Source organism: Budorcas taxicolor, chromosome 3 (genome assembly GCF_023091745.1).
Source record: "Budorcas taxicolor isolate Tak-1 chromosome 3, Takin1.1, whole genome shotgun sequence".
NCBI lineage: Eukaryota > Metazoa > Chordata > Mammalia > Artiodactyla > Bovidae > Budorcas > Budorcas taxicolor.
The window spans coordinates 65,799,791-65,871,879 of record NC_068912.1 but is presented as its reverse complement, the minus strand read 5'-3'; the positions used below and the strand labels follow the sequence as shown (position 1 = coordinate 65,871,879).

The 72,089-nt window shown below is 38.1% G+C and overlaps 2 protein-coding genes across 2 annotated transcripts; one reads left to right on the top strand and one right to left on the bottom strand.

The window, feature by feature from the left end:
• Positions 1-32,794: 32,794 nt before the first annotated feature.
• LOC128044753 (protein tyrosine phosphatase type IVA 2-like) lies at positions 32,795-33,660 on the bottom strand. Its single transcript, XM_052637170.1, has one exon. The coding sequence runs from the start codon at positions 33,489-33,491 to the stop codon at positions 33,066-33,068; it is 426 nt and encodes a 141-aa protein (XP_052493130.1). The 5' UTR covers positions 33,492-33,660; the 3' UTR covers positions 32,795-33,065.
• A 20,955-nt stretch (positions 33,661-54,615) lies between these two features.
• On the top strand, positions 54,616-66,324 carry IFI44L (interferon induced protein 44 like). The gene is made up of 7 exons (XM_052637970.1): positions 54,616-55,099; positions 55,598-55,646; positions 56,369-56,564; positions 59,632-59,784; positions 60,828-60,999; positions 65,769-65,869; positions 66,154-66,324. The coding sequence occupies exons 1-7, from the start codon at positions 54,616-54,618 to the stop codon at positions 66,322-66,324; spliced, it is 1,326 nt and encodes a 441-aa protein (XP_052493930.1).
• Positions 66,325-72,089: the final 5,765 nt, after the last annotated feature.

Sequence of the window (72,089 nt, the reverse complement as noted above, 5' to 3'; positions counted from 1 at the left end):
AGTCCCCTTCTATTTTTCAGATGTATTTACCAATAACTACGCTTGTGAATACCTGCATACTCAGTCGTGTCCAACTCTTTGTGACCCCATGGATTATAGCCCTACAGGCTCCTCTGTTCATAGGATTTTTCAGGCAAGACTACTGGAATGTATTGCCAGTTCCTTCTCCAGGGGATCTTCCCAACCCAGGGATTGAACCCACATCTCCTGCAGGCATATTCTTTACCTCTGAGCCACCAGGGAAGCCCCTAATTATGCTTGTACTCTGAGACTAATTGAATTTGACCGCAGCGATGGCACCCCACTCCGGTACTCTTGCCTGGAAAAACCCATGGACGGAGGAGCATGGTAGGCTGCAGTCCACGGGGTTGCTAAGAGTCGGACATGACTGAGTGACTTCACTTTCATTTTTCACTTTTCACTTTCATGCATTGGAGAAGGAAATGGCAACCCATTCCAGTGTTCTTGTCTGGAGAATCCCAGGGACGGGGGAGCCTGGTGGGCTGCTGTCTTATGGGGTTGCACAGAGTCGGACACGACTGAAGCGACTTAGCAGTAGCAGCAGCAGGCCTCTTTATCATGAGAAACGCTGGGCTGGAAGATGCACAAGCTGGAATCAAGATTGCCGGGAGAAATATCAATCACCTCAGATATGCAGATAACACCACCCTTATGGTAGAAAGTGAAGAGGAACTAAAAAGCCTCTTGATGAAAGTGAAAGTGGAGAGTGAAAAAGTTGGCTTAAAGCTCAACATTCAGAAAACAAAGATCGTGGCATCTGGTCTCATCACTTCACGGGAAAAAGATGGGGAAACAGTGGAAGCAGTGTCAGACTTTATTTTTTGGGACTCCAAAATCACTGCAGATGGTGATTGCAGCCATGAAATTAAAAGACGCTTACTCTTTGGAAGAAAAGTTATGACCAACCTAGATAGCATATTCAAAAGCAGAGACATGACTTTGCCAACAAAGGTCCTTCTAGTCAAGGCTATGGTTTTTCCAGTGGTCATGTATGGACGTGAGAGTTGGACTGTGAAGAAGGCCGAGCACCGAAGAATTGATGCTTTTGAACTGTGGTGTTGGAGAAGACTCTTGAGAGTATCTTGGAGATCCAACCAGTCCATTCTGAAGGAGATCAGCCCTGGGATTTCTTTGGAAGGAGGGATGCTAAAGCTGAAACTCCAGTACTTTGGCCACCTCATGTGAAGAGTTGACTCATTGGAAAAGACCCTGATGCTGGGAGGGATTGAGGGCAGGAGGAGAAGGGGACGACAGAGGATGAGATGGCTGGATGACATCACCGACTCGATGGACGTGAGTCCGAGTGAACTCTGGGAGTTGGTGATGGACAGGGAGGCCTGGCATGCTGTGATTCATGGGTTCGCAAAGAGTTGGACACGACTGAGAGACTGAACTGAACTGAACTGAGGCCTCTGTATCAAGTTCTGAAAATCAAATTCTCTTGCCTGAAATTTTAGATTTATAAGCTTATCAGTTATCTGAATTTGATCCATTCAGTTCATTATTTTACCACTTTCTTTGTTTTCTTCTAGAAATATATTCAACCATCTTTTTTTTCTGCTATGCCTATGTTTTAAATGTTTTTCTTAATTACAGTAGTCATAATATGAAGCATAATATTAACATTTTAATCATATTTAACCATACAGTCCAGTGGCACCAAGTACATTCACATTGTTGTGCAACTCTCACCAGCATCCATCTCTCAAATTCTTCACCTTCCTAAACTGAAACTCTGCATTGTAAGTACATTTAATAAACAAATTTTATTTATGGTTTCTAGAAAAAAAAATAAGTACTTTCTATTTATGTACAGGATGAATGTACCTTTTAAAAAAGAAATATTCATTTCCAGTTGATAATTGGCTCTTAGAAATTTAGGGTTAATAACATCCTTTGACATTACTGATGTTCATATACTTCTACACCAATTGCAAGTGGGCAGTCGGATAAAGGGGGATATATGTATGTGTGTACAGAGGGGTGGGAAACACATTTTTGGAGTGTTCTTCACTCCAATAGCTGAACTTGATGGACAGTTTTTAGCCCTCATAAGAAACCCCTTGAGGACTTCCCTGGTTGTAGAGTGGTTAAGAATTTGCCTGCCAGTGCAGGGGACACAGGTTCAATCCCTGGTCCAGGAAGATCCCAGCTACCTTGGAGCAACTAAGCCCTGCTCCACAACTGCTGAGCCGGCAATCTAGAGCCCATGCTCTATAACAAAGAGTACCCCCACTCGCAACTAGAGAAAGTTAGTGTGCAGCAGTGCAAACAAAAATAAATAAGAAAACCCCATGAGACATATATTACTGTCACTATTTTATAATGAAACTAAAGTAAACAAAAAGTGCTTTGTAAATCTCCAAGAGGCTTTATGTATTTATCATACCATAACATTATTATTAAATATTAATATAGTGGGGAATTATGTTAGTACCCCTCCCTCCAAAACCTCCCAAAACTATTAGGATAACTGCACTAACAAAGTCATATTTGGCAGGTAAGAGAAATCTAAAGATAGTCAATCTCCCCGTGAGATCTAAGTTAATTTTTGTCATGGGAACTTTGTTCAGTTGCTCCGTTGTGTCTGACTCTGCAACCCCATGGACTGCAGCACGCCATAGTTCCCTGTCCTTCACCATCTCCTGGAGTTTGCTCAAACTCATCTCCATTGAGTCAGTGATGCCATTCAACCACCTCATCCTCTGTTGTTCCCTTTTCCTCCTGATCTCATTGTTTCCCAGCATCAGGGTCTTTTCTATTGAGTTGGCTCTTCACATCAGGTAGCCAGAGTATTGGAGCTTCAGCTTATCATCAGTCCTTCCAATGAATATTCAGGGTTGATTTCTTTTAGGATTGATTGGTTTGCTCTCTTTGGAGTTCAAGGGACTTTCAAGAGTCTTTTCCAACACCACCGTTCAAAAGCATCACTTTTTTGGCACTCAACCTTCTTTATAGTCCAACTCTCACATCTGTACAAGACTACTGGAAAAACCATAAATTTGACTCTACAGACCTCTGTTGGCAAAGTAATGGGAACGTTAAAAGACTTTATTCTGAGAATTACCAAACTGTGGCAAACAACGAGATGCTAGAAGCTTATAAATCACCAGTTTTAAAAAATTTTTTACCACTTTCTTTCACTGGGGCAGATGATGGTTATCTAAAGAAAAATCACAAAGAACTGACCATGTCAGCACTTGGGTCAGGAGAGCAAGATGCTGTTATAGGAATCACTCAGTCCTAGAGATCTGGAAACTGTCTTGTATACTGGGAAAAGCTGTGGTACAATATCCATGTTTTCTTTCTGACTTTGATATTCTGTGCCTTTAGGATTTCTAGGTGAATATACGAACTTCTTCAAAAGTTAACACATCAAAGATTGTTAATTGATATATAAACAAAGGTCCTTGGTCAAATACATTTGAGAAACTCATTCTGAATTGTTTCCACAGCGTGTTTAGATCTACAGCAGGATAAAAACCTATTTAATGGTTTGCAAATTGTCTTAGCTAGAGACAAAACTTCTTGCATATTGTACTTACTGAAATCATTTAATATCTTTTTGGGAAGCTAGGATGTTGATAAGCAGAACATAGTTTCTCATTGTTCTTATAATTTGTGACACTTTTCTGAGCGTTACTATTTTAGATACTATTTAAGGAAAATTCTAGATATGTAAGCCATAAGACAATGCAAATTCTAACAATCATCAATGCTATTCTGTATCCTTTGGTTTTTGAGAGAATAAATCAAAGTGGCTTACTGACTTCTTAAATTCATATTCATCAAAAAGGAGGATAACCAGGAAGAATCAAATAAAATTGTCTAGGGGACTAGATGAAGTAACACATAAATCTGGTGCTCTATTTTCTAGCGTTTACTTGTTTGTTCCTTAAGAGAAATATATTTGTTACTCTCACATTCCAAAGAAGTGCTTGGATGTGGTTTCATCCCTGAATGTCTGAGACAGTTGTTAATTCAGTGAAAAGGTGTTAAGTTGAAACTTGAGAAGTAAAACTACCATTCTTGACACGGATTTAAGAAATTTCTTCTGGCCTATAGAAAATTATTAATACAAAGTTTGTACTGTCCTTGCTTCTCTCTCAGCTAGTCCCAATTCTTCCAATTGCTTTTTTCTACAGCAAATTAAGTAAATACAAGACTTAGTTAACAGTGAAAATGTATATGACTAGTCCATGAAACCAGGTTCCCAGGATTAGCTCTATTCAAACATACCTCAGTTGAAATGCACAATGTGTTGACTGTATCTTCTACTAATAAGATATAAAATAGAGCAAAAGAAGTGAAGAAAGTAATTTAGGTGTAGTATGTTTCTTTCAAGCTAATGAAGTGGTTTCTCTTTTAATTTTAATGTTTTTTATTACTGAAGTCTAGTTAATTTACAATGTTGTGTTAGTTTCAGGTATGCAATAAAAATGATTCATATATATGTATATATATGTACTCTTTTCCAGATTCTTTTCTCTTATAGGTTATTACAAGATATCCAATATTGTTCCCTAGTTTATTTCTTATAATTGCCTATTTGATATCTTTCAGGGTATGAATCTCTGGAAATTTTGAAGATTAAATTTTACAGAAAGTCAGACACACAAGAAAATAGTCTAGGCCATTTAAAATAAAACCTCCATCTTGGTTGTAATATCATAGTTTTGGTACCTTGCTATTATTGCCAATCACTTGGAGAAATAGAATGACTTCAGACTATCATGCTGGAGGTGTTTGAAGAAACAACATTCTGCTCTGTTTTTCAGAAACAGCTGCCTCTCTTTCTGACATCTTTTGATTCCCCTCCATAAGGCTGAAGCAGAAAGAGAATTTGTCTGTCTGTCCTTTACTGATTCGCAGGTTTCAAACTTTGGCATCCACCTCCTCCTTTCTTTTAAGAAGAAAACCAGAAATGCTTTGCTATTCTTTCTCCATGTCTTTCCTCCTTTCTCTGCTTCATTTTCCTAGAATGCCTTTCTTCGATACTACTTCAATTTTCAGATAATGTATGTTGCTGGAAAGAAAAAAAGTGAATTGTGTGTCTGAATATGTTATTTTCTCCTACTCTAAGGCTTATTTATCCTACAAGTAATATTCCAAGAATATCTGCTTTGTTCTTACAGTTTTTCTCATTAGTTTGTAAAGCAATTGGTTTTATTAAATGCTTTTGACAAATAAAGGATTACCAAGCCCCCTCCTCCAGCCCTTGCCCATCCCATCCTGGAACTAGCAAAATAAAAACCCATGATAGGAACTCTTTTGCTAAGGATTTTTAATCATTGGGCATTCATCTCTTGAAAGCTTCAGTAATGTATTTCTGGAATCTAAGTGTTTGATATTTTCAAGATATTGAATAGGCATATGATGTTTTAAAGATGTTTTAAAAATACCAGAGTCCCAAAAGGCCTATCCTTTATAGGGTAATAGAATACATTAATCATTAATAGAATCAACCTAATCTTGTTGGTATGTACCTTTTCAATGTCAGTTAATCATCACTATGCATTACAGAACTCACTAGGTGAAGAATATTGTACTGAGCACTTTAGAAATCAGTCTGGAAAACTTAAAAGTGGAAATGAAGGCAGCAAATCCACTTGAAGTGTGTGTGTGTGTGTGTTTTAATATATCTGGAATCTTGTGCAGTGATAACATGAGTGAGAACTTAGGAGTAATAATTATTTAACAGATTAGGTCAGGGGTGCTATTGCACTTGGGATAACTCAAGGTGTTTTGATGAGCATAAATGCTTATTAAATCCTAAGTTTTGGCTTAGAATCCTGAGTTCACAAAGTTAGGAGTGAAGCCATGTTTGATCTGAAGAAATCAGTGTGGAAACCAATCAAATTCAAGTATAAGGAAGAATCCACAAATGAGAGAGCATAGTGCCTGGCACATATTACATACTCGAGTCATGTTACTGATGGCTACTAATTATTTTTTCATGCATGGTCCTATTTTATCATCATAACTGTTCTGTGGCAAGTATTGCTATTATCACATTTCTGCTAATGGAGCCCCAAGAAGGCTGTCTCATTTGTGGAATCCTCTGTGTACTTGTATCACCGGAGATCAATTTGCCTATTCTCACAAGGAACATGAAGGGAATTATATATGTATATTCTTGTGTCTGACTTCTTTCACTCAGCAAAATGTTTTTGAGATTAACTCATGGATTAGTAATTTGTTTGCCTCACCTTCTATCTTTTAACTGAGTAGTATTTCTTTGATTGAACTTACCACAATTTGCTCATCTATTTTCCTATTGATGGATATTTGGTCTGTTCCATGTTTGGGGCTTATTAAAATAAAGCTGCTGTGAGCATTCAAAGCTAAGCTTTTCTATTGATAAACATCTATGTTTTAATTTCTCTTAGGTAAAAAGGAGTTGAAGTAAAACATTAAGCATCTTTATGAGCTTGTTGACCAATTATATATCTTATTCTGTAAAGTGTCTGTTCAAGCATTTTGACTGTTTTCTAATTGCATCATTCATCTTTTTATTGTCACTTTAGTAGTGTCTTTGTTTGGAAAAAACTTTAAAATTTTGATGAAGTCCAATTTATTATTTTTTTCTTTTTTGTGTGTTATCCAAAAAATTCTTGCCTAATAAAAGGAAAAGAAGATATTTCTTTACATTTTATTCTAAGAACTTTTGGTTGTGGATTTTATGTGAGGTACATGGATTTTATTAAATTAATTTTTGTATATGGGATACCTTAGGTTTATTTCTGTATGAATATTCAGTTGTTCTAATGTCATTTATTAGAAACACTGATGCTATTGAATTGTCTTGGCACCTTAGTTGAAAATCATTTGAATGTGTATATGTGGGTCTATCCCTAGATTATATTATTTTTTCCATTGGTTTATCCTCATATTTTTGAATTGTGGTGTTGGAGAAGACTCTTGAGAGTCCCTTGGATTGCAAGGAGATCCAACCAGTCCATCCTAAAGGAAATCAGTCCTGAATATTCAATGAAGGACTGATGCTGAAGCTGAAACTCCAATACTCTGGCCATCTGATGCAAAGAACTGACTCATAGGGAAAGACTCTGATGCTGGGAAAGATGGAAGGCAGGAGGAGAAGGGGAGGACAGAGGACGAGATGGTTGGATGGCATCACTGACTTGATGGACATGAGTTTGAGTAAGCTCTGGGATTTGGTGATAGACAGGGAAGCCTGGCATGCTGCAGTCCATGAAGTCACAAACAGTTGGACACAAGTGAGGGAATGAACAGAACAGATCCCCATATCAATAGCATTTTTTCTTTGTATCAAAGTAACTTTACAATGAGTCTCACAGTAAATCTGAGATTAGTACTTCAACGTTCTCTTTTTTCAAGATTATGTTGGTAATTCTGGATCCTTTATGCTTCCAAATAAGTTTTAGAATTAATTCATCAATTTCTCACTACCAGATCAAATTTGGTAATGATTATGTTGACTCTGTGATCAATTTGGAAGAATAGACATTTTTAATAACATTAGTCTTTTAACCGATGAACACAGCATGTTTATAATGTAAGTCTTCTTTAATTTTTCTCAACAGTGTTGTGTATCTTGGCCATTTTTGACCTATTGGGTAAGTAGCAATATGTTCTAACCTTAGTAGATCAATCAGTAATTTGAATCTTTAGAGAAAATGGATCAATTTAGGAAAATGAATTCTATCGTAGGTAAGGAGTGGGGAGACAAGCTCAATAGTCTCAAATTGCTAAAATACAAAGGACACTTTTTTTTTTTTTTAATTATTGCTTCCTAGGGGAAAACCTATGAGAAAGATTGTACTCTGTTTCATAGAAACCATAAGAACCAACTCAAGGCTTACTTAATTGTATTAGTTAACAAATAACTAGAAATCTCAAAAGTGCACTCTATAATAAGGGGCTAGATTCTAAGAATACAATAAATAAGACAACATTCATTTCTTTGAGGGATCTCGCAGTAGAAGAGAAACAGGTATTTAAACAAATCATGATGATATATTGTGATAAACATGTTAGAATAAGCTATAAGAAGGCAGATTTAAAAAAAATGCTGAATGAATTCTAAAATTTGTATGGAAATGTAAAAGATCTATAGAATTGCCAACACAATCTTGAAAAAGAAAAATTTAGTTGAAGGACTTAAACTCAGTTCAGTTCAGTTCAGTCGCTAAGTCATGTCAAACTCTGTGACCCCATGTACTGCAGCATGCCAGGCTTCCCTGTCCATCACCAACTCCTGCAGCTTGCTCAAACTCATGTCCATCGAGTCAGTGATGCCATCCAACCATCTCATCCTGGGTTGTCTCCTTCTTCTCCTGCCTTCCATCTTTCCCAGCATCAGAGTCTTTTCTAATGAGTCAGTTCTTTGGATCAGGTGGCCAAAGTATTGGAGTTTCAGCTTCAGTATGTCTTTCCAGTGAATATTCAGAACTGATTTACTTAAGGATTGACTGGTTTGGTCTCCTTACAGTCCAAGGGATTCTCAAGAATCTTGTCCAGCACCATAATTCAAAAGCATCAAATCTTCTGCGCTCAGGTTTCTTTACAGTCCAATTTTCACATTCATACATGACTACTGGAAAAACCATAGCTTTTATTAGACGGACCTTTGTCGGCAAAGTAATGTCTCTTCTTTTTAATATACTGTATAGGTTGGTCATAGCTTTTCTTCCAAGGAGCAAGCGTCTTTTAATTTCATGTCTGTAGGAAATGGCAACCCACTCCAGTGTTCTTGTCTGGAGAATCCCATGGATGGCGGAGCCTGATGGGCTGCGGTCTATGGGGTCGCGCAGAGTCGGACACGACTGAAGCGACTTAGCAGCAGCGGCAGCAACAGTCACCATCTGCAGTGATTTTGGAGCCCAAGAAAATAAAGTCTCTCAGTTTCCATTGTTTCCCCATCTATACTGTATGCTGCTGCTGCTGCTGCTAAGTTGCTTCAGTCGTGACCGACTCGGCGCGACCCCATAGACGCAGCCCACCAGGCTCCCCGGTCCCTGGGATTCTCCAGGCAAGAACACTGGAGTGGGTTGCCATTTCCTTCTCCAATGCATGAAAGTGAAAAGTGAAAGTGAAGTCGCTCAGTCGTGTCTGACTCTTCGCGACCCCATGGACTGCAGCCTAGGAGGCTCCTCTATCCATGGCATTTTCCAGGCAAGAGTACTGGAGTGGGTTGCTATTGCCTTCTCTGGTACTGTATAGCTGCTGCTAAGTCGCTTCAGTCGTGTCCCACTCTGTGTGACCCCATGGACTGCAGCCTACCAGGCTCCTCCGTCCACGGGATTTTCCAGGCAAGAGTACTGGAGTGGGTTGCCATTGCCTTCTCCTACTGTATAGCTACTGTAATGCAAAATGTGCATATTAACACAGGAGAGGGGCTTCCCCGGTAACTCAGCTGGTAAAGAAGACGACTGCAGTGCAGGGGACCCCAGTTCAATTCCTGGGTGGGGAAGTTCCCCAGGAGAAGGGATAGGTTACCCATTCCAGTATTCTTGGGCTTCCCTGGTGGCTCAGAGAGTAAAGAATCCACCTGCAATGTGGGAGACCTGGTTATTGGATTGGGAAGATCCCCTGGATGAGGGCATGGCAACCAAGTCCAGTATTCTTGCCTGGAGAGTCCCCACGGACAGAGGAGTCTGGCTGGCTACAGTACATGGGGTCGCAGAGTTGGACACGACTGAGCGACTAATCACAGCAACGCATGAAAGAAAAAAATGTCTTTTTGTAGAGTTCTTTAAACACTGAAAATGAGGTGACACATGAAAAGAATTCAGCGTAGTGCCTAACATATATAACACGCTCAACTCATGTCTGACTGCCACTAATTATTTTTCATACATGGTCTCCTTTTATCATCATAATAGTTCTGTGGTAGGTTATTACTGTTGTTGATTTCTGCAAATGGAGGCCAAATGATACTAAGTTTATTGAGAGTTAGAAATAGAACTTAAATACTGATTATAATACATTATTAATTCTTATGTAATTTTTGCCACAAAATGTAAAGAAGTAGAAAGCAACATTTATCAGCTCCTCTGCCCCTGTCACCACCTTATCAATATCTTTGTTGCCTGCCACATTGTTATTTGGAATAAATACTTAATGAGATAAAAATGGAAGGAAGACTTCAAAGGCAAGAGCAAAATCACTTTAAATAACTATGCTGTTTTAATACATCTGTTCTAAAAGCTTAAAATATGAAAAATGTCAGTTATTTCAGATATTCTGTGGCATTATCTTTATAAGGTGAAATAAAATAAATTCCTCTTTAAAATTCCTATCCCGACTTGTTGCTACATATAAATTTCTCACAGGAAGAATCATGCTGATAGGGGAGATCTATATCATGGTGATGCTATAAACATTTTATGGCATTTATTTATTTCATAAATACTATTATGAGTACTTATTAGAGCTGTATCTGTGTTATCAATTAAATTGCCTGAAAAATTGTTGTAATTTGTTAGATTTTTCCAGATTTGGAACAAGTTTCAATTTTATCCTTTGCTACTTGCATATTCTTGTTCTCTGATTTTTTTTCCTACTGCCAGCTTTCCAGGATAAAATTTCAGTAACTCCAGAAACTGAAGATAGAATCACAAAGCATACCTCAGTGGCTGGAGGCAGTAGAGTTTGTTGCATTGGTATTTTGTTTACAGAGATGTTTTCCTAAGAGCAGTGATGAAATTTACTTCTGTGAATATCTTTAAAAACATAACTGATATCCTCTGATCGGGAATGGTTTTGGTGAAGTCCTACCCTGAGACAGAGGAGAGGCTTCTCCAAATCAAAAGAGCTTTATTTAGCATTTTGCTGTCATCAGAAGTTGTTTTTCTTAACAGGCTGCTTGTTTGATGGGCCAGAGAGATTTTATTTTCTTTGACTTTGAAATTTAAGGAAACTTTAAACGGGAGAAAAAGCCAACAAAAAGCTAATTTGTTTTATTGTTTGATGACAAGACCAACCACTGTCTTGTCTCCCTCTGTTTTGATTTTAGAGAACATCCAGCCACTTATAAAATAGTAATAGGCTACACACAGCCTTGCAAACCTTTGTGAACCTCAGGAAAGGCCTGCTGTACATCATATTTTAATGAAATAATTCACTTTCTTTGAAGAATCTTAATAAGTATTCCAAATCTGGAGAAGAGGAAGAGTTTAGAGATTTCAGTACTACATTTTTGTAGTATTCCCCCCCACCCCCACATATTAGTTAAATAAACAAATCATTCAGCTAGTGAAATATTGAGATATCCGAGCATAGTGGTTGTCATACCAAGAATGATAGATTTACCACATATATCATATATATTGTAAAGAATAGAAAGAATCCTGAGTTTCATCCACTGGAGACATTTCTGCATTCCTTTGTTGGCTACTTGAGAATAAAAACATTTTCAGAACAAAACAAATAAAATTAAATACAATTTGCCAGGTTTTTAGAGCTTGTTATTAAAAAAAAAAAGTAGAAGCACATGTATGTTGATCATTTTATTAAATTATACATCAAAGAGAATTTCACATGTGAAACAGCTTTTAAAATATTTTGCCAAAATAAAATCTTAAGCTTTTAAAGGCAAATATTAAGCAATAAATATAAATGTATTTTAAACTAAGGTTTGTGCTTTGAAATAATTCCACATAGTTTAGAAGAACATTGTTTGAAGGCCAATGTGAATGATTAAAAAAAATGTAATTTTAGGAGTGATCTGGTGGCTCAGATGGTATAGAATCTGACCACAATGTGGGAGACCCAGGTTCAGTCCCTGGGTTGGGAAGATCCCCTGGAGAAGGGAATGACTACCTACCTCAGCATTCTTGCTGGAGAATTCCATGGACAGACGAGTCATGTGGGCTACAGTCCATGGGGTCACAAAAAGTCAGATGTGACTGAGTGACTAACACTTTCTACTTTATGCATTATTGATTCTATCTGATTCATAAGAGAAACTAACTTAGACTAATTCTTTGTGAGTGGACTTTTGCATCAATTAAGATTGTATTCAGTTCAGTTCAGTTCATTTCAGCCACTCAGTCATGTCCAACTCTTTGCGACCCCATGAATCACAGCACACCAGGCCTCCCTATCCATCACCAACTCCCAGAGTTCACTCAGACTCACATCCATTGAGTCAGTGATGCCATCCAGCCATCTCATCCCCTGTCATCCCCTTCTCCTCCTGCCCCCAATCCCTCCCAGCTGCTACTAAAACAGCTAGCTTAAAATTTAACAATGAATAAGCAACACTAAATTCATCTGGTTCAAAGTGCTTTTTAGACAGTAAATACAGATAGCCTTTTATTATTGTCTGTAATGTAGACATTAGTATCTATTGTCTATTAATGGAGACAAGAATAACATGGAACAAGAATTGTGTTTTTCAATGACTTGTTACTCTGCTCAGTTTTAACCTAAAATATCCTCCAAATGTGATCTGGGCTTAATGGCTTGCTTCTGAAGGATGGAATATGAGAAAATAATGACTTTGCAAGTACTGCCTTAACCAAGTGATCTTGATAAACGTTACCAGTGATGAGTGTTGATAGCATGCATTCATTAATATGTTGTGATATGAAGGGCACTTCAGTTTTACCTCTGTGGCACTTTTTCCTGACATTATAGCCCCAGTCTAATCATAAGCAAACCATCAGATGAATTCAATTTGTAGGACTTTCTATAAAATCACTGATCAATGCTCCTTAAAACTATCAAGGTTATGAAAAACAAGGAGAGACTGAGAAATTGCCACAGGCCAGAAGAAACTACATGAAATGTGAAGTCCTGGACTGTATTCTGGAACAATGATAACAAAACAAGACTAGTGGACAAACTAGTGAAACCCTAATATAGTCTGGCATTTGTTAACAGTAATGTACCAATGCTGGTTCATAGTTTTGACAAATTTACCAAGGTTATATTAGATATTAGGGGAAACTGGGTGAGGAAATATGGGAACTCTGTACTAGCTGAAATTTTAAAAAATCTAAAATTATTCCAAATAAAATGATTATTAAAAATCATATGCTGACCATTTGTCTCCAACTCAAACTCTACCTACCAGTTCAGTTCAGTTCAGTTCAATTCAGTTCAGTTGCTCAGTCATGTCTGATTCTTTGCAATCTCATGGACTGCAGTGTGCCAGGCTTCCCTATCCATCACCAACTCCTGGAGCTTACTCAAACTCACATCCGTTGAGTCGGTGATGCCATCCAACCATCTCATCCTCTGTCATCCCCTTCTCCTCCTGCCTTCAATCTTTCCCAGCATCAGGGTCTTTTCAAATGAGTCAGTTCTTCGCATCAGGTGGCTGAAGTGTTGGAGTTTCAGCTTCAGCATCAGTCCTTCCAATGAATATTCAGAACTGATTTCCTTTAGGATGGACTGGTTGGATCTCCTTGCAGTCCAAGGGACTCTCAAGAGTCTTCTCCAAAACCACAGTTCAAAAAGCATTAATTCTTTGGCATTCAGCTTTCTATATAGTCTGACACTCACGTCCATACACTACTGGAAAAACCATAACTTTGACTAGATGGATCTTTGCTGGCAAAGTAATGTCTCTGCTTTTTAATATGCTGTCTACTCTGGTCATAGCTTTCCTTCCAAGGAGCAAGCATCTTTTTATTTCATGTCTGCAGTCACCATCTGCAGTGATTTTGGAGCACCCCCCCCCCCCAAATAGTCTCTCACTGTTTCCATTTTTCCCCATCTATTTGCCATGAAGTGATGGGACCAGATGCCATGATCTTAGTTTTCTGAATGGTTGTTTAAGTCAAGTTTTTCACTCTCCTCTTTCACTTTCATCAAGAGGCTCTTTAGTTCTTCTTTGCTTTCTGCCATAAGGGTGGTGTCATCTGCATATCTGAGGTTATTGATATTTTTCCCGGCAATCTTGAATCCAGGAATGGCTCCTAAAGCCCCCTGCCTGATCCTATTTGTGTTTCTTCTTCCAGTGCTGGGGATATCATTGCCTGCAGCAACCTTAGGAAGTTTGTGTTAAAGATGGTGGAACCTTCCTCAGCTTGGGTTCCTGACTGACTGCGTGCACAGAGGAACACCCTCCATCCACTCCCCTACCACTTTGTATTGGACTGTTTCACGAGTGAAGAATAAACTTCCTCTGAATTAACCATTGAGATTTGGGAGGAATTTTTGGTAGAAGTTATTTATCAGAACTAACAATTCAGATTTAATGAGGCTTTTAATGAACAAATTGCCAACAAATGAAGCATTTTTATTTCATTGGCAAAGGAAGAAATTACTTCAAGTCTCTAAACATTTAGATGATTTTGTGAATTGTTTTAATCTAAATTTAAGAACAGAAAGGATTATGTAAATTGAGAGAGTGAAGGACAGGGAACCTGGTGTGCTGCAGTCCATGGGGTGGCAGAGTCGGACATGACTTAGCGAGTGAACAACAGCAATAAGATAATGACAATCCTAAACTTTAGAGAAGAGGAAACTGAGGCACAGAGAGGCTCATACAAGTTTATATGGCTAGTAAGGAGATAGGGTGGCTGTATAGGTGGTAGCTGTGTCCCCCATGTTGAACAATTCCTTTTTGCTAGAGGGCACTGATCAGCAGTTGGGAAAATCTTACAGCTATTGATAAATCAACCACTGCACTCCTGTGACTGTGAAAGCTCTCTGGCATACTGCAGCAATGGGAATAAATAGCAGCTGAACAATGAAACACAACAGAAGGAAGGTCAAGAAGAACTTTGTGTTTAGATCATATTCACCCTTTGGGTTGTCTGAAAATCCAGAGACCATTCCGAAAGGTAGGGTGGGATGATAGTGTATAAGGTGTAACTCACAAAAGCTACTGAGCTACTTATCCACTGTGGAACTTAATGAATTTATTAATTTTAGTTTTCATCTATAATACTTTGGGTAGCCTCCCCTAAACAGTCACTGTCTGCATGCGCATATGATCGTGCGCACACATATGCTAGGGATGAGTGAGGAGTATGGTGTAGGGTTGTTGTTGTTCAGACATTCAGTCATGTCCAACTCTTTGCGACCCCGTGGACTGCAGCATGCCACGCTTGCATGTCTTTCATTATCTCCCAGAGCATGCTCAAACTCATGTCCATTGAGTCAGTGAGGCCATTCAACCATGTCATCTGTCATCCCCTTCTCCTCCTGCCTTCAATCTTTCCCAGCATCGGGGTCTTTTCCAGTGAGTCAACTGTTCGGCTCAGGTGGCCAAAGTATTGGAGCTTCAGCTTCAGTATCAGTTCTTCCAGTGAATAGTCAGGGTTGATTTCCTTTAGGATTGACTGGTTTGATCTCCTTGCTGTCCAAGGGACTCTTAAGAGTATGGAGTAGAATGAGAGAAAAATAAAATATACCATGATCAGTTAAAGTACATGGGAACTGACTTTCAGTTTGTATGTTAGAAGTACTGGATGGATATGTGGGATTATTGTTGGCTAGAAGTCATGCAGTGGCTTTTTCTACTAACTCATATTCTTAAGGCTTGTGAATTTATGCAAATTAGGACACTTGGTTTTTGGGAAGTTGTAAATATTTGGGAGGATGTGTTTTATTTTGTAAGGTTCATAACTAATGTTCCAATAAATGTCACTCAACTTTTTATATTCCAATAGAATAAATGCTATCTAATCCTTATTCTTATCCTAAAAGCTTTTATAAATAATATGTATACCCATGCTAAAGTGATATATAAAAATAGTCTTTTTATGATGGCCTAGATGTATGTTTAAAAGTGTGCATTAAAAGCTGCTGATGCCCATGAAATACTAGTGTTGTACCTAAATACTTTTGAGATATCAAGTGTATTTCAAATACATGAGAAGGAAATGATGTTTCAAAGCCTGTCTCTGGATACATATTTGGCTCTGTTGAAAGCTTTGGAGAAGTGATATGATAACCCAGTTATAAGAGCTGTTAATAGCTACATGGTATGTGTTAAGGTACTCTAGGAAGAAATTTGCACTCATTTTTAAATCTTTTATCAGTGAGAATCTTGGTGGAAAATAGAATTCCACTTAGTGAATCTACTGAAAAGACTTTAACACAGGTGAGGACAGGGTTAAGAGAGCCAACACATGATACTGAAGTACCTGGAGCCCAGCAACAGTGGCAAAAGGTTATGACTCACGGAGGCTTGAAGGAACAAGGGGAATGAATGTCACCTGAGTTCAAGAGCCTGGAGCCATGCAGGAGGGGGTACTTGGCAGGAGCTATTGGTCAGAGACACTTAGCCACTGCTTGAACTTCATAGCACTAAAGCAGAGCAGCTGGGGAGGATGGGGAAGAAATAGGAAGAGAAGAAGAAATATATTAGTTTTGCGAACCCTCATTTATAGTTTTGAAAGTTAATTTAGTCTTAGTCAACAACAGTAGTGCTAATTACTAAGTTGAAGATCTCTAACTGAGTAGTATTAATAATTAAGACATGGAGAGGTCAGTGCAGTACACTTGAAGGACTTCAAGGGGCCAACTTTACCTAACTGAAAATATTTTCTTCCCTTGCCATGGGGATCAAGCCCTTCATGTTGGGATGGGGTTGAGGGGAGGCAGAGATTTTGATTCTAGACAAAATTCTCAGATAGTACTTTCTGCACAAGAGCAGGAGAGCAGTGAGTGCCAAGCCACACTTTGTTTTAAATTCACTTAATTTAAAAAATTTACTTATTTTTGGTTGCACTGGGCCTTTGTTGCTGCATGTGCTTTTCTCTAGCTGTGGAGAGTGGGGGCTACCCTCTAGTAGTGGGACAAGGGCTTCTCACTGTGGTGGCTCCTCTTGCTGTGGGGCATAGGCTTTAGGCACAGAGGCTTCAGTACTGCAGCACGCAGGTTCAGTAGTTGTAGCCTGCTGGTTCTAGTGTGCACGGGCTTCAGTAGTTGCGGTACAGGGGCTCATTGGTTGTGGCCCCAGAGTGTGCAGGCTTCAGTAGTTATGGTTCGAGGGCTTTAGAGCATGGGCTCAGTAGTTGTAGTGCACTCCTTGAAGCCATGCTTTGTAACTGGACATTATTCTTCTACCTTCTTCCCTATCCCTCCAACTGTCTTAATCAGAAGCTACCCCCCTGCCCCATCAGGAAGTGAGGGACATCTGGGAATCCTGAACTAAGATTTCACCTCGCATGACTTGGAGTTCGTACATACAATGGGGATTAGGTAAATAAGTAAGTAGGTCATGGATCACGCGAGTCAGGTTTTTCACTGTCAGAGAAGGGATTTATAAATGTGAAAAGGGACAAGGGTAAAATAATCCCTAAGTTAATGGGTTGGAATTGGAGGTAACTGTGTGAGCTTCTTATTTTAAATACAGAAGGTTAGATATAGAAGCTGATGTAAGGATGTCTGTGTTTCTTAGCCCTTTCTCTTATAAAGTCCACAGCTTTTTAGGGCCTATAACATCCTGTTATGCCACCTTCACCCACTCTTGCAATCAATGTAGATCTTTCGGTGGAAACATTATTATTACGTAGTGGAAACATTACCACCTTGACCATGATATTTTCCATGGTTTAACCAATATCTTGGTCTCTCAGATATTGCTCTCCATTTCTTTAATGTTTTTTCCACCATTGTACTTCACTGTCCAATACCTCTGAGATATAGATCATGAGAAAACAGAATCACCTCTGAAATCTTAGGAATTCTGGTCATAACCTTGCTAGTTGTCATGCTTTTTCATTTGTTCAAGTTCTCCCAGTTCCTTACTCCTTTCTTTTATTTAACTCATCTGACTGGCAAAATTGAATAAACCAAATTGCATACTGTCTTTGTATCTGTACTTAAGCAGTGGAACGTTGCTGGAGGAACACCACATTTGCACAGCTTACTGGGGCCACAGACTGCTGATCACCAACATCAACCAAGTATTCAACACCATGAGCTCACAGTTTCTCTGATGTTGAGTCCTAACCCCTTCTCTCCAATGACTCTCTTACAAATTTTCCTCTCTCACATAAATGTTTTCTCTCATTCTCTTATTTTTCCCAAATACTCATATTCAACCAGGCTAAAAATTATTTTAATCGAAGGAACATAATAAAGAAAAGATATTTTAAAACATGTGAGAATTAAAGTTAATACACACTGAATGTTATTACATTCCAGGCATTGTTTTACTTGTGTTCATTTATTATTCCAAACAACTATCTGAGGAAGATGTCATTTTCCTCAATTTACTGATTAATAAATGTAAAAGTTAAGAAAGTTGTTCCAGGCAACTTAAATTGTAGAATTTGGGTCCAATCTAGCCTTTTTCTTTTTTTTTTCCTACAGAGGGCATGACACTAACCACCAACATATCTGTGTTAATTTAGTCTGCAAGTTTTATTGGGCACCTACCGTGTGAAGGAAAGTTATGACCAACCTAGATAGCATACTGAAAAGTAGAGACATTACTTTGCCAACAAAGGTCCGTCTAGTTAAGGCTATGGTTTTTCCAGTGGTCATGTATGGATGTGAGAATTGGACTGTGAAGAAAGCTGAGCACTGAAGAATTGCTGCTTTTGAACTGTGGTGTTGGAGAAGACTTTTGAGATTCCCTTGGACTGCAAGGAGATCCAACCAGTCCATTCTGAAGGAGATCAGTCCTGGGGGTTCATTGGAAGGAGTGATGCTAAAGCTGAAACTCCAGTACTTTGGCCACCTCATGCGAAGAGTTGACTCATTGGAAAAGACTGTGATGATGGGAGGGATTGGGGGCAGGAGGAGAAGGGGATGACAGAGGATGAGATGGCTGGATGGGATCACCAACTCGATGGATGTGAGTCTGAGTGAACTCTGGGAGTTGGTGATGGACAGGGAGGCCTCGCGTGCTGCGATTCATGGGGTCGCAAAGAGTCGGACATGACTGAGCGGCGGAACTGAACTGAACTATGTGTCTAGACCTGCGTTACATAACAAGGATACAAAAGTGAAGGCATAGTGTTGTTCATGTCATCCAAAGTCTGACAGAAGCAACAGTCATTCTAAAAGACTATGCTGACCACAGTTAGTGAGAAACTGTCTTAAGATCTTCTGAGTAAAGGTAATCTTCAGACTCTGTACACTCCACCTTAGCTGTACTACACGATGACAGTTGCTTGTAAATTCTGCTTACTGTTCTTTCAATCAGAGGGGGATTATTTCAATGTGATGTAGTGACTCTTGATTTGTCTAAGAGACGATCTTTTATTTACCTTGTCTCTTCTGGAACTCACCTCCAGCCCTCCTTTTCTTTTCGTCACTCTATATAACTTATCCACTCTTGTCCATGTTGACTGCATGCTTGTCTAGACCTATTCTTTCTCATCCTGTGTTAATTAATCCTAATGCTAGCATAGAAAGGATAAAAGTATGAGTTTAAGACAAGACCTTTCCGTTTATAATCTTTGTAATTTGGGAGGCTCCTTAACTTCTCTGAGATCAGTGTTTCACATTTGTAACATAATTTTACACCTTGGAATGATGGGTACTTTTCTCTCTTTCTCTACCCTAATCTCTGCTTCACTAGGCTGACATCAATGGACTGGATTCATGGATTTCTCTACTACTGTAGCCTATCATGTGGCAATAGCAGAAGATTGGAGGGCATGAAAAGAAAGAAAGAACTATGAAATCCAGAGGGTAGTATGCCAGTCACAGACCCTCACTAGGCAGCCAAACTCTGATTCTATTATCTACCACGTACGGGTGTGGTTTCCTTCTTCAGGTCACCACACAATCCAAAATGGCAAGAAGAGCTTCAGTCATCTTGTCTGAGTTGCAGGAGGAAGAATAGTGTAAGGGAAAATAATGAACTCCAACTAACTTTGGTAACATCTTTCAACCAATTGTTCTCAAGTCCTATAAAACACTTCTGCTGATATTTAGGACCAGAACTTAGTTACAGGTCTCTCACCAGCTGGAAGGCATTTGGGTCAGTATACTCTTTTAGTAAGCACTGCCCATCGATTTTGAAGCAATTGGCTAAGAAGTGAAGTGAAGTGAAAGTTGTTCAGTCATGTCTGAATCTTTGCCACTCCATGGACTATACAGTCCATGGAATTCTCCAGTGTGTAGCCTTTCCCTTCTCCAGGAGATCTTCCCAACCCAGGGATCGAACCCAGGTCTCCCCCATTGCAGGCAGATTCTTTACCAGATAGGCCACAAGGGAAGCCCTTTCATTCCCTTAATGAATCTAATAGCATATTACTCTATTTTATTTCCCTGGTGGCTCAGAGGGTAAAGCGTCTGCCTGCAATGAGGGAGACCAGGGTTTGATCCCTGAGTCAGGAAGATCCCCTGGAGAAGGAAATGGCAACCCACTCCAGTACTCTTGCCTGGAAAATCCCATGGATGGACAAGCCTGGTAGGCTTAAGTCCATGGGGTCGCAAAGAGTCAGACATGACTGAGCTACTTCACTTTCACTTTCTATTTTATTTAGACCCTTTAGGATACAGCTAATGACAGGTTTTAAATTCCACTGAACACTGAGCTTCAACAGCAGAAACATAAGAGAGAATGAAGTAATTATAGATCTGAAGAAGGAGACACATTTGAAATGTTTTAATATAATGCATATAAGGCATTTGGCAGTGAGGCACTCTTAAGTGAAAAAGTTGACGTAAAACTCAGCATTCAAAACCCTGAGATCATGGCATCCAGTCCCATCACTTCATGGCCTATAGACTGGGAAAAATTGGAAACAGTGACAGGTTATTTTTTGGGTCTCCAAAATCACTGTAGACAGTGACTGCAGCCATGGAATTAAAAGGTTCTTGCTCCTTGGAAGAAAAGCTGTGTCAAAACTAGACAGTGCATTAGAAAGCAAAGACATCACTTTGCTGACAAAGGTCCATCTAGTCAAAGGTATGGTTTTTCCAGTAGTCATGTATAGATATGAGAGTTGGACCATAAAGAAGGTGGAGTGATCCTTTCAAACTGTAATGCTGGAGAAGACTCTTGATAGGACTGCAAGGAGATCAAACCAGTCAGTCCTAAAGGAAATCAACCCCGAATATTCATTTTAAAGACTGATGCTAAAGCTAAAGCTCTAATACTTTGGTCACCTGATGTGAAGAGCTGACTCACTGGAAAAGATCCTGATGCTGGGAAAGTTTGAGGGCAAGAGGAGAAGAGGGGAGCAGAGGATGAGATGATTAGCATCACTGACTCAATGGATATGAATTTGAGCAAACTCAGGGAGATAGTGAAGGACAGGGAAGTCTGGTGTCCTGAAGCCATGGAATGGCAAAGAGCCAGACATGACTTAGTGACTGAACAGTAGCAACTCTTAAAGGTCGAATGTACTGGCAGGTCTTTCACTAAAAGCTGAATGATATATACATATGTGTATACTATAATGAGAATATCCCTTTAGACGCTCTGTCCATTCTGTTCCCACTATTCCAAGTGCCTCTCAGTTGAAGTGTAGTGTGCATTAGTCACTCAGTCATGTCCGACTCTAGCGACCCCATGGACTGTAGCCCATCAGGCTCCTTTGTCCATGGAATTCTCCAGGCAAGAATAATGCAGTGGGTTGCCATTTCCTTCTCCTGAATTGTGGAGAGAATTACAATTGATTGAGGAAACAATTCATGGATGTAAAAAGTAAAGGTAGTTATTTTTCATTTCTGTCTCTGATTCCAGTCATCAACCATTAGCATAATATAATAGTGACATTAAAATGATAATGAAGGTATTTTATAAATATAATTAATATCTAAAATCAGTTGAGTTAAAGGATATTACTCTTGATAAGGTGGTTGAACCACATCTAATTGAAGAGCAAAAGACTGAAGTTTCCTTGGGAAAGAAAAAGTTCTACCTCAAGACTGTAATATAAAAATCTTGGCTGAGTTTCCAGCCTGATGACCCTCCCTACAGATTTTAAATTCAAAACTGCAGAAGCAACTCTTGCCTGAGGTTCCAGTCTGCCAGCCTGCTGTATATATTTTGGAGTTGTCAGGCTCCACAATTGTTTGAGATGGTTTCCTAAAATAAATCTTATTTGTTGTGTTCTGCTGGAGAACCCTCACTGACATACTGTGTAACTTTGGGCAACCGACTTAATTTCCCTTTTCCTCATTTTCCTCATCTATAAAATTGGTGTAGTAATGGTACCTACCCCCACTGGGTTTTCTACATTAAAAAGTATATATTTATATTTATTCAATTTATACTTTTTAATGTAGAAGACTCATGGGGGTAGGTACCTATGACCAATCTAGATAGCATATTTAAAAGCAGAGACATTACTTTGCTGACTAAGGTCCGTCTAGTCAAGGCTATGGTTTTTCCAGTGGTCATGTATGGATGTGAGAGTTGGACTGTGAAGAAAGCTGAGCGCCGAAGAATTGATGCTTTTGAACTGTGGTGTTGAAGACTCTTGAGATTCCCTTGGACTACAAGGAGATCCAACCAGTCCATTCTGAAGGAGATCAGTCCTGGGGGTTCTTTGGAAGGAATGATGCTAAAGCTGAAGCTCCAGTACTTTGGCCACCTCATGCGAAGAGTTGACTCATTGGAAAAGACTGTGATGCTGGGAGGGATTGGGGGCAGGAGGAGAAGGGGACGACAGAGAATGAGATGGCTGGATGGCATCACAGACTCGATGGATGTGAGTTTGAGTGAACTCTGGGAGTTGGTGATGGGCAGGGAGGCCTGGCATGCTGCAGTTCATGGGGTCAAAAAGAGCCGGACACGACTGAGCGATTGAACTGATCTGAACTGAACTGAAAGTATATGTATGCACACACATAACTCATTACAGTGTCTAGCACTGCCTAGTAGATAATTGTTATCTATTTTATATTCTAAGAAGCCTAATGTTAACCTTAATTATTAAAGGGATATCACTTTTAACTATGTATATTACTTTGGCTCAGCAGGTAAAAAATCCGCCTGCAATGCAGGAGATGTGACTTTGATCTCTGGGTTGGGAAGATCCCCTGGAGGAGGAAATGGCAACTCACTCCAGTATTCTTGCCTGAAAAATCCTGTGGACAGAGGAGCCTGGCGGCTACAGTCCATGGGGCTGCAGAGTGGAACACAGCTGAGCGACTAAGCACATAGCGCCCATACTATTTCTGAGCAGGTTGTACTGAGGTATTCAGAATTTTCTCAATACAGATATAAGCCTTCTTTGTGTATTATATCTGTCTTGAGCAATATGCCCTAAATACCTTCAGTCTCGCCAAAATACACATTGACACTGCAAATAACTACAGATCCTCAGGTATTTTGATGTGTAACTAAGTACACATTAACTGTGTTGGAAGAAACAAATGATTTACTACCTTTTAAAAAACATGAAATAAAAGATGTTTTGTGGTTTATCCACCTTACTTTCGACAATCTGATCTCATGTTTCCATTGGGACTAAATTTGTGAATTAATTCAGGATACCCAATTTCTTCTGTACTTCATGGCCACTCTTTTATAAATTTGCGCTCTGTAAAGAGATTCTGATGCCTGGGCAACTTTTCACTTAATTCATCATTTAAAAAAAAAAAAAATATGGCAACGCCATGTATTTTATTTGCATTAAAAAAAGCTCAGTGCAAATTCCAGTCTTTTTTCTCACACACGAACTTTCGTAATGTGCATATTTTTGCACCACAGCTGTAGTTGTCACTATGGTTTATTTCACAGTGGAGTCTTGTATCTTTTTTGACACTGAGATACTTTATTCAGACATACATTCATTTGGTTTTATCTTGGTTTTCCTACTTTTGGCAGGAAAATGATTTTGTGGATGCTACTGGGTTTCCCCAGCCACATCTTCTTCAAGCTTTGATTTTGGATGTGACTGTGATAGATACTTTCTTGCTTTGTGCCTCAAGCACCAGCAGTATTGCTCAATTTTTCTGCCTCAGGGCTTTCCCCAAAGCCAAGGGAGCTGATTCTTCCCCTAGTGGGGATGGGATGAAGTGTCCCTGCTGCAGCTCTCTACTAATGCAGAATGGGGAAAGCAGCGGATGAGTACAACAGCCTCTCATTATTTGAAGAAATGATTCAGATGGTAAAGAATCTGCCTGCAATGTGGGATACTGGGGTTCAATCCCTAAGTCAGAAAGATCCCCAGGAGAAGGAAATGGCAACACATTCCAGTATTCTTGCCTGGAGAGTCCCATGGACAGAGGAGACTGCTGGGCTACAGTCCATGGGGCCACCAAGAGTCAGACACGACTGAGAGACTAACATTTTCACTTTCTTTTTTCTTTTTCTGAGGTGACATCTACACAGTTCTCAGAGGTCCTTGGGGGGATTGTGCCTCCATCGTTTACTGCACTAACCAGTTCAGTACAGGATATTCCCTTGTTTCTCTCTCTCCCTTACTTAATCTTCCTGCTCCCTCATTCTGGCTTCCTGCATTCCTTCCCGAGTAAACTCTCCACCTTCAAAGTCCTTGTCACAGGCTATGCTTTCTGAGAAACTCAACCAAGACACATTTATAGGAAATGTTCTATTTTGCTAGCTCTTTATTGGAAAAATTATATCAACAACAGCTTAAGAACACATGTTTATCCTTCTTACTCAGCCTTAGATTTGGAATAAAACAAGGAGTAGTGGAGATGAAAGTAAACTGGAAAGAGCATTTCCCATGTAAAGGGAACATTGCACCTAAACTCCAGCCAACTGGTAACTTCTGGGAAGAGGCTAGATCTTTTAATTTTTCAAAAGGACCTGGAATAATTAAAGTTTCTGAAACAAAAAATTCAAAATAAAATATCTTGCTTTTAGTCTGGATTCAGCCTTTGAATTACCAGTTAACAAAATAAAATTACATATCTGTAATAGCTTTCCTATGTGGTAGCCAAACCAGTGGGTGTCATATTTCTAGGGATAAGCATAATAAAAATGTTCAGAATCTAAATGAAAAATACAAAATCTTATTAAGATACACAAAAGAATCTTCAAAAACTGTAAGTATATAAAACTTCCTTAAATTAATCACTAAAAATAGCACAGTATCAGTGAAAATTACAATTGTTTTCAACCTGAAAATATTAGTATAAACGTCATTTAAAAATAAATAAATTAGCTTGATTGCTTCAAAAAATAGGAAGAGATACTTGCTGAAACAGAAATCATTAAATTTATTATGTAAGTGTAATTAAAACATTGTGAAACCACAATAAGACATCATTTCACACTCACTAAAGTGAATTACAAGCTGGAATCAAGATTGCAGGGAGAAATATCAGCAACCTCAGATACGCAGATGATACCATTCTAATGACAGGGAGTGAAGAACTAAAGAGCCTCTTGAGGTTGAAAAAGGAGAGTAAAAAAGCTGACTTAAAACTCAACATTAAAATAACTAATATCATGGCCTTTGGTCCCATCATTTCATGGCAAACAGATGGGGAAAAAGTGGAAACAATGGCAGATTTTATTTTCTTGGGCTCCAAAGTCACTGTGAATGGTGACTACAGCCATGAAAGTAAAAGATGCGCTTGCTCCTTGGAAGAAAAGTTATGATCAACCTAGACAGTGTATTAACAAAAAGAAGCATCACCTGACTGACAAAGGTCCATCTAGTCAAAGTTATTTTCCCAGGAGTTATGTAGGGATATGAGAGCTGGACCATAGAGAAGGCTGCATACTGAAGAACTGATGCTTTAGAACTGTGATGCTGGAGAAGACTCTTGAGAGTTCCTTGGACAGCAAGGAGATCAAACCAGTCAACCCTAAAGGAAATCAACCCTGAGTATTCATTGGAAGGACTGATGCTGAAGCCCCAGTACTTTGGTCATGCGAAGAGCTGACTAATTGTAAAAGACCCTGATGCTGGGAAGGATTGAAGGCAAAAGGAGAAGAGGGTGGCAGAGGATGAGATGATTAGATAGCATCACTGACTCAATGGAAATGAATTTGAGCAAACTCCAGGAGATGGTGAAGGACCGGGAAACCTGGCATGCTGTAGTCCACAGGGTGGAAAAGAGTCAGAAATGACTTAGCTATGAAATAACAGCAATAATTCAAGACAAATCATTAAGCAACATAATTTTATATGAATAAGCATGGCTTACAAGAACAATATCATGGTCATAAACCATTTCCTCACAGTATTTCATGTAAAAATGTGTTAGAAATACATAGGTAATTTGATAGAAACAATAATTTTGGAGCGCCCAATTAACTAAACAAATTATACCCAAAAGCTAGATATTTCAATAACACATTTAAAATAAATTATTATGCACAATCATTTAAATTACTATTGGATGTAAAATAAAATTCAAACTCAATTTTATACTATTTAGAAAAAGTGAAGATGTAATTTTCTTTTTTTTTAATTTTTATTTTTACTTTATTTTGCTTTACAATACTGTATTGGTTTTGCATTCATGCATACATTGACATGAATCAGCCACGAGTGTACATGAGTTTCCAATCCTGAACCCCCCTCCCACCTCCCACTCCATATCATCTCTCTGGGTCATCCCTGTGGACCAGCCCCAAGTATCCTGTATCCTGTATCGAACATAGACTGGCGATTCGTTTCTTACCTGATAGTATACAGGTTTCACTGCCATTCTCCCAAATCATCCCACCCTCTCCCTCTCCCACAGAGTCCAAAAGTCTGTTCTATACATCTGTGTCTCTTTTGCTGTCTCGCATACAGGGTTATCATTACCATCTTTCTAAATTTCATATATATGTGTTAGTATACTGTATTGGTTTTTTTTTTTTTTCTGGCTTACTTCACTCTGTATAATAAGCTCCAGTTTCATCCATCTCATTGGAACTGATTCAAATGTATTCTTTTTAATGGCTGAGTAATAGTCCATTGTGTATATGTACCACAGCTTTCTTATCCATTCATCTGCTGATGGACATCTAGGTTGCTTCCATGTCCTGGCTATTATAAACAATGCTGCAATGAACATTGGGGTACACGTGTCTCTTTCAATTCTGGTTTCCTTGGTGTGTATGCCCAGCAGTGTGATTGCTGGGTCATAAGGCAGTTCTATTTCCAGTTTTTTAAGGAATCCCCACACTGTTTTCCATAGTGGTTGTACTAGTTTGCATTCCCACCAACAGTGTAAGAGGGTTCCCTTTTCTCCACACCCTCTCCAGCATTTATTGCTTGTAGACTTTTGGATCGCAGCCATTCTGACTGATGTGAAATGGTACCTCATTGTGGTTTTGATTTGCATTTCTCTGATAATGAGTGATGTTGAGCATCTTTTCATGTGTTTGTTAGCCATCTGTATGTCTTCATTGGAGAAATGTCTATTTAGTTCTGTGGCCCATTTTTTGATTGAGTCATTTATTTTTCTGGAATTGAGCTGCATAAGTTGCTTGTATATTTTTGAGATTAGTTGTTTGTCAGTTGCTTCATTTGCTATTATTTTCTCCCATTCCGAAGGCTGTCTTTTCACCTTGCTTATAGTTTCCTTTGTTATGCAGAAGCTTTTAATTTTAATTAGATCCCATTTGTTTATTTTTGCTTTTATTTCCAATATTCTGGGAGGTGGATCATAGAGGATCCTGCTGTGATTTATGTCGGAGAGTGTTTTGCCTATGTTCTCCTCTAGGATTTTTATAGTTTCTGGTCTTACGTTTAGATCTTTAATCCATTTTGAGTTTATTTTTGTGTATGGTGTTAGAAAGTGATCTATTTTCATTCTTTTACAAGTGGTTGACCAGTTTTCCCAGCACCACTTGTTAAAGAGATTGTCTTTAATCCATTGTATATTCTTGCCTCCTTTGTCAAAGATAAGGTGTCCATAGGTGTGTGGATTAATCTCTGGGCTTTCTATTTTGTTCAATAATTTTGGAGCACCCAATGAACTAAACAAATTATACCCCAAAGCTAGATATTTCAATAACACATTTAAAATAAATTATTATGCACAATCATTTGAATTACTATTGGATGTAAAATAAAATTCAAACTCAATTTCATACTATTTAGAGAAAGTGAAGATGTAATTTTCATACTAAATATGAAATACATCTAAAAGCCCATTCAAGAGAAAATTCAAAACTTTAAATATTTTATTGTTGAAGCAGATGAAATTTAAACCAATTGAATTAAACATTTATCCAATGTATTTGAAGATGAACAACAGCAACAAAAGTATTGAAAGCACCATAAACTAAAGGAAAATGTGTAGGAAATGGAAAATTAATGTCATTCCCCAAACTCAGAGGGTGAGCACAGCACCAAAAATGATAAAGAATACAGAACAAATAAGAGATTAATGATGCAGGAAATAGAAAATGGCAACCGATAGAAATCTAAAAATCTGTTACTTGTCTAAGAGTCAAGAACCAATAATCTAATATTCTTGAAAAGCCTAGCAAGCAAAATTGAAATAAAGAAGAAACTACTAAAACCAGTATTAAGTAATTAGAATAACACACTTTAAAAAGTTAAGAAGTGCTGCACACAGTTCCAGGCTTATGATATAAAAAATCTGGATAAATTGATTGTTTCTATTGATCCTAGTTTCTCCTGTCTCAACACACAATGTACAAGTGAATAGTATTTTGCAGTGTTCAATACTGGTTTGTTAACCATAGATACTGTGTTGTATAGCAGATCTCTACAACTTATTTATCTTGGAAAACCGAAAATATACATATATCCAAACTCAAGAGTTGCATACATGAAGTGTGTACAGTTCTTTTGTGCATAAATTATATCTCAGTAAAGCTAAAAATGAACAGTATTCAACTAATTTCTTATAATGGCACAGGCTGAATTAACTTCAGAATATGACTCTATTATTGTTTTATTTTTTTTTGAAACATTGTTTGATTTGTTTTGTCTCTGGTCCTTTTGTCTAATAATACTTTTGTATACTACATCTCTATCTCTCCACCTGTCTATTAGATAATTTATTTATTATCCATCTTTAAAAAAAAGTTTTATTGGAGGATAATTGCTTTGTGTGTGCTAGTTTCTGCCATATATCAACATGAATCAGCCACAGGTATACATATGTCCCCTCCCTCAGAAACCTCCCTCCCACCTCCCAGCCCATCCCACCATTCTAGGTTGAGCTCCCTGTATCACACAGCAAATTCTCACTGTTTTACATACGGTAATGTATATGTTTCTGTGCTACTCTTTCAATTCATCCCACCCTTTCTTTAATCTCTTCTTTCATACAGTGTTATACATATAAGCCTTCCAATATTTGCAAAACTTTTTCAAAGTTTCTGAAAGCAGGTTGCTAGCTCCTAAGGTGAAGATAAATTGGAGTCTCATTGTAAACACCACAATATAATCTTATTCTGTGGGTACCAAAGCATCAGCATAAATTTGTGTGGTCTCACATCTTCCTCCAAATGCGTTATGTTTTAGTGGTCTCAGCTGGATATCTGGGTCAAAATAAAGAATCTTGGTGAGAAGCTCATGCTGCACTATAGCTCATCTTTCCCAAGGTCATAAATAATGAAAGACAAATTGTGCCTTCCTAGTATTTCCAATGAAGTCATCAGGCCAAAAGGCATGGCAGTGGAACAGGGAATTAGGAAATAATCAAGCAACTTGTGCATTAATAGAAGCAACATCTGTTGGATCTTGATCTCTGTACTTTGTGTTCTTCAAAACAGGTGCTTAATTTTCCTGTGCTAATAACTGTGTAAATTGTAACATTATATCATCTTCATGGGAAATACTAATACTTCCTTTCCTCTTAACAAATATTTAAAACTATGTATTAATCATTAAGCTCATGGGAACTGAGTGGTCAATGTTCACTTCATAAGAATAGAAAACACAATGGGAATTTGAAGTCTATATTGGGTTTTATCAATATAAGAACACCTGGTAGTTTTAAGCATAAAATAATTTGTCCTTAGTTTCTTTTTAAAAAATACTTTATCAAAATATAGTTGGTTGTTAGTTTCTGGTATATAGCAAAGTGATTCAGTTATAATGAATCACTGGACTTCCCAGGTCAGCAGTAAAGAAGCTGCCCGCCAATGCAGGAGACCTGGCTTCAGTCTCTGGGTTGAGAAGATCTTCTGGAGAAGGAAATTGCGACTCACTCCAGTATTCTTGCCTGGGAAATCCTATGGACAGAGGATCGGGTCACAAAGAATCAGACACTACTGAGTGACTAAACAACAGCAACATATATATATATATAATAGTTTACATGTGCTAATCCCAAAGTCCCAATCCATCCCTCCCCCACCTCTCCTCCCCTTTGTTAACCACAAGTCTGTTCTGTATGTCTGTGAGTCTGTTTCTGTTTCACAGCTAAGTTCATTTGTATCATATTTTAGATTCCATATATAAGTGAAATCATACGGCATTTGTCTTTCTCTTTCTGACTTTCTTCACTTACTATTATAATCTCTAGGACCATTCAAGTTGCTGCAAATGATATTATTCCATTCTGTTTTTTTTTTTACAGCAGAGTAGTATCAGGGTCCATGGAGGAGGACATGGCTACCCACTCCAGGATTCTTGCCAGAGAGTTCCCATGGACAGAGGAGCCTGGTGGGCTATAGTCCATGGGGTCAGAAAGTGCTGGACGTGACTGAGTGACTAAGCACAACGCAGCACAGTATCAGGGTGCCCATGTTCCATGCCACATAACCTTAGCAGCCATGTATGACTGTATCAGGATTAACACTTTTATGACGGCCTGGAAGGGCTTAATGGTAATTAGTAGGTCCCACTAGATTCATTCATTATCAAGAATTTGAATATGGAAATATGGAGAAAATTAATTAATTGATAGCTAGAGGGGAAATAGACATAGTAACTGAGCTGTGTTGGTAGCAGAAAACTAGAGTGACGTGAGGACTGTTATAGTGGGGAGGATTAAAAGTTGACCAGATTTTTAGAGCTGTCCTGGTGGCTGAAAGACGGTTTGGTGCCTTGAGGACCAGGAGTGCTGTAGACTGGGAACTTGACTTTTTGTGAATTTCTTTGAGGATTAATCATGTGCCTAAGATTCTTACTTTCTTAATTTGCCTGTACATACTATCAATTAGATTCTTATTAATTAAAATAAACATTCTGTATTTTGCACAGAGAATGATGCACACACACAACCACACACGCACGTACTTTATTTACTATTCTCAAACATTTTTTGCTATATTCTAATCAAGATTTTAAGGAAATAGCCAGTAAAGTGAAATCAAGCACTCATGAAATCACGAGAGCAATATCTCTAAATTAAGACGAGTAAGGAAGGGCTTCTCAGGTGGCTCAGTGGAAAAGAATCCGCTTGCTAGTGTGGAAGCCTCAGGATATGCAGGTTAGATCCCTGGGTTGGGAAGATCCTCTGGAGAAGGAAATGGTAATCCACTCCAGTATTCTTGCCTAGAAAATCCCATGGACAGAGGAGCCTGGCTGGCTAATCCATGAGGTCACAAAAAATTGGACAGGACTGAGTGTGCATGTGAAAGTTAGTGAATTCTCATCAATGTGAATTACTTTATATAGAATGGAAAAAATATAATAGTTATATTTTTAAAAATAATAGAACTATGGAGTATATATAAGTTAATTTGTAGATATCTTGAAATTTTAACTGAAGCCATGTCAAATAAAATCAAGCACATTTAATATTATATTAGAAAATATATAAGGAAGCTGGGGAGTATAGCTGTCTTTAGAATGAAATTATAAAGACTTTAAGCTTTCATAAGTTATCTGTTGTGTGGTAAAAAGAATAAACAATGCTTACCCAGTATTGACTATATGGCCTATACACAAAACTGAATTTTCCAGAAAAACTTTGTTAGACTATTCTTCATCAGTCATTGACACAGAATTGTATGTTGAGTCAGAAATAATCTTAGTGACTAGGACTTGAGAAATTTAAAGAGATTGAAAGCAAAAGATACTCAGATGCAGTGTTATCACTGCACATAACTTTCAAGTGCCAAAGATTAGAGAAGACACCAGGAAACAGATTTATGAGTTATATCTCAGAACCACGGGCTAGTAAATGGTCTGAAGTCACTGCAGTTCAAAGAGTCTGACAGTGCTGTTCTTCCTCTTTCTGTTCTCCAGTTTGTGAGTTAATCCCATCATATCCCAGCTTGCAAGTTTCCCATCCAACTGGATTCAACTCTACTTTTCTTGGACTATCTTGATACATTTAAAAAATGCTTCTATTGAGTGAGGAAAAGGATTGTTGATTTAAATAGTTATAATTATGATCTGTAATTTTAATATATATGTATATATATATATATTTGTGTGGATATATTCTCAAAATCTGGGTCTGCATTGCTTGGAAAACCTCTATGAGGACAAGGACCCTCTGCTGTGCACATTTCTCCCCTCAGTAACCAGGCACATAAAAGATGGTCCATAAAGATTTGGTACATTAATAATGCCTGAAAATAGTTTTAAAATTTCTCTGCCCAGTTCTCCAACCCTGCCATTTTTAATCAGCTGTTCATTCTTCGTTTCTTGACCCTTAATGGCACGGTTTAGACTTACTGGAATATGATGCACGATAGGAAGGATGATGTGAATAATAGAGATGAAGAGATACTTTACAATTTGGCTTTCTAGAACACTGAAATGTACAATTTAATCAATATAATTCTCACAACACTCAAATGTCTTGGAAGTTGTTCAGGAGATTTAGTAGGTAGAGTTTTGATGATTTGCTGAAGTAGCAGTATGAGAGAGGATTAATATTTGAAAAAAATTGTTGATTGAAACTAAATGGAACTAAAGATTCCAGTGCAAATCCTATTAGTTGCAAAGAATTGTTTTTAATACACTGATGTTTTCTATAACATAATATTTACCACTGAATTGAAAATCAGACTTCAAGTATTAAGAAAAACTTTTATTTATATACATATATATATTTTTTTCTTTTCTTAAACATTTTATTCACGTTATAGAGGGATTTGTGTTTGCTTTTTTCCAATCATTAGGAGAGTGGTTGAGGAGTACTGAATCCATCACTACTTTGATGACACAGTTAAGATTCCAGATTCACATTTCCAGGTACCAAGAGTTCCCTCTAAATGCTACAATCAAGTCAGCCTTCGTATACACTCCTTTTTACTGAACACAGCAATGCCCATTGGTATCTCTGAAGCGTAATCGCATCTTAGGTCGGTATTTCTCCAGGTAAAGCAGCTATTTGGAATTGAATGCTCCCCTTCTTTTTTGTCTTATAAACTGAACTGCATCTTCGTACTTCATTCCACATTCAATCAAAGCAAGTGCAACTAGTGCAGGTGCCCTTCCCAATCCTGCAACACAATGCACTGCAACACAGCAACCTGGTTCTTCACGAAATTTGGTTTTTAGTAGGTTTAGCCAATCATCTACTATCTGATTAGGGGGTGGCGCTCCATCATCAAAAGGCCAATCTAGAACGTGGATTCCTTCTTTTTCAACTGGTGCTTTATCATATGTAGCATCACAAACTCGAACCAAAGTTGTCACTCCATACTTCTTAAGTTCCTCTGTGAACTTGTTGAGGGTAGCATTGGTAGGGTTGTGGGTTATCAGAAAACGCATGTTCTCATAGGAGATCTCCACAGGGGCTGGACGGTTCATTATGGCAAATAAAAAGTGTGAGCGTGCGTGTGTGAGTGTGATGGGGAAAATGAAAAAAAAAATCAATAAATCTTGAAATGTTTCACAGCAGAAAACATTAAAAAGACCACTAAAATGCCTAAATCAGTGTTTTCTCTATTCAACTTGTTTATTCTTTCAGAAACTTCTATTATCATTCTTTATCTTTTAATTTTTGAATAGTTGCAAAGGGCTGTTGGCTGATTTGGTGGAATCCAAAATGATTTTATTTTATTTCAAGAACTAAATGAATTAATGACTATTTTATAGAAAGAAAAGAGAGTTTTACTTATAATTCTTTTAACATTTTTTATTTTGTAGATAGTCTTCATGAATAGAAAATATGGAACTGTCATTATTAATATACTTTTGTTATTTTGACTGAATATTGTTTCTATGTTTCACTGAACAAACTTTAAAGCCAAAGATTTTATTTATAACACCTTTAAGATAAAACTTAATCCCCCAAAGTCCTAAATGTTTGCAAAAGGAATCAGTATATTTCTCTAGAATCCGTTTCTTTCCTCTTCTCTCTCTGCCTCTCTGTCTGTTTCTTTCTCCCTCTCTTCCTCTCTCTCCTAGTCTTCTCATTATGTTACATTCTGACTAAAATTAAAATGTGGATATTTAGAAGCAGTTTTCTTTACATCAAAAAGTGAAGTCATCCAGTGAGAATGACATGTAAATAGTGTCCAATTTCACTTTAGATAAATCTTCTCCTTCTATTTTGCCAAACTGGTTTGGCTTCTAGGATGTGCGTTGACCCATCAGGTTAGTGGAGAAAACAAACTTCTAAGTCAGGCAAATGTTGGATATTTGCCTTATTAAAAATTGTCAAAGTTTTGATCTTTGAGCTGGCTTAAAAAGCGTCTTTAAGTGATAACATTTGTTTTACATAACTTCTGTTGAATTAATCTATTTTCTATAAATACTAGCACTGTTTCAGGTAATACAAAAATAGGCAAAAAACAGTTCTGATTCCTGACAACGGGAAATGTTTCCGGATTCCCAGCAACTTTCTACGATACGTAAGTCAAAGTGAAAGTCGCTCAATCGTGTCTGACTTTGCTACCGCATGGACTGACTATACAGTCCATGGAATTCTCCAGGCCAGAATACTGAAATGGGTAGCTGTTCCCGTCTCCAGGCGATCTTCCCAACCCAAGGATCAAACCCAGATCTCCCGCACTGTGGGTAGATACTTTACCTGCTGAGCCATCAGGAAAGCCCACAGTATGTAAGGCAGAAGTTAAACTACATTCTCTGTTTTCAGTAATAGCTCCTTAGGGGCATGGTTCATTGTGGGGCAGAGGAATGAATCACTGAACATTATCTAAATTCAGCTTGGGAAATGCATTCTACTAGATTTCTAAAAATCAGCTCACAGAGCGAGAGAAGATAGAATAAAGGGATGAACAAACCACAAACTGACAGGCGTTCCCAAGAAGCTCCTTTACACTCGTATGTCTAACAGGCAACAGAAAAAAAACAAAAACAAAAACAAAAACCCACATATCTGTTTAACATCTAAATTGGTACACTCCAAGTGGAACTTTTGGATTCATGAGCCAAATCTGATTTTTCCTATTTCCCGTTGGCTCAGAAAATGACACCTTCATATGGTCAATTGCTTAAGCCAAAAATTTAGAAATTGTTCTTTGTTTCTCTCTTTCTGCCAGTCCCATATTGAATCCATCAGCAAGGTCTCCTGGCTTTACCTCCAAAATATTCTTCCTCCCTCTTCATTTACTGCCATCTTGATCATCACCACCCTGGGTCCATCCATTAGAACTCACTTGGATGCGTCACCTACTTTTGCTACCTTCCTTTGCCATCTGTCTTCTCAGCATTCATAGTGATGCTTTCAGATTATCCTTGCATCATATCTTTCTTCCACTGAAAACCTTCACTGGCTCCGTATTACGCTTGGAATGAAACAGAAACTCCCTGATGTGGTTGATTGATCCACACCAGCTCTGATCCTTGCCAACATTACTGGCCTCATCTCACATTTCTGCTGTTGCTTTCTGTACATTACTCTGATCTTCCTCTCTTTATCATCATGCTTGTTACTGCCTCAGATCTTTCTTTGATTGCTATTTTCTGTTCCTGCAACTCTTTTCTGGGTCATTTTTGTGGCTGGTTCCTCACAATTCAGGTCTTAACTCAAATGGTACTTCTTTAAAGAGGTCTTTCCTGTCTAAAGGAAGGCTTATGTAACGTAACTCCCTGTAACTTACTACTACCTAAGTTTGCTTTTGTCAGCTTACCAGAATTTTTGCTATTCTGACTTTAGCTTGCTTATTCATTTGTTCAATTACTTGTTTTCCATTTTTCTCCCACTGAAAACAAAGTTTGAAGGCAGAAACTTGTCACATCTCAGCTTCTAGAAATTGCTGAGCGCCTTACTAGCATTCCATTTATACTCAGTGAATGAATGATTGAATTCATGAGTGGACAAAATTATAAAAGGAAGTCCTGCTGCAATGCAGGAGATGTAGGTATGATCCCTGGTCTGGGAAGATCTCCTGGGGGGAGGAAATGGACAGTGGAGCCTGATGGGCTACCCTCCATGGGGATTGTACATATATTGTTTGATAACACCCCCCCTCCAAAAAAAATCTGTGTTTGCCCAAATGTCAGTTTAAGAAGTTAGAGACAGAATGTAGCTGATAAAAATACCTTAGTTGCCTTAAAAGGAGCTTGTACTCTGTCCAAAACAGAGAAACTCAGACCTGAGAGACAGAGCAAGAGTAAAGGCTAGAAAGGGCAAAGGATGGCTTTTAATACTAGATTAAGATTCATTTTCTAGTAATTAGATTAAGAGTTTGCAGAAACATGTCCCACCACTGGATGACCACTTTTGAAGTAATCGTGGAGAGGCTTCATGTTATATTCCATTCTGTAAAGAGAGTGCCTTGCTGAATCCTTCAAAGATAAATAGGTAAAATGCCTCAGAACACCAAGAGAATCTAGAAAATAGGCAGTGTCATAAGTAAAGGACTATAGCAAGGGTACCCCCTTGTGGCAGGAGAATATGTATTCTAAACGAGGACTGTAAATAGAATTTTTAAATCTTTCCTATCTTAAACCCAGGTGGCGCTAGTGGTAAAGAACTGCCTGCCAATGCAGGAGACCTAGGAGGTCCAGCTTGGATCCCTGCATGGTCGGGAAGATCCCCTGGAGAAGGAAATGGCAACCAGCTCCAGTATTCTTGCCTGTTGCCCAGCAACAGAGGAGCCTGGAAGACTACAGTTCATGGGGTCGCAGAGAGCTGGACATGACTGAAGCAACTTAGCACAGTCATACCCAATATATTTGAATTAGGAGTTAATTGTACCAAATTCATTAATTTCATGTCATTATGTTTGCTTTTATTTCCTTTTCTCTCATTTAAGCAAGGTAAAAAATATAACACATATAGAAAAGTATACAAGTTACATGTTGATAAATTTATTATAAATTGAACGTATCTGTGTAACCAGCACCCAGATCAAGGATATTACTATACTAACACCTACAACATTCCCCTTGTTTCTGCTTCTAGTCACTACTCCTGCCGGGGGGCCACTATTCTGATTTTTAACACTATAGGTAGATTTTGACTATACTTGAACATTGACAGATCATTCTTTTCCCACCTAGCTTCTTTCTCTTAACATGATGTTTGTGGGATCCATCCAGGTATATCGGGTGAAGGTATCATTCTTTTGTTCTCATTGCTATACAGTATTTCATTTTGTGAATATACCATAGCATATTTATTTGTTCTACAGCCAATGGGCATTTGATGAGTTTTCAGCCTGGGATTATTACAAACGGTGCTGCTGTGAACATTCTTGCGCATTTCCTGTGACGAATAATGCATAGGAGAATGCATAGGTGGTAGAACTGCTATGTTCTGCTTTCACTGATGCTTCTAAGTCGCTTCATTCGTGTCCAACTCTGTGCGACCGCATAGACAGCAGCCCACCAGGCTCCCCCGTCCCTGGGATTCTCCAGGCAAGAACACTGGAGTGGGTTGCCATTTCCTTCTCCAATGCATGAAAGTGAAAAGTGAAAGTGAAGTCACTCAGTCGTGTCCGACTCTTAGCGACCCCATGGACTGCAGCCCACCAGGCTCCTCCGTCCATGAAATTTTCCAGGCAAGAGTACTGGAGTGGGGTGCCATTGCCTATTGAACACTAATTTGCAAAGTGGTTGTACCAGTTTATACTTTTATAACCAGAATTGCTATTGTGCCACATTTTAACCAACAGTTGGTTGGTTTTTTTCATTTTAGTCAATCTGGTAGGTGAATAGTGATATCTCATTGTGGTTTTAATGTTGATTTTCTTGATGATTGATGACAGTGAATATTGTGTATATGTCTATTCACCATTTATGAAGCACTAATTTTTCTATTGGTTTTTCTCTCCTGAGTTTTGGGTGTTCTTGAAATATCCTGGATATGAGTTCTCTGTCAAATATATGAATTGGAACTCTCCCATCGAAATTTGTGGGATGTATTTTCGTTTTTATTGGTGTGTCTTTTGATACAAAACCTTTAGTTTTTAATATTTTTCACTTTATCAGATTTTATAGTTGGCTTTTTTTTTTTTTGCATTCTATTTAAGAATTCTTCATCTACTCCAAAGTCGGGCAATGTTCTATATAATTTTTTTTTTCTAAAAGTATGATTGCTTTACCTTTCACATTTCAGATTTGTAATCCATTTAGAATTGATCTTTAAGTATCCAAACCCCTATTGCTAACACGTTTAGTAACTGGAATACCATGTTTTACAGATTTTTAAAAATAATTTTTACTTAAACATTTTTAAAAATTGGAAGATCATTAGTTTACAAAGTTTTTTTTTTGGTTTCTGCTGTGCAAAAAGGCAAAACAGCCATAAGTGTGTGTATATATATATCCCCTCACTCTATTTATATGTTTATTTTTAATTGGAGGATAATTACTTTACAATATTATGTTGGTTTCTGCATTTCTGCCATATATCAACATGAATCAGCCAAAGGTATAAGTACATCCCCTTCCTTTTGAACCTCCCTCTCACCTCCCACCCCATCCCACCCTTCTAGGATGTCACAGAGCATCAGATTTGAGCTCCCTGTGTCATAAAGCAAATTCCCACTGGCTATCTAATATTACATGTGGTAATGCATATGTTTCAATGCTAATCTTTCAATTCACCCCAGCTTCTCCTTCCCCTGCTGTGTCCACAAGTCTGTTCTATGTCTGCATCTTCATTTCTGTCCTGAAAATAAGTTCATCAATAGTATTTTTCTAGATTCCATATATATGCATTAATATATGATATTTGTCTTTCTCTTTCTGACTTACTTCACTCTGTAGAGTAGGGTCTAGGTTCATCCACCTCATTAGCACTAACTCAAATACATTCATTTTTATGACTAATATTCCATTGTATATATGTGCCCAAATTTCTTTATCCATTCATCTGTCAATGGACTTCTAGGTTTCTTCCATGTCCTAGCTTGTAAATAATGCTGTGATGAACATTAGGGTGCATGTGTGTCTTTTTCACTTATTGTTTCTTCAGGGTACATGCCCAGTAGTGGGGTAGTTGGGTCCTATGGTAGTTTTAAAGGAATCTCCATACTGTTCTCCATACTGGCAGTATCAGTTTGCATTCCCACCAACAGTACAGGAGGGTTCCCTTTTCTCCACACCCTCTCCAGCAGTTATTGTTTGTAGAACTTTTTGATGTGGCCATTACGAGTGGTGTGAGGTGTTACCTCATAATGGTTTTGATTTGAATTTCTCTAATAACGAGCAATGTTGAACATCTTTTCATGAGTTCATTAGCCATCTGTATGTCTTCTTTGGAGAAATGTCTGTTTAGGTCTTCTGCCCACTTTCTGATTAGTCTGCTTTTCTGATACTGAGCTGAATGAGCTGCTTATATGTTTTGGAGATTAAGCCTTTGTCAGTTGTTTCATTTGCTATTAATTTTCTTTCATTCTGAGGGTTATCATTTTACCTTGTTTATAGTTTCCTTCATTGTGTAAAAGCTTTTAAGTTTAATTAGGTCCCATTTGTTTATTTTTTAAATTTCTGTTCCTCTAGGAGGTGAGTCATAGAGGATATTGCTGTGATTTATGTCAAAGTGTGTTCTATCCATGTTTTCCTCTAATAGTTTTATAGTTTCTGGTCTTAAATTTATGTCTTTAATCCGTTTTGAGTTTATTTTTGTGTATGGTGTTAGGGATTGCTCTAATGTCATTATTTTACACATAGCTGTCCAGTTTTCCTATCACCACTTATTGAAGAGACTATCTTTCCTCCATTGTATACTCTTGCCTCCTTTATTAAAGACAAAGTGCCCATAGGTGCGTGGGTTTATCTCTTGGCTTTCTATCTTATTTCATTGGTCTATATTTCTGTTTTTGTGCCAGTAAACATACTGTCTTGATGACCATAGCTTTATAGTATAGTCTGAAGTCAGGCAAGTTGATTCTTTGAGATCATTCTTCTTTTTCAAGATTGCTTTGGTTATTCGGGGTCTTTTGTGTTTCCATACAAATTGTGAAATTTTTTGTTCTAGTTCTGTGAGAAATACCATTGGTGGTTCGATAGGGATTGCACTGAATCTGTGAATTGCTTAGGGTAGTTTAGTCATTTTCACAACATTGAGTCTTCCAGTCCAGGAACATGGTGTATCTCTCCATCTGTTTGTGTCATGTTTGATTTCTTTCATCAGTCGGGGCTTCCCCGATGGCTCAGCAGGTAAAGAATCTACCTGCAATGCAGGAAACACAGGAGATGCGGGTTTGACCCCTGGGTTGGGAAGATGGCCTGGAGGAGGAAATGGCAACCCACTGCAATATTCTTGCCTGAGAAATCCCATGGACAGAGGAGCCTGGCAGGCTGAGTCCATGGAGTCACAAGGAGTCAGACATGACTGAGCACTAGCATGGATGGATCAGTGTCTTATAGTTTTCGGCATACAGGTCTTTTGTCTCTTCAGGTAGGTTTATTCCTAGATAGTTTGTTCTTGTTTCAGGGGTGAATGGGATTATTTCCTCAATTTCTCTTTCTGGTTTTTCATTACTAGTGTGTAAGAATGCAAAGGATTTCTGTGTATTAATTAGATATCCTGCAACTTCACTATATTCAATGGTTAGCTCTAGTAATTTATCGTCTGCTGGCATCTTTAGGGTTTTCTATGTATAGTATCATGTCATCTGCAAACACGTGAGAGTTTTACTTTTTTAACCCTCCTTCTGGAGCCTCACTCTCCACATCCCACCCCTCCATGTCCTCACAGATAGTAGCATTATTTACATAGCCAGCACATGGAAGCAACCTAGATAAACACATATAAACGCATCCACAGATAAACGCATAAAGAAGTTGTGGTACATATATACAATGGAACATTACAGTTGTTTTCATCTTTAGTATTAGAGTATTAGCCAAAGTACTGTTTTTTGCAGTTACTTAGGTTAGTTCTTTTCTCCCCTCCCTCTTCTTCAAAGTGGTTCCATCGAATCAGCAGTGGGTGTGGAGCACCTGGTCCACTTTAGCCAGCATTTCTGGCAACCTGGCAGTGGGTCTCTGTCCACGCTGTCTTGCAGTGCCCCTCCACCAGCCCTGAGCTCCATGCAGTTCAACAAGGGGCCCTCCTGCAGGCTCTCTGGCAGAGGTCAAGAACTGGCTCCTGTAGGAACACGACCCTCAGGAGGAGGTGGAGCTCAGAAGCTGGATCGAGGGACTCATCGGCTTGTCCATCAGCCCAACTTCCAGGAGGCTCTGAAGGATGGGATCATCTTGTGCAGAAACACAGACTCACAGACATAGAAAACAATCTTATTGTTGCCAAAGGGGGAGGGGAGGGGAGGGATAAATGAGAAGTTTGGGATTAACAGATACAAACTACTGTATACAAAATAGCTAAACAACAAAGATCTGTATAGCATAGGGAACTATGCTTAGTATCTTATAATAACCTATGATGGACAAAAATCTGAAAAAGAATGTATTATATATATTTGTATAGTTGAATCACTTGATTCTGTACCCTTGATACTAACATAACATTGTCAATTAACCATATTGCAATTAAAAACACTAATTGTAGTATATACTTTTAAAAAAGAAAAATAAAGTATGAGATGAATCAAATCACCCAGGATGTGAGTGTTGATAGAGAAGTGAATGCAGATTTGTTACGGTTCCTTTTCTATAAGCCACAGTAGTCAGCTCTCATTGACTTAAAGAACAGCAATGTGTTACATGGATATCAAGAGGGAAACTGGAATTAAACTTGTCCAGGAGTCAAGGGAGCAGGGGCCCAGTCAAGCTCCTGTTACTGGAATAGTTTGCTTAAGTCACATGCCCTAACTGCTTTAGGATACACATTGTCCTTCTTCTGGATTCAAAGTCCTTGGTCCAATTCTAAAAATGGAGCATTCCCCCTAATGCCAGAGCATAAATCCCTGACACTCTGGCAGTGGGATTCAGAAATGAACAAGTTGATTTAAAGAAAATGATGATTTACACGTGAGTTGAAAGAATGAAAACTTATGCTTCTTTTAAATATATCTCTATTTTATGCTCATGATTATTGTGAAAATTTTATTACAGAACATTCTTTTTCATTTAATAATAAAAGTTAAATGTACTTATAGTAAATTTTATAAAATTGACATTTATCATACCATAATTTGTGGTAGCCCCAAATCTGAAATTACATAAACTTTGCAGAGTTCTTCCTGAGTTTGACTATCATGTTTAAATCCATTCACTATTCATCTACAATGCAGAATAACGAGAAATCAATCAATATGTAGTTGTATATTTAATCGCAAGGAAAGGAAATTCTTAAGTCATAGAAAAATATTTATTTTTATTTTCTCAAAAAGATATTTTTCTTTAAATATGTTCTATTTCCCTTTTAGAAAGCAGGTCACAGCGATCATGACTGGGTTCTTCTTTAATCTTAGGAGTTTCTAAATTGTCACACATCTATTTCATTTAATTCATTCTTCAAATGTACATTAAGCAGCTAAGGAAAAATAAGCAGAATTGGATACAAACCACAGAGGAGCAGAAAGAAAATCAAGGAAGGAAAAATGCTGAGGAGGCAGAAAATAGAGAAGAAAGAAACTATTAGAGGAGGAAGCAAATTAAGTAGAGTGGAGGGAAACCAAAGTGTTCAAGGCAAGATAGTACTTCCCAGTACTGTCTCATGTGCATGTGAGCATGCTCAGTTGCTGCAGTCGTGTCTGACTCTACCCCCAGTCTGTACCAAAAGGAGGCTGCAGAAGAACAAAGAAGGAGAAGGAAGGCATGGCCATACCTTTCTGTTCCTCAAGAAGAGCGGTGGCTCTCTGGTTTTCCTGACTACACTCAGTGTTGGGGATGCCCATTGCTTTTAGAGGTGGTCCACTATTCAGCTACAGAAATAACTCAATTGACAAAAATCTTTGTCCATTTAAGTCTTTAAGGCCTGAGTCTAAAATTTAGAGTCTTACTCTAGGCAGAACTGGAAATTGTGTTTTTAATCCCTGTTTGATTAATTTTTAAAAAAGTGTAATTGACTTACATTATAATAGTTTCAGGTGGTGTTGTTTAGTCCCTAAGTCGTGTCTGACCCTTTTGTGACTGTATAGACTGTAGCCCGCCAGTCTTCTCTGTCCATGGGATTTACCAGGCAAGAATATTGGAGTAGTTTGTCATTTCCTTCTCCAAGGGATCTTCCCAACCCAGGGCTCAAACTCATATCTCCTGTATTTCCTGCACTGCAGGCAGATTTTTTACCTGCAGAGCTATCAGGAAAGTCCAACACTTATATAAGTGGAACCTAAAAATAAAACTATATACAAAAGAGAAACAGACTCACAGACATAGAAAACAAGCTTGTGGTACCAAAGAGGAGAGGAAAGGGAAGGTGGACAAAGTAGAGTTAAGGATTGATGGATACAAACTACTATACATAAAATAGATACACAACAAGGATTTACTGTATAGCACAAGGAATTATACCCATTATCTTGTAATAATCTATAATGAAATATAATCTGCAAAAATATGAATCTCTATGTAGTGAACTAACACAATATTGTAAGTAAGCTATACTTAAAAAAAACAATGAATGGATAGATGATTGAATAAATAAATAAATAAATAAATGGAGGGACTTCCCTGGTGGTCCAGTGGCTAAGACTCCCTACTCTCAATGCAGGATGTTTGGGTTCGATCTCTGATCAGTCAACTAGATCCTGTAACTTCTATGCGGAGTACATCATGAAAAATAGTGGACTGGAAGAAACACAAGCTGGAATCAAGATTGCCGGGAGAAGTATCAATAACCTCAGATATGCAGATGACACCACCCTTATGGCAGAAAGTGAAGAGGAGCTAAAAAGCCTCTTGGTGAAAGTAAAAGATGAGAGTGAAAAAGTTGGCTTAGAGCTCAACATTCAGAAAACGAAGATCATGGCATCTGGTCCCATCACTTCATGGGAAATAGATGGGGAAACAGTGGAAACAGTACTTCATGGGAAATAGATGGGGAAACAGTGGAAACAGTGTCAGACTTTATTTTTTGGGGCTCCAAAATCACTGCAGATGGTGATTGCAGCCAAGAAATTAAAAGATGCTTGCTCCTTGGAAGATGACCAACCTAGACACCATATTAAAAAGCAGAGACATTACTTTGTTAACAAAGATCCGTCTAGTCAAGGCTATGGTTTTTGCCGTGATCATGTATGGATGTGAGAGATGGACTGTGAAGAAGGCTGAGCACCAAAGAATTGATGCTTTTGAATTGTGGTGTTGGAGAAGACTCTTGAGAGTCCCTTAGACTGCAAGGAGATCCAACCAGTCCATTCTGAAGGAGATAGCCCTGGGATTTCTTTGGAAGGAATGATGCTAAAGCTGAAACTCCAGTACTTTGGCCACCTCATGTGAAGAGTTGACTCATTGGAAAAGACTCTGATGCTGGGAGGGATTGGGGGCAGGAGGAGAAGGGGACGACCGAGGATGAGATGGCTGGATGGCATCACTGACTTGATGGACACAAGTCTGAGTGAATTCCAGGAGATGGTGGTGGACAGGGAGGCCTGGCGTGCTGCGATTCATGGGGTCGCACAGAGTCAGACATGATTGAGGGACTGAACTGAACTGAACTGAAGAGATCATGTGTTGTAACTACAGATCCTAAATCCCACAACAAAGACAGAAGATCCTGTGTGGTGCAATGAAACCCTAGTATAGCCAAATAAATATTAAATAAAAAAAAAAGGAAAGGCAAAAAAGTGGTCAGTTTTATCTCAGTTTTGCTCTTTGTGATAGAAATCTATGCTGGCCCCCTCTGACCTATATCATTGTGTTACTGACTCCTTTTGAGTGCAAGAGAGATCTGAAAATGATGGACTGTCACTTCCATGATTAATTTGTTGGCTTTAAAACAGAGATTATCTTCACTGGGTGAGCTCCATACAATCAGGTAAACCCTTAAAAGAAAGGGGCTCTCTCTGAAGAAGATTTGACATGAGGGAGATTCTACTGCTGGCCTGGAGGATTCTGTTACCACCATGTCATGTAAGCCCCCGATGGGTGAGAAGACCATTGGCAAGAAACTGGGAGCAACCTTTTGGAGCTGAGAGTGGCCTCAGACTGGCAAAGAAGAGGGGACTTGAGTGTTACACTTTCTCGGAACTGAATTCTGGCATTACCTGAAAAAGCTTTCCCAGAGAGAGAGAAGACCAACACTGGCCAACACCTTAGTCAGAGACCCTGAGGAGAGAATCCAATTGAGCCATGCTGGTTTCCTGATCCATGGAAACTGTATGATAATAAATGCGAGTTGTTTCAAAGCCTCTACGTTTATGCTATTTGTTACAAAGCAAGAAACAACAGAAGAACTTTTGTTTCTAAGACATTCAGTTTTGATTGTGCCACCCCTTGCTTTCAGAGTGTGAATGTTGTCTTTCTGATAAAAATTCAAGTTAAATAAGACTTTTTAGAACCTCATGCTTCCCTGGTGGCTCAGATAGTAAACAGTTTGCTTACAATGCAGGAGACCTGGGTTCAGTCCCTGGGTTGGGAAGATCCCCTGGAGAAGGGAATGGCTACCCACTCCAGTATTCTTGCCTGGAGAATTCAGTGGACAGAGGAACCTGGTTGGCTACAGTCCTTGGGGTTGCAAAGAGTTGGATCCTACTGAGTGACTAACACTTTAAAACCCTGATCATCTCTCCAGCCTTGTTGCCTGCCAATCTGATGTCACTCCATTCCAGTCAGACTAAAATAATTGGAGGTCTCATAACACTGCGCTCTCTCCTGCTTCACTTCTTCCTTGTGATTCCTGTCTCAATCTAAACTTCGATCTTTTAGCAAGCGTTTTACTAGTGCCCTAAGACTAGTAGGGCTTTCCTGGTGGCTCAGAGGGTAAAGCGTCTGTCTGCAGTGCAGGAGACCAGGGTTCAATCCCTGGGTCTGGAGGATCCCCTGGAGAAGGAAATGGCTACCCACTCCAGTATTCTTGCCTGAAGAGTCCCACGGATGGAGGAGCCTGGTAGGCTACAGTCCACGGGGTCGCAAAGAGTCGGACATGACTGAGCGACTTCTCTTCACTTCACTTAAGACTAGTAGTGTGAGGCCACCATTATCCTGGTCCCCAGACAATCCTGTTCTTATTCCTCCTGTTAGGTAGGTAGAATAGGGAAAAGGGATCCAAAATGGCGGTGGCTAAAAGACCAGGAAGGGAAAAGCCCACAAACATAGAACAAAGGAAGGTACAAGGACCGGAGTGAGGACCTCAGGTAAAACAAACAACACTCCTGGCTGGCCCAATTTACATAGGACAGGCCCAGGGAGAGAAAAACATATAAAAAGAGGAGCCAAATCTAGCGCTCTCTCTCTCCCATGCGCTGGGGCACTCTTCTCTTCGCGTCTCTGGACCGATGTGCCCTCATGCCTCGAAGATGGATTTTCCTGCTATCTTCTAAATAAAATAGAGCTGTAACACTGAGCTGTAACACTGATTTGTCTAAGGGCTATAACATGGTCCATTCGAGACCTGAGAGCTATAACACGGCCTGTCCAAGACCCGAGAGCTATGACACACCGAGGGGGCTTTAAAGCCCGTCACTCCCAATCTCTGTTGTGACGAGACAGAGACCCGAGCAGCATGCACTAGCGTGACACCTATGGTGCCGTGGCTCGGGTTTAACCTGGCTGAAACAACCGACGCGCAGAGGCCAAGCACAGCAGGAGCCCAACTCAGCGAGGCTCCCGCGGTAGAAGCAGAAGCAGACCGCGAAGAAACCCAGTGCAGGGGAAGGCCCATCGTGCTGGAAACAAGGACAGTGAAAAACGAACTCAGCAGAAAGCTCACGCGGCTCAGTCTCAGATTCCAGAAGACCTCCGGTTAAGGTAGGAGGTCCTTGCTCCTATGGCTGGAGGGACATGCCTAACAACATCTTAATTCTTCTACAATCTCTCGTTTCTTGTTTCCTTGAGCCTCCTGAGAACAGGTGGGTGGCAGTGGGCACAATTGAAGGACTCTGGAGAGGCTACTCCTCAGCATGTCCCAAAGGCACTATCTGCTGAGCCCCAGTAGCTGTGACAGGCCGAGGGGGCTTTAATGTCCATCACTCCAAATCTTTGTTGGGACAAGACAAAAACCGAGGAACATACACTCGCCTGACACCTCCTGTAGCCCTTGGCACACTGACAAAACTCAGTTTACCTGCCTGCCTCCCTGAGTACAAGGCATGGTCTCTGAGGGTGGAGGTTTTATCTTACTCTGCATTTTGCTTTGCAGGGTCTAAGTCCATGTTGAATGAATGAACTTGTAAATGGGGAAAGAGGCTGCTCACTGCCTTACATGTGCATTCAGGAAAAGCCAAATCATAATCTGTTTGTTCCAGTGCAGAGAGTCTGGGTTTTGAATACCGGCTGACTGCACCACTCTATCAGTTCAATTACTTTGGGCGAAGTCTCTGAATGTCATTAAGTTTCATTTTCATACTTTGAGAAATATGGATGCTAGTAAAGTTTACTGTATAAGATTGAAGAAACTAGGAAAATGTATGTAGTCCCATAGATCAGTTAAATAGATAAGTTAAATGAACAAAAAATTTTAAACTATTAGTTTTATTGTAATTTCTTATTAATAATTGCACTTCATGCATGCTTAGATGTGGGCTACTGAGGGGACCAAACATCTTTGCACCTTTTTCTTGTGCTGAGCAGATCTCTCTTTTTTCTTGTTCTCTGTCTCTTTTTCCTTTAGGGAAAGAGAAACTTAACAGCAGTTGGCTTGCTGTTTCTTGCTCATTTGCTGCTCGAGTTTCACTTTCCTTTCTCAGAAACAGGAAGCCAGGGATCTCAACAGAACCTTCAGTCTCCAAACTCTGGCTAGTCCATAAGTGTGATGGAGCAGTTAACACTCCATTAAGCGTTGTCCCATTCTGAAAAGCTGGTAAGTGACTTGTTGCCATCCAATGTTTCCTAGCTGTGGGCAAAGAAATTTGCTTGTTTTTCTTTCTTTGAAGAAGAGTTTCAAGTGAAATCGCTACTAAGATCATGCTTTTTGCTTTTGTTGGCTTTGCTTTTTAATGAATAGTTCAAATACAGGGAATACAGAGAATACATAAACTTTACTGTAATCTTACACAGTTCTGGTTTTTTAAATGATTTGCTTTATTAATAAGAATAGTTTTTTTTTTCCTTGAAAACTTCAAGGCATTACAGATCTCACTGAAATTATTGATGAATCTCTCTTATATTTTCTTCACTTCCCTTACTTCCTAGAGAGAAATACCCAGACTTTGTCATAAATTATTGTCATGCTTGTTTTTATGCTCTTTTACTGTAATATGTGTGTATTTAAATAACCTCCAGTATTGCTTTGTAAATTAACAGTTTATTTATGGTATCATACTAAGATTCTCATTCTCCACTTGTTTCTTTCCAGTCAATATGAATTCTTTGAGATTTATCCACGTTGAGACAAATAGGTCTAATTCAATTACTTCAATGCTCTTTAGTATTTCCTTTTATGAATATGCAAAAATGTGTACATCCAATCTTCTAACATCACCATAAACAATGATGCTATGCACATTGTTTCCAAAATGATGCATGTCCATCAGGACAATGTAAATATTCTTGAATTTCTATATCCTGGTCATCTGTTTCACTGAACTTTTGTTTGATGTGAAATGGTATCTCATTGTTGTTTAATTTACAGTTTCTTGTCACTAGAATTCTTGAACATTTTTTTTTATATGTTTATAGTCCATTTAAGTTATTTCCACTTGTGAATTTCTTGTTCACATACTTTGACTACTTTTCTATTAGGTTGTTTGTGGTTTCTTTGATGTTCATAGGTGGGATAGTATTTGTAAGATATATGATGTTTTAAGGTTGCATTTGTTGTACCTTTTATTGTAAAATATTTTGTTTTAATATAGTTAAATTTATTTTTCTTTCCTTTATAGTTTGTACTATTGGTATCTTATTTTAGAAATCCTTCGCAATGCAAAGGTTGTAATGATAGTATCTCGTACTTCCTTCTAAAATTTTTTCACATTTAATGCTTTATATCAACTGGAATTTACTTTTGAGAATGTTATGAGATTATGAGGATGATATGACTTAATTAAAAATTTTTTTTCCTATAGAGCTATTACCTCCCCTCCAAGCTGAGTAATCCGTTGTGTTAAGTTTGTATTTGGTTTAAGTTGTTCTTAATTTCACTTTCTGCTTTATCTCATGTTTATTTCTTTGAAATTGTACCCAGCAGTAAAGTCTACACATGTAAACTTGGCATTCAGCTTTGTTTTCCAGGGCACCTCAGCTATGAAAGTGGGTCAGTCTCAGGGCTCTTGACTATCTTAATGCCACGGTCACATTTTCCTAATTATAATTTTATATAATTCTTGACTTGTTCATCTTTAAAACTCTCTTGGCTATTCTTTGCTCCTTGAGATATCATGGGAACTTTCAGATTATCTTCTTACATTCAATCGAAAGAATGTTCTTGGGCTTTTGATCACCCTTGCGCTGAACTGAAAGATATATTTTGGAGGAATTGACATAATTTTTAAGAAGGCTTTTGTCATCTAAGAAAATTGGATAGGTCTTCATTTATTTGGGTCATTTTTCATGTCCTTAATAACATTCTTCTCATAATTATCTCTACAGAAGTTGTTTATATCTTAAAAAAATTTTTCTCCCAGGTACATTATTTGCTGCTTTTGTGAATAAATTTTAAAAATCCACTTTTTTTTTTCTTTAGGCTTGTTAATATTTTGCTGAAGATTTAAAAAATATTTATTTATTTATTTTTTTTCTTTAGGCTTGTTAATATTTTGCTGAAGATTTAAAAAATATTTATTTATTTTTAATTGCTTGATGATTGGCTTACAATATTACACCTGTATTTAGGAGTGAGACTAGCTTGCAGTGTTTCTGCTTGCAATGCCATTGTAATGTATTGGTCTCTATTCTCCTGAAGTGATTTTTTTTTAAGATTCTAATGTTAATCACTCAAAGTTTGGTTTAGTTATTGGACCCACTTATCTTTGCAATTTATTTGTGGGAAGTCTTTAATGGTGAGTTTTGTTTTTTAGAATAGCTATGGGACTATTCTTTTTTTTTTTCTATTTATTTTTAAGTCAGTTTTGGTAAGTTTTTCTCAGAATTAACCCATTTCAAATTTATTTAAAAATTTTTTTTCAGCTTAAAAAATGTTTTTATTGTTTGTAGCATATGTACTGATATTCTTGTCTATGTTCTTGATTTTGGTACATTGTCCCTCCCCCCAACCATTTTTTGTTTATCAATATCAGCAATGTTTTACTGACTTTATTATTTATACTTTTTGAAAACTAACATTGGTTCTGTTAATCTTCTCTTTGTAGATTTATTTTTGCTTTATTAAGTTTGGCTTTTACTTTTACTATTTAATTTCTTGTGTGTGTGTGTAATTGGCAATTTTCCCCTGACTTGTGAAGCTGAATTTTATATTATTCATTTTCAGCCTTTCTTCTTTTCTAATACATATATTTAGTTAAACACATTTTACAGCATGTTTTAGCTTCATTTCACAAGTTTTGACAATAATGATCATTTATTCAATTTTCCAGATCTTATTAAGTTTTCTTATTTGATCAATGGACTTCCTAGTACTGAGTGAAGTCACTCAGTCATGTCTGACTCTTTGTGACCCCATGGAGTGTGTAGCCTGCCAGGCTCCTCAATCCATGGGATTTTCCAGGCAAGAATATTGGAGTGGGCTGCTATTTCCTTCTCCAGGGGATCCTCCCGACCCAGGGATTGAACCCGGGTCTCCTGCATTGTGGGCAGACTTTATTTTCTAATGTATTAGGGAATCTATTTTATGTTTGAAATGTTTTGAGACTTGCTTGCTTTTTGACCTTTGTATAACTACTTTGATATCTGCTATATTCTTTCTTTCTCTCATTCTTAGACTTTAGTTGCATAGATATCCACTCATTTTACTATACTCTCTACTCTCTTTGGTCCTTTGTTCTTTTTCCTTCTCTTTGTTTCAATTTTTCATTTGATATAGCTTCTTCCAACTAATTCTTTCTTTCAAGTGTGTTTAACCTTCAGTTAAATTTATTTTTCAATTTCAGATATTTATTTTTAAAGTCTAGAATTCCCTTCAACTTCCACCCACTCCATTTTCTGTCATCCATTTAATCTTATCTTTTACTTATTTGAATACACCAAGCTTGCATGCTAAGTTGCTTCAGGCATGTCTGACTGATTTTTACCCTATGGACTATAACCTGCCAGGCTCCTCTGTCCATGGGATTCTCCAGCAAGAAGACTGGGGTGGACTGCCACGCCCTCCTCCAGGGGATCTTCCTGGCCCTGGGATCGAACCCACCTCTCCTGCAGCTCTTGCATTGCAGTCAGATTCTTTATGGATGAGCTACCAGGGAAGCCCACACAAAGCTTAGCTGTTTAAAAATCACTGTGGGTCACTCAATTATCAGTATGGATTTGTTTCTATTTTCTGTTTTTTTTCTCTTGGTTTTCTATCATGTTGTTTTGTCTGCTATCTGGTGTTTATGGTGAGTGTGAGACATCAAATATCAAAAAAATGTAGACCTAATGTAAAGTTAAGAAAATTTTCTCTTCACTCAGACAAAATTTATTTTGCATCTGTCCTATATAGCTAGAGACATTGGCAATTCTCATTTGTCTTAATCCTATTACAGATTAGATTGAGAAGACCAGAGATGGAATTAAGTCTGTTTCAGTCCACTGGTGGTTCTTCCCTGTTCAGTTCAATTCAGTCTCCCAGTTGTGTCCGACTCTTTGTGACCCCAGGGACTGCAGCATGCCAGGCTGCAGTCCATGTCCATCGCCAACTCCTGGAGCTTGCTCAAACTCATGTACATCGAGTTGGTGATGCTGTCCAACTATCTCATCCTCTGTCGTTCTTTTCTCCTCCTGCCTTCAGTCTTTCCCAGAATCAGGATCTTTTCCAATAAGTCAGGTCTTCTCATCAGGTAGCCAAAGTACCGGAGCTTCAGCTTCAGCATCAGTCCTTCCAATGAATATTCAGAATTGATTTATTTTAGGATTGACTGGTTTGAACTCCTTGCAGTGCAAGGGACTCTCAAGAGTCTTCTCCAACACCACACATCAATTCTTCGATGCTCAGCTTTCTTTATAGCCCACCTCTCACATCCATACAAGACTACTGGAAAAACCATAACTTTGACTAGACAGACATTTGTTGCAAAGTAATAGCTCTGCTTTTTAATATGCTGTCTAGGGTGGTCATAACTTTTCTTTCAAGGAGCAAGCATCTTTTAATTTCATGACTGCAGTCACCATCTACAGTGATTTTGGAGCTCAAAAAAATAAAGTCTTTCACTGTTTCCATTGTTTCCCCATCTATTTGCCATGAAGTGACGGGATCAGATGCCATGATCTTTGTTTTCTGAATGGAGAATTTTAAGCCAACTTTTTCACTCTCCTCTTTCACTTTGTTCAAGAGGCTCTTTGGTTCTTCTTTGCTTTCTTACATAAGGCAGGTAAGATGGTCTGGTATTCCCATCTCTTTCAGAATTTTCCAGTTTGTTGTGATCCACACAGTCAAAGGCTTTGGCATAGTCAATAAAGGAGCAGCAGATGTTTTCTGGAGCTTTCTTGCTTTTTTGATGATCCAGCAGATGTTGGCAATTTGATCTCTGGTTCCTCTGCCTTTTCTAAATCCAGCTTGACTATCTGGAAGTTCATAGTTCATGTACTGTTTAAGCCTGCTTTGGAGAATTTCTTAGCAGCTTCTGAATTTGACAGAGGCCCCAATGCCAAGCTTACCTCTCTGCAGTCATTTCTTTTCCAAATCTTAGCCAATAATATAATTCTTTACTGCTTTGTTTTCTCTCCAATGCTATCAAATATATTTATATCACAGTTATCCTTGTTTTTAATTTTTCTTATTGAAAGTATTGGCAGGATGGCTAATGTTCTAGTCATCATGGACTTTCCTACCTATTAAATCCTCTCATGTTTCAATTTCTTTCTTTGTGCACTGTTTTTTGAATTAATTTCTCATTTCTATCATCAGATTCATGGATTGGTAAAATATGCCCCCATTCCAGCCATCTATTTTTGTAAAAAAGTTTCTATTTGGACACTGTCATGAGCTTTGTTTATGACTGCTTTTGCCTTATGCTGGCTAAGTTGAGTAGCTGTGGTAGAAACAATATGACCCCCAAATCCTAAAATTTCTACTGTGTGTTACTAAGAAAAAGTGTGATGATCTCTGCTCTAATTCATTAATTTTTCTCTACTTTTTAAATCCAGTCTCTAGTTTGTTTTTCCTATTGACTTAAAAAATTAATGATATTTAAATCTCTAAATTATATATATTTTTCATATCTACCCATCAATGCTATATATATTAAAATATATAATATAAATGTATATGTATATACATTCAGTTCAGTTCAGTGGCTCAGTCGTGTCCAACTCTTTGCGACCCCATGAACTGCTGCACACCAGGCCTCCCTGTCCATCACCAACTCCCAGAGTTCACCCAAACTCTTGTCCATTGAGTCAGTGATGCCATCCAGCCATCTCATCCTCGGTCGTCCCTTTCTCCTACTGTCTCCAATCCCTCCCAGCATCAGAATCTTTTCCAATGAGTCAACTCTTCACATGAGGTGGCCAAAGTACTGGAGTTTCAGCTTTAGCATCAGTCCTTCCAAAGAACACCCAGGACTGATCTCAATTAGAATGAACTGGTTTGATCTCCTTCCAGTCCAAGGGACTCTCAAGAGTCTTCTCCAACACCACAGTTTAAAAGCATCAATTCTTCCGCGCTCAGCCTTCTTCACAGTCCAACTCTCACATCCATACATGACTACTGGAAAAATTATAGCCTTAACTAGACAGACCTTTGTTGGCAAAGTAATGTCTCTGCTTTTCAATATGCTGTCTAGGTTGGTCATAACTTTCCTTCCAAGGAGTAAGCGTCTTTTAATTTCATGGCTGCAGTCACCATCTGTAGTGATTTTGAAGCCCCCCAATATAAAGTCTGACACTGTTTCCACTGTTTCCCTATCTATTTCACATGAAGCGATGGGACCGGATGCCATGATCTTCGTTTTCTGAATGTTGAGCTTTAAGCCAACTTTTTCACTCTCCTCTTTTGCTTGCATCAACAGGCTCTTTAGCTCCTCTTCACTTTCTGCCATAACGGAGGTGTCATCTGCATATCTGAGGTTATTGATACTTCTCCCAGCAATCTTGATTCCAGCTTGTGCTTCTTCCAGCCTAGAGTTTCTCATGATGGAGTCTGTATATAAGTTAAATAAGCAGGGTGACAATATACAGCCTTGACATACTCCTTTTCCTATTTGGAACCAGTCTGTTGTTCTATATCCAGTTCTAACTGTTGCTTCCTGACCTGTATATACGTATGTGTGTGTATATATTTCTTTACACTCCAAATCCAAATAACATGCTTTAATTGGGTCAGTGAATAAAGAACTCACTGAAACTAGTATAGCAGAAATCATAATACTGTACTACTCTCTGAAACTATTAAATTTTTTTTCCTATTAGATACAGAACAATGGCAGTGACAACCACATTGACATGGAATGAGGAAAGAAGTTTTCAAAAGCTGCTTGGAAATGTTTCTCTGAGACTTCTTTATAAGTCTAGTGTCCATGGAGAAAACACTGTAGAAATGCAGAATAGGTGCCATTGTCAAGGACCCATTGTAACAGTGATTTATCATTCCCACAATATTTTTGGTATCTTTATGCTTGGGCATAGTTCTGAAAAGTCCAAAAGTTTTATAGAGCCAAATGATTCCTTCTTTTTTTCACTTCAAAAGAATGAAACAATGGAAATGAAAACTGTAGTTTTAAATTCAACAGTGACAATTTCCTATAATACCCTGGAATTCAATATCTCTAGTTATGACAAACAATATTTAGTTCTAAATTTCAGCACAAAATGCATTTGTATAGCTAGAGTTTTAGAGCAAGAGTTAAGAGTAAAATGTAACCCAATGTTCCCACGTTTAGAATGTGAAGTTTTTCGAGTTGAAGGTATGTTAATTTGTACACTACTATATTCTGATTCTAGTCTTTGTGTTTGGTAACTCATAATTAATCTACAAGAACAAGAGAAAAGAAGACAGACAAGTGAATTTCATACCACTCATTTTTTAATAACCTCCAAAATGAAACAGGGAAGGCATAAAGTTTATGGGATTATCACCCAGAAAATATAGCCAGCTTTGACCAAAGTTAGTTGAGAAGTATGAATGAAGAAATGGAGAAGAGAGAAGTCTCATTATTTGATACGTGACACCTTTTGAGTTAGCCCTGGGACTCCTAGGCATAATTGTATGAGTTTGCAGAGTGGTTTATACAAAGAAGATACTTTTAGCTCCTCTTAATCTCATTATGCTGCCAACCCTAATTCCTAACCAAACAGCTCAGCTGGATTATGCAAAAAGACTCACTGCTCTATTTAGAAGTTAGACTTGGTCACATTTAATCAGACAAGCTTAAAAATTGTTATTCCATGTTTATTTCCTTTAGGAATTAAGGATGAGGCAGGCTACATAAACAGGATAACAAGAGCCACACAGTAAGTTAGTTTCTTGAACTATCTATTACTCATTTCATTTAGAGCAACTGTGTGAATGGCACTGACAGTGAGATTAAAAATCATGTTACTTGGAGTGATAAAAGTCAGTTACAGTGTTCCTGACATAATGTGTTGAAGACAATTTAGAACAGCAACAAAAACAAAACCACTACCAGCTGAAACTTTTTAAGATCCACCTGATGGCAGTTTGACTTCATGTTTCGCTTTGGTTCTGTTAGATTCAAAGTTTTCCAGAGTTGAGACGACTATTTTAGATAATTCCTCTGGATCTTTGTTTTGAGAATCAAGTTTTCAGAGAACCTCAGAAAATTTTAAAAACAAAGTACCCTCTTCCCACTTTGTAGAAAAAAACCTGCATTGCATATATTTTATTTTTGTTTCCCCTTAATGTAACATTGTTACTGAAAATTCATTTTCAGTGCTGTTGTTATTTCTTATTATACTTATGGGATCTAAGGCTAATAGTTTAGAAATTAATTGGTTTCTGGTTAGTTTAACTTAGTCAGATATAGATAAGTACATTTTCTTCAAGCACAAAATGTATAACCTTAGACCCTTTCAAGTTATATGAAAGAAGATGCTAATATCAAAATAATAAATAAGCATTAAAACATGCTTTTTAGCAGGAAGAAAAGCTCAGCAGAATTATATTGTTCCTTATGGAAGTCTGGCTATTGTATTTAACTACTGCAGTTTTCCAGGCACAGAAATAGTCTCCTAGCAGATGTCAGAGCCTACAGTCCCTATGCAGACTTGGTTTCAGAAATCCATATTCTCTTGCTGGGTCCAGTTGGGTCTGGAAAGTCCAGTTTTTTCAATTCAGTGAAGTCCATTTTCCAAGGCCATTTGACTCGCCAAGCCATAGTGGGATCTGATGTCACCAGCATTACTGAACAGGTAAGTTATTTCAGGATTTCCTGAGGATTTTGTTTTATAGGTTACAATTATGAGGTCTGTTAATTTCTTTGGCATTTTCTCTCAATAGCTTAACCTTCTAATCTTTGAACAATTAAATGCTAAATCAAATGTAAAACAGGAATAAAAACTGAATTAGAATGGCCCCCATGAGTTATATTAGATAGAGAAGCTTTCCATTTTTATGGACATAAGCAGTTTTAAGAAGAATGCTTTTTGGTATTTGCAAAAAATAATAAATGTTTAAAAACTTTGTAGATATCTTTTTCCATTTTATTTGATATATATTTACTCATGTCCCACATGGTTTTGCCTGGATTGAAATTATTTTCTCTTTTTTTCTAATAAAATAATGGAAATTATGTATTGTAACACTTTTGCATTATATGAGATCATTTAATAGAAAATGATCATGAGAAGCAAAACCTTCATGGGGTAAATCAGTCTACCAATGCTCCTATAAAGACTGTCTTATTTGTAAATAAATGTATTTAAGGAAATAAGTACTAATACCATTTTTAAAGCTGTTATGCTAAAGATCTTCGATTTATAGTGCAATATTTATCTAGAAGCTTCCATTCTATGCTTGTAAATATTATGTAATCAAACAAAAAGAATAAAGGAAATTAATAGAAAATGTCAAAATCAAGCTGTGTTTTTCTATGATTGCTAAAGTCCAATATTGTTATCTTCTGATTGAGAATATGTTGTATGTTGTCAATGCAAAATTTAGCATAAGACAGTCATAGCTGATTTAATTTTAGGTCATATTTAATAACTGAAAGCATTTTCTAAGACTTTTAAGAATCACATCTTATTTCTGGATGTTGGCTATTCTCTATCCACTCAGTGGCTTTATTATGATATATGGGCCTAGCCTCAGAAGCAAGATACTGCAACAGTAATTCAGTACATTAAGCATTGATTGAAATATTTATGTTTGCTAAATATTGTGTTGCAACAGAGACTATGCAAATAAAACTACACCCTTTACTCAGGGAGCTCAGAGACCAATGTAGATAATAATCAAGTAAGTACTATTCAGTGTGAGACATGCTACAATAGTGGTACTCATCAGGACAGAATTTCTATGCCTTCTTTTTATGTTGAAAACTCCAAGACTTGCTGCTTTAAGGGAAGATGTATTAGATCCTGAACTCCAAATAGAATGCAAATACTATATACATTAAAGGAAAACAGGACAGTATATTAGTGAAGGAAACGGAATACTTTATTGCTCAGAGACCTTTCTTTCTGAAGAATTGAAGCTGTAAAGGAAACAGGTTAATGGTTATTGGGACTATGAATGTGCCTATTGATCTTGAAATTTTACAGTGTATTGAATATTATCTAACTCTAATTAGAGTTAATTTCTTTCATGTTGAGTTACCAATAAACCCCATTTACTTAGATCAAAATCTCCAGTGGAATTACTCTAGGCATTTTTATGAAGCAATGGGTGCTTTGACTCCTTCTCAAACGACAATAGGTTACAGAGGAATTCTCCACTTGCTGGTTTGGACTGAAAGAACTGAGTATCATCTGGTGTCTCTGAGAAGCCCTTTTCTTTGTGATTCTTCCCAAATCTTCTATAGTTGAGTCTATGTTGAAAGTGTATTTGACCAATAAATGAAATTTTTACTCTTGCCTGGAAAATCCCATGGACGGAGGAGCCTGGTAGGCTGCAGTCCACGGGGTCGCACAGAGTCGGACACGACTGAAGCGACTTAGCAGCAGCATCCTGAAAAATAGTCTTGGGATCTGATGGAGTGTGTCTAGAAAAGAAGCTTTGTTAAAGTGAAAAGTGAAAGTTCCTCAGCTGTTTCTGACTCTTTGTGACCCCATGGACTGTCCATGGAATTCTCCAGGCCAGAATACTGGAATAGGTAGTCTTTTCCTTCTCCAGTGGATCTTCCCAACCCAGGGATTGAACCCAGGTCTCCTGCACTTGCAGGCAGATTCTGCATGCAAAACGCTCCTAATGCATGTCAAAATATGGTGGTTGTAAGCTGAACTTCTCTCATGGAATATCATAGTTGACTGAAAAGGCAACTGAAAGACTTGCTTATTTATACTTGGATATTTGGTAGACATTTTGGGGAAAAATGCATGAAATGAGGGTATCACTTCAAGGATAACAACCCACAGTGTTTGCTGTCAAAGATAACATTTGAGCTTTTAAGAAAAACAGCATGAGGAAGGTTTGTATCCACTACTTTGAGCTTGAAAACTTAATAACTTAAAGACTTATCTAATGAGATTAATGATGGTATTAACAAATATGATATTTTAATATTGTACAATGAAATGTACCAATATTTGGAAGATCCAGATAAGCCAGTGAACCAATACCTTCAAATGACCAATGCATCACGTTACAAAATCATGGATGGATAAAAAATATATTCAAAGTCTAAAATAAATCAATGAACTTAATGTCATAGTTAAAAGTATCACAGATTTCACATTGCAGGTAACCTTTGAGAAATTATCACTTGTTCAGCTTTGATGTATTATTAATGATAAATGTCCATAATTCTCTGAAAGCTGTTAAATTAAGTACTCCCTCCTTGCCTACTCCCTGTTATGTGTGAGGTCAGATTTTTTCATATACTTCAATCAAAACAATATATCACAACAGATTGAATGCAGAGGCAACTATGAGAATCTTGCTGTTTTCTATTGATTCAGACATTAAAGAGAATTGCAAAAAGTAAATCAATCCCACTCTTGTCTATAATTTTTTGAAAATAGTTTTTTCCTAAAATTGTTAGATTAATATGTAACAGGTTCATATTATGTTTTTAAATAATTTAAGAAATATTAAAAATTTTTGTTTTAATTTCTAGTATGTTGCACATAAATAGATAAGACCCACATGAAGAAAATATCTTTGGAAGCCTCAATAATTTTTAAGAAACTTAGTTGATCTTGAGACCAAAATGTTTGAGGACCACAGTATAAATATTAATGAGTTTTTCTTCTTCTTATTACATCTTGAAGGCTAGTTGAAGAGTGAACTTTTATATTGCTGTGTTTTGTTTTACAGTATAGGATATATTCTATTAAAGATGGAAAAAATGGCCAGTCTCTGCCATTTATGTTGTGTGACTCCATGGGGCTGGATGAGAAAGAGGGAGTAGGGTTATGTGTGGATGACATACCCCACATCTTAAAAGGCTGTGTGCCAGACAGATATGAGGTAAGAATCCTTCAAAGTCTAGAACATTTCAAATCATTTTCAGCAATGCTTTTTGTTGATATTTTATCACATGCATTTCCAATTTTTATAAAGTGGTTTCAACACCAACCAATACTACTGTATTTTAAATTAAAAAATATTTATGTAAAGAAAGCAGATAACTTCTTTTATTTTCTACAGCATTAAGAAATATAACCAAAAGGCAAGATTTTACTCATATAGGTTCCAGGAAAAGGTCAGGAGGAACTGTGTTTATATTACTCTTTGCTATGATTCTAAATACTAGGAAAAGAGTAATATAATCTTTTGCACTTTTATAATCACTTAGACAAAATATTGAAACAACTACTCTTAGTTGATATGTGATGTTACACTGAAGGTGAGCAGGCTTCACTCCTTAAATATAGCCTAAATACCTGATTTCAAAGAGTAGCTCTGCCACCAATTAGGTGTATACCCATAAGTAAGTTACATGCTGGTCTCAGTGAGGTTTTTTTTTTTTTAATGTGTGAAATGTAGATAATAATAAAGGTGATCTCATAGGTGGCTAAGAAGATTAAATGAGAAGATAAACTCTAAGTTCTCAGAAAGTTAACCATTATTATCACCTTTCTTTTAGGTATTGGGTGCAATAAAATTAGCCTCAATTTCTAAGCAGTGATTTCCTTTTCCTCAGTTGTGCTTTGGGATTTGAAGAGACTGAGATTTGAAATTAGCTTTTAAAAATAACATTGTTTGTACTTTTCTAAAATATTTCCATTACGGATAATTAAGTTGTAATCATATATATGTATATTTTGCCGAAACAATGAAGTGGGTTGTATTTTTTTAAATATAATGATGCCATGCTAACAGAGGAGAGGAAGTATGAAAGAATGTTATGAACTAATCTGGGGCAGTAGTGTCTGGGAGAAGGGAAGTTTTGTGTTGGAAGTTAGTGGTGATCATGCTTGAAACACGAATTGTATCTGAAAGAATTCAGCAGAATTCTTTTAAATGAATGAAAGAATTCTCTTAAATGTTGCCTTATATTTCTATAACAGTTTAGTCCCCAAAAACCAATTACACCAAAGCATCCTACTTTCATCACCTCTCCATCACTGAAAGACAGGATTCACTGTGTGGCTTATGTCTTTGATATCAACTCTATGGACAATCTCTCCCCTAAAATGATGGCGAAGCTCAAACAAATTCAAAAAGAAGTAATAAACTGTGGTGAGTTTCAAAACATTTTTACTTTGAAATAAAGATAAATTCACAGAAAATTGCAAAAAGGTTACAGCAAGGTCCCATGTCCCCTTCTTCCAATTTCCAGAGTCCTGGTTTGGTTGGTGGCAATAGCAGATAGAGATCATTCAAAGGCTTTACTGAAATACTTAAAGATTAGAATGGCTATAATTTTTTCATCATGTGTGATTTTCCTATGGCTAGATAGAGGAGTTACCTCCCCATATTAAGTGACTAGACCAGAAAGATTAAAACCAGGAGATACAGCACTCATAATGCATGTTATAGCTCTGTTATTTTGTTACATGGGTAGATTCCAGTAACTACCACTACATACAGAACTATTCCATCGCCATGAAAGTCTTTGTCATAGTACCCCCCAACCCTCACCATCCTTAATTATTGGCAGCAATTAATCTCTCCTTCATCTCTATAAGTTTTGAGAATGTTATACAAATGGAATCCCAACAGTATGTCTGATTTGAGGCTGGCTTTCTTCACTCAGTCTAATATCCTTTGAATTACATGAAAGTTGTTATGTACGTCAGTTGTTCATTTCTGTTTATTGTTGAGTACTAATTCATGGTATAGATATTCCATAGTTGTTTTAACCGTTCTTTATCAAAGGACTTTTTGATTACTTCTGTGTTTTTGGCTATAGCACATAAAGCTCCTTTGAATATTAGTGTGTGGGTTTTTGTGTGGATGTAAGTTTTCTTTCTTCTGGGATCATTCCCCAAAAGTGTGATTGCTGGGTCCTATGCTAACTCAGTGTTTAATTTTTAAAAGAAAATGCCAAACCACTTTTAAGAATTACTGCACAGTTTCTATTTTTACAATATATGAGGGATCCAGATTCTCTGGATTCTCGTTCAGTTCAGTTCAGTTCGGTTGCTCAGTCGTGTCCAACTCTTTGCGACCCCATGAATCGTAGCACACCAGGCCTCCCTGTCCATCACCATCTCCTGGAATTCACTCAGACTCACGTCCATCGAGTCAGTGATGCCATCCAGCCATCTCATCCTCGGTCATCCCTTTCTCCTCCTGCCCCCAATCCCTCCCAGCATCAGAGTCTTTTCCAATGAGTCAACTCTTCACATGAGGTGGCCAAAGTACTGGAGTTTCAGCTTTAGCATCATTTCTTCCAAAGAAATCCCAGGGTTGATCTGCTTCAGAATGGACTGGTTGGATCTCCTTGCAGTCCAAGGGACTCTCAAGAGTCTTCTCTAACACTACAGTTCAAAAGCATCAATTCTTTGGCACTCAGCCTTCTTCACAGTCCAACTCTCACATCCATACATGACCACAGGAAAAACCATAGCCTTGACTAGATGGACCTTACTCGGCAAAGTAATGTCTCTGCTTTTCAATATACTATCTAGGTTGGTCATAACTTTTCTTCCAAGGAGAAAGCGTCGTTTAATTTCATGGCTGCAGTCACCATCTGCAGTGATTCTGGAGCCCCAAAAAATAAAGTCTGACACTGTTTCCCCATCTATTTCCCATGAAGTGATGGGACCGGATGCCATGATCTTCGTTTTCTGAATGTTGAGCTTTAAGCCAACTTTTTCACTCTCCACTTTCACTTCCATCAAGAGGCTTTTTAGCTCCTCTTCACTTTCTGCCATAAGGGTGGTGTCATCTGCATATCTGAGGTTATTGAAATTTCTCCTGGCAATCTTGATTCCAGCTTGTGTTTCTTCCAATCCAGCGTTTCTCATGATGTACTCTGCATATAAGTTAAATAAGCAGGGGGACAATATACAGCCTTGACGTACTCCTTTTCCTATTTGGAACTAGTCTGTGGTTCCATGTCCAGTTCTAACTGTTGCTTCCTGACCTGCATATAGGTTTCTCAAGAGGCAGGTCAGGTGGTCTGGTATTCCCATCTCTTTCATTGCTAGTATTTGCGATTATTGCTTTTTTTTTTAAAAAAATTTAACTTTTCTAGTAGGTATATAGTGATAGTTCGCTTTGCCCTAATGGTGGCTCAGCTGGTAAAGAGTCTGTCCACAGTGCAGGAGACCTGGGTTCAATCCCTGGGTCAGGAAGATCCCCTGGAGAAGGACATAGCAACCCTTTTCAGTATTCTTGTCTGGAAAAACCCATGAATGGAGGAGCCTGGCAGGCTACAGTCCATGGGGTTGCAAAGAGCCAGACACGACTGAGGGACTTCACTTTAATGATGAATTACACTGACCATCTTTTAATGTACTTATTTGCTTGTATATGTCTTTTTCAGTAAAAGATCTCTTCATGTCTTTGACCTGCTCTCTATTTGGACACTTTGGTTTTTTTACTGTTGAGTTTTAAAAGATCCATAAATCCTAGATATGATTCAATTGCCAGATATATGGTTTGCAGATATCTTCTCCCAGTACTCAGCTGTCTTTTCAATATCTTAGCAGAGCCTTTCACAAACAAGATGTTAAAAATTTTGGTGAACTCTTATTTGTCAATTTTTTCTTTTAAGGATCATGGATCATTTTGTGTCTAAAATCCTTCACCAAGCTTTAAGTCTTGGATTTTTTTCTGTTTTCTTCTAAAAGTTTTATAGTCTTACATTTTACATTTAAATATGTAATTAATTTTGAGTCACTTTTTGTGTAGGATGTGAAGTGTAGGTCGAGGTTTATTTTGTTTTTGCCTGTGGATATTCAGTTGTTCCAGGACCATTTGTTGAAAAAACTGTCATTTCTCAATTGTATTGCTTTTGTACCGTTATCAAAAATCCATTGTCTTTACTTCTGTGCATCTATTTCTGGGTCTCTGTTCTGTTTCCTTGATCAATATGTTCATTCCTCTACTGACATCACACAGTTTTCATCACTGTGGTTATATAATAATAAAAACTATAGGTCTTAAAGTGAGTAAAATAATTCCTTCCACTTTATTCTTATTTGTCAAAATTATTTTATCTATTCTAGTTCCTTTACATTTCTCTAGGAATTTTAGCATTACTTTGTATATTTCTACAAAAAAAGTCTTAATGGGATGTTGATTGTTTATTAGTTCTAGGAAGATTTTTTTCATCATTAAATTCTTAGGATTTCATGTCATCTCAAATGGGGACAATTTTATTTCTTCTTTCTTAACTTGTATGTGTTTTATTTATTTTTGTTTATCTTACCATCCTGGCTGGTACTTTCTGTTGAATAGTGGTGAGAACAAATACCCTTGTTTTGTTTCTGAACTTAGGATAAGAGATGAAATGTTTCATCACTTTAATGTCAACTAATGTCATTATAGTTTTTAACACCTGTTCTTTATTAACTTGAGCAGGTTCTTTATTCCAACTTCTCTGAGAGTTTTTTTTAAAGCATGACGGGTATTGAATTTTGCCAAATGGTTTTTCTCTATAGATTGATATGATCATGGGAATTGTTTCACTCTGTGGTCTGTTTATATCATTGATCATATTGACTGAATTTGAATCTTGAGCCAACTTTGTCTCCATAACACAAAACCCATGTGTTCATGGTGCATAATTCCTTTTATATATTGCTGAATCCTATTTGATAATATTTTATTAAGAAATGTGGCATCTATATTTATGAGGGATACTGGGCTGTAGTTTTTTTTTTTTTTTTTTTAAATTTCTGTAGTGTTTGTCATGGTGAAGGCAATGGCACCCCACTCCAGTACTTTTTCCTGGAAAATCCCATGGATGGAGGAGCCTGGTAGGCTGCAGTCCATGGGGTCGCTAGAGTAGGACATGACTGAGCGACTTCACTTTCACTTTTCACTTTCATTCATTGGAGGAGGAAATGGCAACCCACTCCAGTGTTCTTGCCTGGAGAATCCCAGGGACGGGGAAGCCTGGTGGGCTGCTGTCTATGCGGTCACACAAAGTCAGACAGGACTGAAGTAACTTAGCAGCAGCATCAACAGCAGTGTTTGTCAGGGTTTGGTCTCAGGTAATATTGGTGTTAAAAAATGAGTTAGGAAGTACTCTTTCCTCTTTCATTTTCTGGAAGGGATTGTATAGAATTTTTTTTTTAAACATTTGGTAGAATTCTCCAATAAAACCATCTGGCCCTGGAGATTTCTTTTTCAGGGATTTTTAAAACCATGAGTTCAATTTAAAAATAGTTTTAGAGCTATTAAAATGATCTATTTCATATTAGATGAGCTGTAGTGTAGTTTGTAGTGTATAGTTTCAGTCTATTTCATCTAGGTTGTCAAATTTACACATGTAGACTTGTTTGTAGTATCTTCTCATGCTTTTTATGTCTTTGGGGTCTATAGAGATATCCCTCTGTCTTTCTTGGGGAAATAGCCATTAGTAAAGTAGAACTTTGATTCAGTTACAACCAGTTATTATTTACTTTTATCTCTATGGTTTGAGGGAAAATGCAAGGTCCTTAGTAGAACAGTGAAATCAGTGTACTTCAAGTTCACAAATGCTCTCACACAAATCTCCTTGCTGTTTCTCTTTCTTGGGGTTATTTTTCAGTTTTCAAGATCCAGCAACCACTTCCCCCCCTGACCAATTTAAAACACACGGTTTGAATGGTATAGTAGCTGACTGCAACTTAGTATAATTTTAATTCCATTTAGAAATAGTCTCTCATGTTGGAAGAAATAATTTCTCCCATTAGAAGAACTTCAGGTCCCATATTGAGATTTCTTGGGAATATTGCATTCTCCTGATCTTAAATTTACCTTACAGAGTACTATTTTCACACATATTTAATTACCTTGTTAATACACTACTGTTTATGATATAAATTAACTGATTTATCTACTTGATATAGGTGTAGCACAAGTAGCATTACTTACTAAAGTGAATAATTGCAATGAAGTTCTTCAAGACAACTTCTTAAAGATGAATAAGGCTATGGTTTCTCAAAGCCAGGTAAAGAATACTTTTTGCAACTAGATAGAATTGTAATAGTTTTATATTTTGTGTGTGTGTGTGTGTGCGTGTTCACACTACATATTCACAGGTAAATGAAGAAGTGGATCAATTGGCTGGTTGATTGAAGTTAATACTTTACTTTAAAATAATAATCTGAATTATAATTATATTTAGAAAATAATATTAAGCCATTGTGTTTACTGTTTCTTTCTTAAATTATATTTAAATTCAGTCAAATTTTAGATATAAGACTTACATTTATTAAATTCTTTTTTCCACAGATACAGAATGTCAGCAAGATACTAGGCATTCCTCTTTCTAGAATATTGGTGGTTGAAAATTATGCTTCAGAGAGGGAGATGGACCCTTTAAAGGATATTCTGATCCTCTCTGCACTGAAGCAGATGTTCCGAGCTGTGGATGACTTCTTAGAGGATTTGCTTCTTGAGTAAACAGGTGATCTGGTCCCATCCTGCTCCTCTTATGAAGTTTTTGGAAAAACGCTAAGCTATTTCTCAGTTGGATGGTTGGTACCCATCTCCCTGCAGTAGTCCTGACAGCCATGTAACAATATTGCTTTGTTCTCACCCTTTTTATGTTTTGTTTCCAGATACAACTGCAGGAATGTTCCAGCTCTGCATCAATTGACTTGATTCAGACACTTGGCCCGAGCTGGAGTTGCCAACAGCCTCTTTGAGATTCTGCTTCTACTCGTGTTTTGCTTTCTGTCCCTGACAACATTTAACTGATGGTTTCTTCTAAGATCAGTCATACCTCAAGTACAAAGGCCAGCCTTGAGCAGTAGTAGACCAACATATGCTCTATTGCAAACCACCTTTTGTATTTTTTCACTATTTACAAATTAATTTCTATGACATCTTTGAATATATCCTCAACAAAGTTACTCCCTTACTTACTTGTCTTAATTGTTTCAACGCTTAGTTTAAAACTCAGTGTCAGTAATAACCGCACTGAGTATAAAATGGTTATAGATATCTGCTTCTCTAAATCGTGAGCTTCTCAAGAAGCAGGGTTTGGATTTTGCTTATCTTTGTATTCACAGAAATTCGCACACTGCCTGGAAGGGTGCAAGCATACCTGCTATTAAGCATATCTCCCAATCTCCCTGGTGTGATAACGTGTATTTAAAATTTTCTCCTTATGAAAAGGAAGACTGTGAGAGAATGAAATGCTGGAGATAAATAAAGGAAGGAGAATGTATCGCTTAGCTCTGGATGAAAATATGAATTTAAGTTAATCAAAAGAAACAAGTGTTCTCAAGAGATTAACATTTCATTTCTGTGAGAAAAAACAAACATTTTTCCTATAATGAACCCATGCCTGATTTTCATTGATTGAATTCCAAACCACCCTAGCCACATTTCCAAAGTAGAGTGATCAAATAAGGTTACTGCTGCTGCTGCTGCTGCTAAGTCACTTCAGTCGTGTTCAACTCTGTGTGACCCCATAGATGGCAGCCCACCAGGCTCCCCCGTCCCTGGGATTCTCCAGGCAGGAACACTGGAGTGGGTGGCCATTTCCTTCTCCAATGCATGAAAATGAAAAGTAAAAGGGAAGTCTACTAGTGCAAGTCAATTATAAGGTTCTCTTATACAAGTATTCCCAAATGATTCTAAAGTTCACTGGATAGCTGAAGAAGTTAGAACTATTAATAAAGAAAGATGAAGAATCAAGTTTTCTCTCTTTTTACTTAACTCCTTTCAAATTTCTGTCTTTTTCAAATGAATATGCTTTGGATCAATAGTTCTTTATATTAATACAATCCAGCTTAGAATTATTATCTTTTTGGGGAAGTTCTGGGTATTACAAGGGCAAGAATTCCTTCGGGATAATTACGGGAAAAGGAATATTTCCTAAAGCAAAGCTACAGGTGAAGCCATATTCTAATGAATGTCCAGAAGCCATAATTCAATGGAAACGATGGATAAGTTCTTTAGAAAATATTTGGGACTAGAATGGTCATAAGTATTGAGGAGTAGAGCCCAAGTAGATGCTGGGAACAAAATTAAGAGTGGCAAACAGGATAGTTATAATATGGATGTAAGGCACAACAGGTCTGGAAAGTAAGGTATGTTTGCCTCCATGTATTCTAGGGAGAAAAAAAAAGCCATAGCTATTGTTGGTTGGAAAAGACTGAAGGTAACTCAAGACCCACCATTGATTTCACCAACTGTAGGGCCATACTTCCGGAGAAGGCAATGGCACCCCACTCCAGTACTCTTGCCTGGAAAATCCCACGGACAGAGGAGCCTGGTAGGCTGCAGTCCATGGGGTCGCTAAGAGTTGGACACGACTGAGCGACTTCACTTTCACGCATTGGAGAAGGAAATGGCAACCCACTCCAGTGTTCTTGCCTGGAGCATCCCAGGGACGGGGGAGCCTGGTGGGCTGCCGTCTATGGGGTCCCACAGAGTCGGACATGACTGAAGTGACTTAGCAGCAGCAGCAGCAGCAGGACCATACTTCATCCTTCTCCAGAGTGGAGTCAGCAAAAATCTGGGCAGAGGAAAGTTTTTCTAGATGTAAAATTAGATTGAAAGTGGAACTTTATTTGAAAGGATAGCATGGAATACTGTTATGAGAGAGAAGGAGATGCTGAAAAAGATGGGACGTAATGGAATGATGAACAGACTTAAGCAATGAGGGACTGTCTAGGTGAGCCAATATTGTTTGAGAATGTAAATATTGAGATTTTTTTCTTTTTTTCTATAAAGGGCAGTGTTAGATAACTGATGTCACAATTCTGAATCCTCTGATTTTATACTACTTTGGGAGCATTTAGACCTCCAATGGAGCTAAATGTTTATTTGGAGTTTAGGCTGGAAAAGATTGGAGATGGCAGGAAGCCTCAAAAGGGGTAAACTTCTCTTTTACCTGAGAGAAGACTTTCCCTGAAATTGTAGATTTTGCTGATCTTTCTCTACCATCCTGAGAGATAGTAGGACTCAACATTTTGCTGCATTTTAGAAGCCATTCAGGATTTTTTAAACTTTACATAATTTGCAATTCATCTAGTTGTATAGTCCAGCCAAAATTGCTAAAATATTTAGCAAAATAGTGCTAAGGGGCACAGTAGATAAAACAAGGGGAAATGTAAGGTAGAATATTATCTTAAAGTGAGAGGGATGTTGGTGAGACAGTTTAAGTATCAATGCTAAAACCTTTGTGTGGTAGGTGGGGTAGGTGGATGAGTGGATTGGGTTGTGGCATTAAAACATACCACCACATGTTTCTTAATCTACATGTCCATCAATGGATGGATAAAGATATGAAATATTATTCAACCATAAAAGAAGAAAATTCTGCCATTTTAGACAAAATAGATGGGCCAGAGTATTATGCTAAAAGAAATTAGTCATATAGGGGAGACAAATACTGCATAACATTACTTAAATTTTAATAAAATGGTGGTGGCCAAGGGCTGAGCGGGAGGAAATGAGATGTTGGTTAAAGGATACAAATTTTCAGTTGTTGCTTAGAGAGTAGTTATTAAATATTTTCACCACACATACAAAGAGGGTAATGACTTGAGATGAGATGATGGATATGTTAATTAACCATATTATGGTAATCATTTCATAATATGTTTATTAAATCATCACGTTGAACATCTTAAACTTACATAATGGTTTATATCAGATATATCTTAATGAAATTTGAAAAAAAGTAAAAACAAAAGTAATTATTTCTGACAGAAATTTGTAGCATTGTGCAAATTCATCCAGCATCCACCTTAATAAGAGGAGTAGTTATGGTGGGTGATGTGCAAGCCTGTGTCTTCTTTAGAAAGCTAATATTAGGGCGGTCCTAAGATGGCGGAGGAATAGGATGGGAAGACCACTTTCTCCCTCACAAATTCCTCAAAAGAACATTTCAATGCTGAGCAAACTCCACAAAACAACTTCTGAATGCTGGCAGAGGACATCAGGCAACCAGAAAAGCAGACCATTGTCTTCAAAAACAGGTAGGAAAAAATATAAAAGACGAAAAGAGAGACAAAGGAGGTGGGGAGGGAGCTCCGTCCCGGGAAGGGAAGCCTGTCCCAGGAAAGGAATTTTAAGAAGAGAGGTTTCCAAACACCAGGAAACACTCTCCCTGCCGAGTCTGTGGCGAGCCTTGGAAACACAGAGGGCAACATAACAGGAAGGAAAAATAAATAAATAATTAAAACCAGCAGATTACAAGCCCAACAGTAACTCCCCCAGCGGAAAGGCAGCACAGACGCCTGCATCCGCCACAAGCAAGTGGGGGCAGGGCAGGGAAGCACGGGAGGCGCGGGTTGCAGAGATTTGTAAGACTCGGGCAGGAATGCCCCACGTGTAACCAGAATGATCTAACTTGGGCTAGCAAACCAGACTGTGGGATAGTTACCACGCGAAAAGCTCGAACATAAGACACCGCTAGGACCGTGCACAGAACAAAGGATGGAATGGAAATAGCCAGCTGCAGACCATCCCCAGCAGGGGACAGGTAACCAGAGCCGTAAGGGCTGGAAAGGGGCAATTGCAGCCCCGGAGAGACTCTACCTACCAAACTGCAAGCAGGCTTCTTTGCTAAGATTTCTGGGGGTCCTGGACAGTCACCATCTGCCTCACAAGGGGCACCAGCGGTACACCCAGAAAACTGAGCAGCAGAGACAGAAAAGGCGGCAAGTCACAGAGACCGCACTTGCCAAACTCCTGAGCTACTCAGACCTGGGAAGGGCACAAAATGCAGTCCCAACTGAATCTGAGCCTCTGAGGGCTACCTGAGCGCCGAACCTGAGCTGCTTAGACCGGGGAGGTGCACGCAGTCTAGGGCCGGCCTCAGACGGTTCCCCGCTGAGCATCGTAGAACCGGGGCGGTTTGTGCGCCGCTAGAAGGGACAGGTCCAGCGGGGCTGAGACACTGTGTGCACACAACAGTGCTATTTGTTTGCAGCATCCCCCCCTCCCCACAGCGTGACTGAACTAGTGAGCCTAAAAAACCAGCAAACAGAAGAAGTTAAACAGAGGGAACCGCCTTGGAAGTGACCCCACACTGCCCACAACATCAGAGAAGGGCCAGATATATCTTTACTATTTTTACAATCATTCCTCCCCCCACCCTTTTTTTCCCTGCCTTTTTTTTCTAACTTTTTTTTTTAAATTGTCAAGTCTTCTATTTCTCCTCTAATTTTTATTTCTATAACCTACTATTACTTTTCAAAAAAAAAAGACTCTATTTTTTTAAGACAAACACCATATATAGTCTTTATGTGGTTGTGGTTGGAGTTTTTTAATAATTCTTGTGGCTTTTTTTTTTCTTTTTTTTTCCTTCTGCTTCTTTTCTTTAATATTGTATTTTTGAAAATCCAACCTCTACTCTAGATTTTTAATCTTTGCTTTTCGGTTTTTGTTGTCAATTTTGTACATTTAAAAACCCAAACTTCACTACCCAAGTTTACCTGAGAGCGAGATTACTGGCTTGACCACTCTCTCCTCCTTTGGACTCTCCTTTTTCTCCACCAGGTGGCCTCTGTCTCTTTCCTCCCCCATCTCCTCTCTATCCAACTCTGTGAATCTCTGTGTGTTCCAGACGGTGGAGAACACCTAAGGAACTGGTTACTGGCAGGATCTGTCTCTCTCCTTTTCATTCCTCTCTCTTATCCTCCTGGCCACCTCTGTCTGCTTCCTCCCTCTCCTCTTCCCCGTATAACTCTGTAAATTCCTCTGAGCGGTCCAGACTATGGAGCGCACATAAGGAAGTGACTACTGGCTAGCTTGCTCTCTCCTCTTTTGATCTCACTGCATCTCATTCCAGTCACCTCTAATTACCCCCTCCCTCTTCTCTTCTCCATGTAACTCAGTGAACCTCTCTGGGTGTCCCTCAATGTGGAGAAACTTTTCATCTTTAACCTAGATGTTTTATCATCGGTGATGTATAGATGGAGAAATCTAGAGGCTACTGTAAAAATAAAACTGAAAACCAGAAGCAGGAGGCTTAAGTCCAAAGCCTGAGAACATCAGAGAACTCCTGAATTAAGGGAACATTAAGCAATAGGAGCTCATCAAACGCCTCCATACCTACACTGAAACCAAGCTCCACCCAAGGGCCAACAAGTTCCAGAGCAAGACATACCACGCACATTCTCCAGCAACACAGGAACACTCCCCTGAGCTTCAATATACAGGCAGCTCAAAGCTACTCCAAAACCTTTGACGTCTCATAACCCATT

Bases quoted from the DNA above. Each gene is read 5' to 3' on its own strand.
- LOC128044753 (XM_052637170.1), bottom strand. From the start codon at position 33,491: ATGAACCGTCCAGCCCCTGTGGAGATCTCCTATGAGAACATGCGTTTT.
- IFI44L (XM_052637970.1), top strand. From the start codon at position 54,616: ATGGCAGTGACAACCACATTGACATGGAATGAGGAAAGAAGTTTTCAA. The intron at 55,100-55,597 runs GTATGTTAATTT...TATTTCCTTTAG, and splicing joins TGAAGTTTTTCGAGTTGAAG to GAATTAAGGATGAGGCAGGC. The intron at 55,647-56,368 runs GTAAGTTAGTTT...GCAGTTTTCCAG, and splicing joins AGGATAACAAGAGCCACACA to GCACAGAAATAGTCTCCTAG.